The sequence below is a fragment of the Phoca vitulina genome, unplaced genomic scaffold, assembly GCF_004348235.1.
Source record: "Phoca vitulina isolate PV1807 unplaced genomic scaffold, GSC_HSeal_1.0 scaffold22, whole genome shotgun sequence".
In the NCBI taxonomy this organism is placed as follows: Eukaryota; Metazoa; Chordata; class Mammalia; order Carnivora; family Phocidae; genus Phoca; species Phoca vitulina.
Genome location: NW_022589725.1, coordinates 41,755,757 through 41,827,845, shown reverse-complemented (window position 1 = coordinate 41,827,845; position 72,089 = coordinate 41,755,757).

Genomic DNA, 72,089 nt, shown 5'->3' with positions numbered 1-72,089 from the left:
AGAAATATATTTCCTGAGTTTGTTTTCTGTTGAAGCAAAACTGCCTTTACATGTCCTAGAATCCAAAAGGTGAGGCAGAGCCCGTCAACAGGAAGACGTGGAAGTTGGACACAGACCGGAATCCTGACTTGGGGCATTTAGCTATGTCACTGGTCCGTGTTGCTTTATTTCTTCTGGAATATGCAGAATTGAATGCCCTTCATATGTTTATGCTATGAATGAACATATTCAAAAATATTAAGTGAAATACAAAGCATGATGGGTATGCAACAAATGGGAAATACAAATATCGGTTTGTCAAGGATCAAAAGATGAATATTTATCTATCTCCCCCCCACACACATACGTACTTATATAATTTTCCATATTATTTCAGCTTGAGGGATGCTCACACTATTTGGCATATACATTTTGAGAAAAAATAGTTTTAAATCATGATATAACTCTATTTTTTATTTATTTGTCTATTTATTTATTTATTCAATAAATATTGAGCGAGTGTGATGTCTACAGACACCATATTCAGCACACCAAGATAAATGAGTCTTTGTACTTTGCTTCTAATCTAGTAACAACACAACAACACTTTTTTGTAGTCACACCACTTTTTTATTTATCTTGAAAATTTCAAATGTCAGAAGCAAATTTCTCAGCAAACTACAAGACAGTTTCTGATGAGTGTTCAAGCATTTTGTCTTGAATTCATATTATCAACTTGGTATCTCTGCTGTGTTAAGAGATACTCATGAGACAGTGAAAAGGATAATATTAAAATAGATTAGGTGATTGTAATTCAGTGTCTATAAAAAGCTATAATCTAAAGGCCTAGAAAGTTTATTTCTATAACTACTAAAATGTAAATGGACATTCAAATGTAGCATTCATATTTTTAGCCAAACATAGCTTTTATCACATATAAACAAACAAGTAATCCAAGATTGTCAAAGAAGTTGTTAGAAGTATAAAATGACTAATTAAAATAAGAAATACCGGTCTTATTACCCTGCAGTGGTCTGGAACTGAATTGAATGCTGTTTGATTTAGGAATTATAGCAATTCATATCTTAAGGGCTCTGGAGTCTTCATCAAACCATGGAAAATATGGTACATTAACTCTGGAGACCATACACAGAGATGCTAAGCTAAGGAACATTCTAACCAATGGAAATTTCTAGAGGGGGAGTCATGCTTTTCTTTCTGCATTCCACATTTGATCTGCTTAGTTTTGGGTAACCATTGTTCAACACCCAACATTTTAGTCAAGTTTTTTTTTTTTTTTTTTCCTGAATTGGTAGCAAATTCTCCTATTTTAGAAAATCACCTGTTCAACAGGCATATTTCCTTGTTCCTCAATACGGGATTTTTGTGGGTCTGAAATGGACATGGTGACTAAAAACCTATGAAACTTAATAACAGGGCAACCTACGAAGCCCAGCCCTACTTTTGGGAATTAGGAGTATCAAAGTATGAATTTTATTAGAAAGCAAAGGTGAGTTAGGAAAAATACTTAGTCTGAAATCAACCAATGAAAACGTATTGGAGTGTATTTCTTCTGCAAATTCAAGATTTATAGGGGGGTCTTGGAAGTGATTTCTCTCTGCTAGTCCCCACTCTTGAATGTGACTTTTTAAGGTGTAATTTCAATTTTAAATGACCCATCTTGCATTGATAATGAGGTTCTGAGAGTCTTTTTGTGGACTTGAATTAACACCAGATGAAATTTTGCCATGCGTATTCCACTGTAGTGGGAAGACAAGTGAAAAATGAAAACAAAGTTCAGCACACATCGGCAAAATCAATGCTCTCAGGAAACCTTCCTTCTTTGCTGCTTTCCCGTCTCTGTTGCTACTCTGTCCCTCCCCCCACCTTTTTTTAAAAGATTTTATTTATTTATTTGAGAGAGAGAGAGAGACAGAGAGAGAGAGCGAGAGCACAAGCAGGGGGAGTGGGAGAGGGAGAAGCAGGCTCTCCACTGAGCAGGGAACCCGACTCAGGGCTCAATCCCAGGACCCTGGGATCATGACCTGAGCCAAAGACAGATGCTTAACTGACTGAGCCACCCAGGCAACTCTCTGTTTCCCTTTTACATGCCTCCTTGTCTCTTTCCCTTCTTTCTTTCCTTCTTTCTTTTGTACTGACATTAATGAATGAATATTTCATTTGTAATATTCTTTTTTAATTTTTAATTTTAATTTAAATTAAATTTCGTTAACATATAGTGTATTATTAGTTTCAGATGTAGAGTTCAGTGATTCACCAGTTGCATATAACACTCAGTGCTCATCATGTGCCCTCTTTAAAGCCCATCACCCAGTTACCCCATCCCCCCACCCACCGCCCCTCCAGCAACCCTGTTTGTTTCCTCATAGTTAATAGTCTCTTATGGTTTGCCTCCCTTTCTGTTTTTATCTTATTTTATTTTTCCTTCCCTTCCCCTGTGTTCATCTGTTTTGTTACTTAAATTCCACATAGGAGTGAAATCATATGGTATTTGTCTTTCTCTCACTGACTTATTTCGCTTAGCATTATACCCTCTAGGTCCATCAACGTCATTGCAAATGGCAAGATTTCGTTCTTTTTAATGGCTGTGTAATATATTTTTTTTACCCTAAGAGAATGATCATTCTGCCTCTTCTTTCTGAAATCCGAATTTTGATTTTTTTAGTTAAATTGACCTCTTTTAAAATACATCATTACCTATAAGAAGTTCTCTCATGGGCTAAAAATCTAGGCTTGTGTTTCCAATGTACACCTCCAAATTTCAATAATTTGATATATCTGTAGCTATAGAATTAGTGACAAATAGTAGATATCAATTTTGGAAAATAGAGGAAAGCAGAATAATCTGTGAGAAAGAAATTTAAAATCCCCTTGAAATATGTGGATAATAATTCCTGTAGAAAATGTTTCTTTACTTGTATTGGACTTGGCATTTGTTTATCAAGTTAATACAATTTATCCAATATTTACTAAGTGCCAATTATGTGGTATATGATGAAAAGAAAAAACATGCATCCAAATGAAATTCTTTGGTACACCAATCCAGGAAATGGTATATGTCTTAGTACCGACATTAGCCTAGTGTCACTGAAAAATATTAAACTCTAGGGGCGCCTGGGTGGCTCATTTGGTTAAGCGACGAGCTCTTGGTTTCAGCTCAGGTCATGATCTCAGGCTGTTGGATCGAGCCCCCCATGGGGCTCCACATTCAGCCAGGAGCCCGCTGGAGATTCTCTCTCCCTCTTCCTTTGCCCCTACCCTTCCCCTCCCTGGCTGCATGCACGGGCGCACATGCACATGCTCTCTCTCTCTCTCTCAAATAAATAAATCTTTTTTAAAAACAGAAAAACATTAAACTCGAGTTTTAGAAATGGTATTTTTTTTGAGAGAGTGTGCTACTGTGTTTTTACAGAGCATGGTATCACGTGTCACTCCAAGGAGCACATGAGAAGGCACTGAGACACCGCACTGGGTTGAAAGGTCATAGTTCAATGTCTTAGTCTTTCCTCTTTATACCTAGCAATATCACATAATTTGGTGGCCAGCCATATGGCCCACTTATTACTGAATAAAACCAGAGGCCCAGAATCAATGTATCTTGAGTAGAGAGATAGCTGATCTCATTTGGTGAGCCATACTCTATATCCATATTGAGGATTTTTGGGCATTTTACCTGTTATTTAAAATTTGCCAGATAAGTACATTTAAAAAAGATAATTTCACTTCTTCCTCAAATTTTTTTCTTAATTGATTCACAGGCCAAGTCTTACATTTTTAATTCTCCTATTATTTTTAGAGTATCTACATATGTTAAAATTTCCCTTACATCCAGGATTCAGTAAGGCGTCAAAGATAGGCAGATACATGTGGACAATGATGGAGCTGTGAAAACATTCAAGCTCTAGCATTCACCTGCCTGTGTCTGTATCCGGGCTCCATCCCTCAGCAGCTGGGCAGCACTGGGCAAGTTACTGACCCTCTCTGTGCTTCTATAAAATGAGGTTAGTAACAGCTCACTCACAGGGTTGTGAGGATTAATACATGGAAAGCATTTAAAGCAATTCCTGGGACAGAACAAGTGCTCAATAAATGCTTATTATTGTTACTGTTACCATAATTATATTAAAAGGTATAGATAAATTTAAATCTTAATGAGTATAGTCAAATTCAGTCTCACAGGGACACTTTCTTTTGAGTAAAGAGAATGTATTGCCTATGGGGAAAATAACACGGACTGAATTAATCATTACCAACAGCAATGATATCTAAATACAGACACTTTGCAGACAGCAACAGATGGAAGGCAATAGTTCTGTCATGATTCACCTATTTTGTTGGTAATTTTTCTCACTGCACAGTTAGTTCATGACATTCTGAGGTCCTGCATCTTGAAAGAATCCTTCCTCTCCTTATTTGCAGCATCTTATCTCCTTCCACCAACTTTGCATCTCCTTTGGGGTCGAGGGTGGTCTTCTCCTCACTTCCCCCTCCCTCTTGCAGATTTCTGTGGCACACCTGGGGCGTGCACCCGTGCTCCCCACGTTCTGCGTGGAGGTCAGGGTCCAGCCCAGACTGCACTGCCGGGTGGAGCTTGGACACGTGGAGCTGCAGGTGCTCAGCAAAGGGAAACAGGTGTGGAGAGCATCTGACTCGCTTCTGGTTACCATCCATGGCTAAGCACTAGTTCTTACACCTAAACTTGTATTGAACTGTTGAGACAAAGGATTGAGACAAACCATGTGGAAAATGGGGCCAGAACAAGTACCTGATCCCACTTTTCTGAATTCCAACTCAGAGATTTGTGCATCAGCTTTCCAGCCCTTGGGAGTGGGCCCGAATGTTCGTTTGTGCCTTCTCTCAAAATTGCTTAGTGGCAAACACCGGGTACCTATGGCAACCACAGAAAAACGAAGGAGTCTGGAGGATGGCATACGGCCATAAATCCCAAGTGAAGCCTTGTTTGTCCCTCCAGAACCACTCAGTTAAATCTCAGCCCTAACATTAGCTGTGTCTCTATTTGCCTTTATAAGATTGGTACCTTGGTAAGGGAATACTGTTTTGTTCTTTATTTGATGAATTTCCTAAATGCAAGAATTTTATCTCTTAACAATGTTTGTGTTCTATATCCAAGCTGCTTTACAAATATGAACAATTTTCAACAATGTAGTAAGCACAGTATTAAAAATCATATTTTAATGGACTCTACAGACCTAAAGATATATATATATATATATAATATATATATATATATATATATATTATCTTAGAGTGTTAACTGAAGACCTCAGCGAAGAGTCTATGGAGCTAATGCTTACAGAGTCTGTTGTTCTTGTCCCAAAGTGTAGAGAACCATGTTCAAAACCTCATTTAAGCTCCGTGTGATTCGATGCAATGACATGAACGTCACGCGGAAAATGATTCAAATTCTTCCCACCACAGGGGCGGGGAAACCACTGCTAAGATGCATTTGGAAAGAGAACGAGGCCACATGAACTTTCCAAAGCCCGAACCCGAAGATTGAAAGTTGATCTGCCCCTGTAAATCAACTGAGTGCTGAAATATACAGATCTCCAAGTGGTGAACACATGTCCAGAGCTGTTCATATGCACTTTCTAAAAAAAAAAACAAACACCAAAAAACCAAAAAAACAAACAAAAAAACCCCCAAAAAACCAAAAACCAAAAAAAACCCCCAAAAGTGCTGTGAAAGCTTGGGTGCCCAAAGCAAAAGACCAAAACCTAACCAAAAATCAAACCCTTAGACTACATTCATATTGAGAGACTGGAACTGCTAGATGTTGAGCCATAAATACTGTGCCAGAAAAAGCTGATTAAAATGATATTAATGGAGCCTTATATTTTTCAAGATACCTGTCCTCTGTAAACTGAGCAGTTTGAGTGGGTGCCTGGGTGGAAACTAGGCTCAGTGACAATTCTATCAAGATCAGAAAGGAAGAGACGAATAGATGGTAACTGGTAATTAGTGAACTAAAACCTAAGTTGGAACACTCAGACACAGAAGTACATTTGAACGATTCTGAACTTTTGAGAAAGGAAATCCAATGTGATAAAAAGGCCCTTCAATTGGCAGCAAGAATTCCTCTCAGTTTTCTGGGTACAAATGCTATCACGTCACATCAAATTAAGCAACTGGTTAATAAAAACAAATTCCTTTGAAGTTGCTTATCATTTAAGTGGCCCAAATTAATGGCAGTCACCTCAACCTCAGTTTGGTGGTTCCCAGTGACAATGGAGTCGTCGACGAAGCTGCTCTCCTCGCAGGTTTCTGGGTGCTAGCTGGCTCAAGGGGAGCCGGTGGCTTTGGTAACTTGCCTTCACGAATGGCTCGGACTCTTCCTTCTTCAAAACGATGAATTCCTGGCAAGGTCAACATGGGATACCCTTTAGAGTTAGAGCTTCTGCAAATTTCCCGCAAGCCCAGAGGTAGCCAAGTTCAGATACTTCCCTTAGTCTCTCGATGTTCCTCCATCTAATCTGTGATTGGCCTTGAGCCAGAGTTTTTGTCTACAACCTCATCCTCAAAACACAAAGAGTGCAGGGCTATTTGTTGGTCCTTGCAGTGGAAATCCTTTACTTTCCTTCCTGCTTGGTACTATGTAGGGAAGCCGCCAAAAATGTGTTTTTTGTTTATTGGTAATGGATCTTGTTGGAATTAAATTACTTAAGAATGTGTCTATTGCAATTAAAAGAGGTATAATGTTTATCTTAACATTTTGAAGTTTGGTTACTCTTGGAGCGTCAGTTTACATGAGTATAAATAGGCGATAATGAACATGATGAAGTATTCCATAGTAAAACTGTAGCTTTCTAGGAAAATGTGAATGTGGTTAGTCTCCCCAGTATCAGCTGCAGGACAATGTAAGATATTACTTTTAGGGTTTAGTTTCTGTATGCCTTAAATAGTAGGTGAAGAAAATTGCTCCATGAAATTTTCCCACTTGAAATCTCAGCAAACGCATCGACGACAGGTTAAGATCTGATTGTGAAGAAACCAACTTGGAAATGGTTGTGGGAAAATAAAACTAAGCATTTGGATTTAAATTCTTTGCCAGAAATTTTGATTAAAATCATACTGGTTAGGAGAGGAGCATTTTGGATCCGATAATGCATTCCATTCTACGTCCTGGGGGCCCCACTCGATGTACTGTTGTATGTGCATATGTTGACTTAGGGCTCTGTGTCCACAGCACTTAACTTCTCTTTCTTCTCAGTGACTTGGTCAGCCCCTAAAACTCCACAGGGACCTCTCCTTTCTACCTCTTACTCATTTTCATTCCATCTGTCTTATTGTCAAGTGGCATGTCTTACTGCCCCCTGCCACAACCCTTAGTCTGTTTTCTGGGGTCTCTGTGTCCACAGTGGGCAGAGCCTATATATTGGAAACACAATTTGCATCTCTTCTTTCAAGTTCTTAACATGACTGGGCCCTTAATCTCCCACTCATCCTGTGGCGGTCACACCTTCCACACCCAACAGCGCAAGGGCCAAGCTGAAAGAAAGAAATCAAACTTTCCTCATCCCAGGGAATACTTTCAAACCAATTCAATAAATCTTTGTGGTGTGCTTATTATATTCCAAATACTAGGTGCTATGGGCTGGGGTGGGCAGGGAGAGTAGTTCCAGAAACACAAATAAGAAAGTTCCAGCCATTGACAAGGGTTGGTGGAGGAAAGCAGCCTGCACACAAATCACTGCATAAGATAGAACGCTGGGGGCGCCTGGCTGGTTGAGTCGGTTAGTGTCTGACTCTTGATTTTGGCTCAGGTCGTGATCAGGTTCATGAGATGGATCCCTGCGTCCGGCTCCTGGCTGGGCGTGGAGCCTGCTGAAGATTCTCTCCCTCTCCCTCTGCCCCTCCCCACCGTGCGCTTGTTCTCTCTCTCTCTCTCTCTCTCTTTCACTGTCTTAAAAAAAAAAAAAAAGAATGCAGAATAGAAAGGAGATGTGAAGTGTTATAGTTACTGAATAGGTAGCTACAGCTTCTCAGTGTAAGGGTAGAGGAAAGCTTGACAGAGAAGTTTGCCCTGCTGATGGGTTTTGAAATGGGGCTGGGGTCTTGGTGTAAGGGAAGATGCCAGAGGCACAAAGACCAGGAATCAGAAATGAGTAGGATGAGACAGGCCCTGATTTCGAGTGTACGGGAGGGGCGGGGGAGGGCAGTGAGGGATGGGCCGGTGTGGTGGGTGGGGACCACTGTGGAGGACCTGCACAGAGTTTATGATCCCATTCTGAGCCATCAAAGGATTTTCCAAATATCTCATTTTCTAGAAACTACATAGAAGCATAAGGAAGAAAAATATAGCTCGTATCTTTCCTGCCTAGAGGGAAACTACGCTGATATTTGGAGGGGTTTCCTGCTCATGTCTTTGCTATGAATTTTAGAAAAACAATTAACATCATATAAATGTTCCCAGTTATTTTTACAGAACTTTGTATAAACACTCTGGTATTTGTTTTAAAAATTCAATCTGATATAATTTTAGTGGCTATATAATATCCCCAATTAACATATGCTTTTCCCTTTCTGCAGGGTGACCTATTGGGGTGGTGCTAGCAGTCAGCGCAAAAATTGTAAAAAGGGATCGCAGAGTGTACATACGAAACCTTTGTTTTCATAAGACATCGTAATCAAACCTCTCTTTCGTCCTTTTCATTATTAGAAATTTATGCCACTTGATTAAAACTCAAGGCAACTCTGGGCCCCCGATGCCTCCTGGACCACAGCCAGCTTCCTGGAGGATTCCAGAAACTGCACTACCCGTCCTCTCCCTCTTCCCGGTGTCATGATTTCCCCGCGAGCCATGCAGGGGCCGTTCCACACACTTCTCTCGGAGGTGTCTGAGCGGCACTCCTCCTCGGCCACCACGCCCCCCAGGGAGGGGCCCCTCCTGGACGCGCACTGCCCCTCCACTTGCCATGGTACCTGTGGCCCAAAACACGCTGTTGCCTGGAGGATGCTCTGATGAAGAAACCTATCAACCTTCAGACAGCTCCGCATCTTCCAACGCAACAGCCCCGCGCTCGCACAGCCCCGCTCCCGCTCCTCGGACGTCAAGGCTGGGGAACCTCTGGAGCAGCAGCTTATGCTCCTGCTGGTGGCTTGTTCCTGCCTAACTGGAGCTCCTGCGGACAGTGGTCTGATTTCAGGTGCCCAGACTCAGCAGAGCCTTCTTTCTCCCTGTTCACTTATCCTTTGTCATCCTTATTATTAGTGATGATATTTCATCCTTATTTACTTCGAATTGGCTCCGACCACAGCCAATTATTCCATGTTTTCACTCTCTTAAATGCCAATTTTCACCTCTGCCCAACTCACTCAGAGCAGCTTACTTTACCTTCTATTAAGAAGACTGAAAACACCTAGAAAGATCGCTTTTTGCATTTTTTACTCACCCTTGAACATAGCCCTGGATCAGTGCTTCTCTCCTGCTTCAGAAAACACCCCATGAAACACAGACGTGCCAAAATATATAAAAGGCGAGAAACAAATGGTTCATTTTCAAAATCGAAATAATGAATGAATCGGTAAAAAAACCAAACCAAAACAAAAAGCTGCCTTCTGTTTTTGGCAAATAAGAAATGCCCACTTCGTTTCAGCAAGAATATGATGTTGAATTTCAATCATTATGGCAATTATCTCATTTTGCACACTACCGAAAACCTTTTAGAATCTGGTTGCAAAAGTGAAATATGTGTTGTGAAAATTTGGAAAATGACAAAAATAATGTGAAGGAAAAAAATAACCTACGGAAATACAGTGGACAGTGTTAAGTAGGACCAAGATTGTCTGGGATTAAACACTGACTACTTACTAGCTGAATGATTTCAGGCAGTTGAATCTCTCTTTGCTCTGGTTGCATCATTGTTACAATAGGGATCAAAACAGGATGCATTCTGTGAATTATTTTGGCGACTAAATAAAATAATTAATTAAAAGTTTAATCACAGTCCTTTGCATTTAGGAAACCTTGATCAATGTAGATTTTTATCCTTTCTTCCAATGTTTATATATAATACACATATTACATATCACACATGTACACGTATTTATGAAACTGGGGTCACATTGCATTTAACGTGCTATGGCCTACTTTTTAACTTGACATTATCTTGTCAGCATTTCCGTGAGCTATTTCGCATTCTTTGAACACATGGTTTTTAATGGCTGAATAGCATTCTGTTCTATGGATTTACTATAATTTTACTTAACTAAATCTCTATTGTTGGTTAATTAGGCAGCGGCAATTTTTTGCTATTATAAATAGCATTGCAGTGAACATCCTTGTACATAATCCTTTGTTTGTTTCTCTGATAATTTCCTTGGGATAAATTCCAAGAAGTGTAATTATTAGGTCAAAGGACCAGAACATTTGTAAGAATCTTGATCCGTGTGGCCAATCTGCTCTCCATGAAGTTTGCCCTAATTCGTATTCTCTGTAGCAATATGTAGGAGTTTTTATTTCAATCACACCTTGACCAGTGATGGGTAATGCACAATATCCATTTTGGAGACTGCTGGCCTCCTTAGTAACAGGAAACCTTAGAGCTCTATCCATTTGTCAGCTTCGTTCAGTTTTAGGAGTGAGTCTTTGGTGAGGTTAGGAGAACAGACCTTTAGGGGAATTACTTTTAGGCAATTCCTCCCAGAGTGCTAAAGTGAACTTCGAAGACTTATAAATATGCAAAATTAAGTGCAATTTAATTAACAATGATCAACCGTTAGTTAATCAATTACCAACAATTATTTTGCAGATGAATACTATACTTTTTAAATGCCTATAAAACTAATGTTATTTATTTGAGAGTTAATCCGTAGTATCTGACCTTAGCAGTTTTACTGTCCCTATAACTTGTGGGATGACAGCGTGGCCCCAGGACCTGAAAGTGAGCCTTGTGGCTTCTCCCACAGCAAGATCAAGTCTGGGTACATGCCACTGGGTATGCCTAAGGGCTTGCTCTTGACATCTAAAAAGGGACCAAAGGGAAGTCTTTTTTATTCATAATACACTGCTTCCCGAGGGAATCGGTGGAGAAGCAAGTTGGTGATGGGATTAGGTGGGGGTAAATGAATTCAGCAAAGCCGACCCCCTCGGTAGGTGCTGGAGTTACTAATCTTGAGTCCCTTTTCTCACTCTCTCTGTAACTAGTAAGGTCCACACACTAAGTTACATCCACCATGTAAATGTGAATTGTGTGTGTGTGTGTGTGTGTGTGTGGTGTTTAAGCTATGGATTTTGTTTGTTTGGAGGAACATGCGTGCACCATTTAGAAAGGCGGGGACGGATACTTGCCTCCGGGAGATGGGGGTTGTAGTATGTGTTGCGTCTTGGCCTGTGTACTGAGTTGGGCAAAAGAGAAAGTCTTTTATTGTGCCTGTGAGTGTGGTGGCAACCACCACATTTGTCTGAACAAACGAGAAGCAGTTTCTCTGTGCTGTGGGGAGCTGATTGGAGCAAGGCATTCTCCGAGTGGAAAGCCGGTAGGGGATGGGAAGTGGGTGTGAGTGAGTACTGCCAGCCATCGAGTTGGGTCAGACAGCTGAGGCCAGGCTGGAACAGAAAGCCAACCATTCAGAACGGTGAAAATCCAGGAGACAACTCATAGCCGAGATGCCCAGAAAAAGGCAGAACTCATGTAAATAGAGCTCAGTAATAGACTGGCTGTGACAAAATGGTGGTTTTTTAATTAGATTTAACTGGATTTCTTCATAACTTGCTTAACTTTTTTATCATGTTGTTTTGGTCACAAGTTTGAGTTTGTTTAGTATACATCTTTTTATTAAAACTATTTTAAGGGGCGCCTGGGTGGCGCAGTTGCTTAAGCGTCTGCCCTGGGCTCAGGTCACGTTCCCAGGATCTTGGGATTGAGCCCTGCATCGGGCTCCCTGCTCCGCGGGGAGTCTGCTTCTCCCTCTTCCTCTGCCTGCCTCTCCCCCTGCTTGTGAACTCTCTCTCTCTGTCAAATAAATAAACAAATAATTAAAAAAATAAAAAAAAAATTTTAAAAAGGCCCCAGTTAGATACTGTCTGTTATAGCAACAGGGATTAATTTTAATTTAGATGCTTTGGTGATAGGCGTGCTGTACCCGTAGAGCATAATAACGGGTGTTTCCACATCACACCGTCATCACTGACTAGATTAACACTGTAATTTCTCTAGGTCTTTGGTAGCTTTGTTCAGCAAATCCCCTAGATGGGCTGCTTTGCCAAACACACGCTTTGAGTTTGATCCAGACCGCGCCTTGATTTCCCGATGGCTTGGGGCAGTTGTCCCTGTGAGCACAGGGTGTCCCACCGAGGTGGCTGAGAGTGCACCATCCAGTGGGCTCTGTAGCTAGAATTCCAGGGAGTCAGCCCAAGTGGGGACTTAGGACTCTGATTTCCTCTCTAAGCCTTGAGTTTGTGCTTTTGGCACATGAATCCTTCTTGATTCTTATCTTAGTCTGTAAATAGCACAGAAATTGCACATGGAAAAATGGAACAAATCATACTTTCTTTCAAAGGGCAAATTAAACATTCCATAGAATAAGGGAAGAGTTGTTAGCAGGGGGGAAAAATGCACCCTTGCTAGGGCCAGTGTGAAAAATGAGTGGAGTCAATTGGACTCAAACTCAACCTTAAAGAAAGTTTTGAGTATTTTCACTTTTTTCTTTAACCACCCTCTTAGCCTTCCTGCCAAATATCAAATCCTGAGTTTTCCGAAGGTTTGAAAATATTCCCATTAATTTTTTTCTCTCATAGCCCTGTATTTACCAGGGCTTAAAATGGAAATACTGAAACCCAGTAATAAAGGGCACTATGGTATTCCCGGTCTGTCTGAGGCCAAGCACTCCTGGCAAGATGCTTAGGGAGTCCCGTTCTTACCAGGCTCCAGGGGAGTTTTCAGTTAGAGACGGTTTTGAAAATTTGGGTTAATTTAGAATAAGCAGTTTACTTCAAGAAAGGGAGTGAGCTATTTCTTTGACTGAAGAAAAAAAAAAAAAAAGATAAATTTGTGGTTGAAACTCAGAAACTATCTTCCTGAAAGGGAAGAGGAGACGAAGGAACCTTCCTCTGTGAGAATGACCTTGGAATTGCAGGCTCTTCTCGTTTTTGTGCAGGAGATCCTGGCTATGTCAACTATGATTTGGTCGGGGTTCAGGAACACACACGGATTGTTGCTCGCCGGTGGGATCTGAGAGCGTCACCTTTCTTCTTCTGTCCAGGGTGCCTTCGAGAAGCATCTGTTTGAGATACCGGCGTGTTCTGACTCGGCGTGCAGGCCCCGCATCCGGCCCCCCTGCACAGTTCACAGCAAACGCCTGGGTTGTTCAATGGGTGACTAGACAGATGTGAATGAGGGAGAGAAGGCTGTGCTTGGAAAGAGAATGGCTGGCTCTAGGTTCTTCTGAAGAAGCTCCGATGCAGGCAGGCCGGGTCTTGACCACGTGTGCATAGCTGGTCAGCAGTCCGGTTAGGCCCAGGGGCTGGATGCCGCCCCCCCTTCCGCATCTGTTCACCAGCCCAGCCAGCTCATGCCTTTCCCAAAGACTGCTCATCTCATCCCAGCCTTTAATTTTAAAGCCAGCCCCTCTGCTGGTCCACTTTTTCACTTACAACAGCAGCAACTCTCCGGTTCCCACCCTGATCCACTCCTCCTCCCCACCTCTCTTAGCTTAGGGCGGACATTTCTGCTGCTTCCTCACTCCCTGCCTCTAAGCAGAGTCATCACCCAGCTGTCCTCTCTTTCTCCAGGAGGGGCAGCTCTATTCTTTTCTGGAGGAGATACCTTCCACCAGGGTGTCAGGGCCATTTTCTCCCACCTTGCGACGGTGTAGGCTCTCTCTCTCCCTCTCTCTCTCCTCTCTCTCTTTCTCTCTAGTCTAACTGGGCCCCGAGCCATTCTCTGGATAGGTTGTACTCCAGCCTGTGGCTAGGGCTGCTCAGACCTCCCCTCCTCTGCATGGACAGCTCTTCTAGAACTTCCTTCCCCGTTTGCTTGCCTATTATTGCTCAGGGACATTTGCTCTTAATATGCCAATTAGGACATTAAGAAAAAGTTCATTTCAGAAAATATGGGAAAATAAATTATGCAATGAAACAAAAATCACCATAGTTCTATATATCATTTTGGCTAGTTTCATTTTTTTCTAGGTATTTTAAAAGCAAACTGATAATCCCATAGAATAAAAAAACCCAAGTGTGTATGCTATTTATTTGATTTAAAAACATGTGTGCTCTTTGTAGAATATATGAAAAATGTAGAAAAGCCTGGAAGGGGGAAATGTCCTAGAATTTCACCCTGCATTTCAGTGTACTTCCTTAGAGTCCTTTTATTCCATGCATATATAAAGAGCATACTGTATGCGCAAATTTTTGAGAATCACCTGGCACCGGAAGACTCACAGGAGTCTTGCCGAGGGGAGTTTAACAACAGATTACAGTTACCCTGGGTGCCTCAGTACTCTTTACCAATTAAAAGAGAAAAAAAAATACCACGTGGTTTAGGTCATTCTTATAAAAATGCCATAAATCATGACTCAAGTTTTGGGAAATAAAAATGCTCACTATATTATTTTATTTACAGATATCATGGAAGGAAAAAAGTGCTTTTTAAATTTAATAGTCCTATGTCTCGATTGCATAATAAGCTTAGCTGGGATGGAACCTGATCTTTTACTAGACCGAAAGGCAGCATTGTTTAGTCGCTAACCATAGCATGTCCCTGGCTTTATGGCCAGCTCTGCGACTTATTAGCTGTAACTTATTAGCTGGTGATAGTATGAATTCTTATCTTGTCCGTCTCCACAGTTGTTTTAGTGAGAAGCTGGGTAAATCAATGTCAATGGCCACTGCTGGCCAAAAACCTGGTGGTGTTTCCTCTTGCAGCATTCTCTCTGGCGTCCTGGATCTGCACCCCACTGCCGTAAAATTCATTTCTTTTTTGTGCTTTTATAGAATAGGTACTCAAGTTCTATCATAATACTTATTTCAATGAGCATTCTAGTTATTTGTTTAAGTGTCTGTCATCTCTCCTCCTCTATTTGCCAATACTGTGAGCATGTGAGCTTATTAAATATGAAGACTTTTTTTTTTTTTTAAATCTTTGTGTTATCAGAACCCTGCCTGGACTGAGTGGGTGCCTAATAAAAGTGCCTGTCAAATGTATAAACCCCCCACCTCTGGCACTGATTTTCAAACTGAAATGCATGGCTTCATATTTATTCCTCCTGCATTTTACTTTTGGGCCTCAACTTCTCAGTGGTGTTTATTGTTACCCTGTGGGAGGATATAGCCAGAAAGAAGTCAAAACAAAGCAAGAAAAAACTCTACATCAGGAGGGTGCAGTGACACGGCTTGCTTAAACAACAATTACATCAGCGAATGAGGTGCAGTGGAATCTACAAAGATAATAACAATGAAGATATTACTTATTATAATTTGTTCATATTTTCCAAATGAGCCAACTGGGGCTCAGAGAGGTTTCACGATGAAGGACAGCGCAGAGAGTTAATGGCGGGACAAAGCCTACGACACATTATGTGGTGGGAATAAATGAGTTTCTTGAGATACAGTGATGAGCAGAAAATGTTAGGTGAGGAAACCTTATAGAAATGGCATCATGAGTTGTATCTGGTAGTGAACACACTAGAAAATAGAATTTCAGGGTGCAGAGCCATAGTAACATAGTAACTGAGAATGGCCAGGCTCAAGCCTTGAAGGAGACTGGGAAACCTGAGGGTGACCAGATGTATGGCACAGAGCTGTTTTTCTTTTCTTGTTTACACTTTATTTATTTTGAGAGAGTGGGGGCGGGCAGAGGGAGAGGGAGAGAAAGTCTCAAGCAGACTCCACGCTGAGCAGGGAGCCTGACACGGGGCTGGATCCCAAGACCCTGAGGTTGTGACCTGAGCTGAAATCAAGAGTGGGGCGCTCAGCCAACTGAGCCACCCAGGCACCCCCAGAGCTGTTTTTCTTACGTAGCTTGAAATTCCTTCTTCCCCAGACCTCAGCAATCGGCTCATGTATCTGAGCAGCCCACAATTTTACGGTTTCTGAAATCCCTACTGCCCTCCTTGCTCACCTCCAAATTCAGAGGTTCTAGAATGTAGCTGAAGGAGTTACAGAGGTGATAAAGGCAGTCAGCAGAGAAATCCGGTCACCCATGGGTACTATGGTCTGAGTTTTAGCAATTCCTAACTTTGTTAACATACGTTGGTACAGAAGCATGAAACATTGGTTAAACTCTTTTTACAAGATCTGAAAATAATTTTTTATAAATGTAACCATTTTAAGTTGTTCATTTTGAAGGTATTTAGTGTAGTTGATGTGATAGAAACTTTTGACTTTTCAATGAGAGGGAATATGGAAAAATAAAGGTTTCATTAAGGATGCAAAAATACACATGATCAGAAAATTTTCCAAGTGAAGGTAACAAAAGGAATCTAAAGAACTTTCAAACTTGCAGATGAAAAAACCTTTAAGGTTTGTGTCAGAACTGGGCATGTGGTGGCCAAACTTTGAAGGCTTTTGCATCCCTAATGTGGTTTCTAAGTGCTATCAATTAATAAAATGTATGCCATAGCAAACATTTGGTAAATATTTACTATCATTGTTTAATTGTACTTACCTCAAGGTTTTTTTTTCCTTTCACTTCTGGAAAAACATGATATAAATTGCAGTGGAAGTTGGCAGCCACACAGATGTCGGAGAGTGAATTTTGGATGTTTGCAGGTTGTGAATATGTGGAATTTTGATCTTGAATGGGAACTTAACATTGCAACCTTACGTGGTTGGAGAAATTTTGCAATAGCAACCATTTCACATTTGCATAAACAGCTTTATTATAGTTGGAATAATATAGAGGAAGAACACAAATTACTCTGACCAGAGTGAAACCTATAAACCAATCACATTTGAATGAGGATTTTACTTAAAATCATAGACTCATCAACTTCAAAGTGCTTTTATCTTTCACAAGAGACAAATTTAGCCTGTTATGAATAAAATCCCTTAATATCGGCATTTTCTGGCTGGCATATGCGTATTGCCTCAATGGAACTTTAAAATAAGACCACACATACCAAAAAAGTAAAAAAGAGGCAAAGAACCAAAACATTTGATGAGAAAATGCAATTTTTCACTCTAAATAGTAAAATAATTGAGTCTAACGTGTTTATTTTAATTGAACTTTAAGCCTCTAATCCCTTTCAATTCTTGATTTCCCTCTAAGGGTGCGGAGGGTACAGAAACAGCTAGAATCTTTCGAAATTTATCCTTCTCTTACCTTCTGTTGGTGTTGGCACCATCTTTCCCTCTTGGTTGGTGGCGGTACAGTTTTGGTGGTGCAAACTTACAAGTATTTTGTTAAAATATTCAGGGAGTTGGGTAGCTACATTCCACATGTAACAAATTACAAGGTGTTCTTCTTGATTAATCAAAATACTTTATAATACCTTTTTAAGCCTAAGGTTGAAAACAATTTGTATATCACCATCAAGGTATGATACTCATTTGAAGAATTACGTAAGTTAGTTCAGCATTTTGGATAAATGTTGGATTAATTATTTGGCTCCTAGGAAATTTCACTCAGGCATGTCTTAGTGGCCTACAGTTTGAAAATAAAAAGCAATTGAACTGACATACTATTGCACGATATTGCTATTTTTATTGTAACTCTAAGTCAGTTTTATATAGCAAAATTCCGAACTTCAATTGAGGGAACCTTTATAGTTTTTAATATGTTTTAACTCAACTTGTTATTAACTCCGTCTCTTAAAAATATTAATTTGTAAATTTGAAGGGAATGAAACAAAATTGTGTAACCATTTGAAAACCCGTAAAGCCATTTGAAACGAAAGCACTCATCTACAGAATTTCATTTTTCTAGTCTCGTTCAAATTGATGTTAACTTGTCAAAGCCATTCTAATTTTTATGTATTTTACTCACTCTTAAAACACTGAACGGTGCTTTGGTTCCTTAAATTCAGAAGTGGAGTACTAATTCAGGAGACAGAGATGCAAAATTGTGGAAGTCTTTGTATTTTTCCCCTGACAAGTCAGTGGCTTGTGCAGATATAAGGGGGAAGATGGCATTTCCAAACTGGAGATCTTTTAAGGGAAGGAATGAGCAAAGATGAAGGGAATTCTGCTAATGCTTCTCCAAATACCAGCTGCAGATTGGAGTACAGCTCGGCTGATTTTAGTCTTTATTGTAAATTTGAAAACTGAAATTTGGTAACAGATTCTAGCTGGGTGTTCACTTCTTTACACATTTGGATTTTTGCTCAGAACCCTCTGAAATAAATACAGATATCATCCCCATTTTACAGATGGATTAATGGAGGAAGAGAGTGGTTATGCAACCATGGTTGGCAATTTGAACCCAGGCAGCCTGCCTCTGGAGCACTCATTCCGTTATCTTGTCTTGCTCTAGTTGAAATCAGTATGGCTGCATTATTGCTTTGAGTCCTGAGCAAAGAGTATGACAAGGAATTTTGAATATCATTAGTTTTTTGAAGATGACCTGACAATAGAAATAAGCAAAAAGAATGGATTTGAAATCACATGGGATCCCATTAGCAAGTGATGAAGATGACAAAGCTTTTGGAGTATGGAATTTGAGGTTTTCCAGTAAGTATGGACATATCTGCACACAAACATGCATTTGCTGACCCCTCAGCTTTCCTTAGGAGAACAGCGTCCAGGACTCAGCCCATCCTTGTTGCTTCTCATCTTGGGGCATCCATACTGCACAGAATTGCGCAGTGAAGAACAGCTCAATAGCAAATCCACATGTCATCTCTGCAAATGTCTGCCCTTGTGTGTGTGTTGACTTTTTTTTCTTCAGATCGTTGCTGGTCCTTTTTTCTTCTCTGCCTACAGTGTCTTAATATACATAGCATTTTTCTCTCCATCAGGTGTTACAAGGCCATCGCATAACTTTTTTAGTTGCTCTAGAGGTGGACTGGCTAGATCTTGAAGGCACTTCCAAGGGCTTCCAAGTAAATTTTCTTATAGCGAGTAACCTGTATTTAGCACAGATGATCTCAAATGTACTCTTCAGAATTTGTGCATCTCCTCAAACTTTCTCTCTTTCTGTGGCACTTATTAGGACTACTCACCAAATATTTTCAATTTGCTGCCTCTGGGTGCATTGTAGGATTGTACTCTCTGGCCTTCTTGTGATTGTGGGGGGTCATGTGACTGATTCTAGCCAATGAGGTGATTGAATTGATAGTTCAAGACACTCTCGAACACTGGAGCTCACATGAATGTAAGTCACATACATAATTTTAAGTTTTTTAGGAGCCACATTAAAAAAGTATAAGAAACAGGTGAAATGAATTTTCACAAGCTATTTTCTTTAACCTAAGCTATTCAAAATAGATTCAACATGTACTCAACTAAGGTTAATGAGATATTTTATATTCTTTTATTATTATTATTTCTACAAGTTTTTTGAAATCAGGTGCATATGTTAGACTTAGAACCATCTAAATTCACACAGGCCCCATTTCATGGACTCAAAGCTGCATGTGGGTAGTGGCTACTGTTTTGGACAGTGGAGCTCTCTCCCTCTGCCACAGTGATCGGTGGTGGTCGGCCATGTTTCAGATGGTGGCGCCTTCACCCTGAATCACAGAGTGAGGTCATGTGGGGCAGAGTCGCGGTTGCTGCAAGAGGACCCCGAAATGCAAGTGAGGATTAAACATCTATTGTTATAAGCCACTTAAATCCTTAAGTATTTGTAATATCACAACATAAACTAGCCCATCCAACCTGTTTCTTCTTTCCTCAAAGTACAATCATACCCTTTATGTTGTTTCTCACCCACTTTTGTATCTAGATATCCTTCTACTTGGTATGAATTTGTAGCCACCACCACATCTTTTCTCTTGGTTATATCATAATGCATTTTATGCACATACCAGAGTTTATTGAACTAGTTGTCCCATTGTTTTGGATTTAGAGTTGTTTGTAATTATTCGCTATAAGGAGCAATGCTATCATCATCATCCTTATAGTTAAGTCTTACGGAACAATGATGACTTTTTTTTTTTAACACAAACTTCTAGAAATGAAGTAGCTGGGATAAAGGGCACAGCACTTTTTATAGTGTTTAATAATTACTTGTGGTTATTTCCTCAGGAAGTATTAGTGTATTCTCTATGACCTGAAGCATGGCACAGGGTATTTTAACTTTAATTTCTTATTGCAGTTAAACACCTCTTTGTGAGTTGGACAATTGTATCTATTATTTTGCTAAGTGCTTGTTCATATCAATTCTCCTTTTTTCCCTGAGTTGTTCATTTTTTTTATTGGGTTGTGATAATTCTGTCTGTATGCACGATATTAACCTTTTGTTACCATAAATATTCTAGACATTCCTCATTTGACATTTTTCTCCAGTTTTGAGATTTTATAAAAATAGAAAAATATGACTTTAAGTACATTTTAAAATATAATTTGTCTTTAAATTTGGTAATTGTTGTTCTTCAGAAGCAAACTAAATAAAGCATTACTGAACATGTAGTTAATCATTACATATCTGCCCTCTTCTTACAAAGCCACATGTAAAACCCTCCTTCATCACGGAACAAGACACACACTATAAATACTAAACCTCTGAGTTGTGTATAAATAAATAAATTCCCCCTCTAAGTTGTGTATCTATTTTCTACATGTAAAATATATAACACTTAATATTTCTACAACAATTTTAAGTTAACTATACTAAGTACACTTTCTGGTTTGTTAACGTCCAAATCACTTTTGACAAAATTCATATTAAGAAAATGAGAGTTGATTCTCCTTTCCTACTTCCCCATTTTGCTCCAGTGACTAATTGCGAATTCTTTCTAAAGGATTCTAATCTGCTCGGTGGTCGCTGTTATCATTCCATGCTTGCAATATCCGCCTGTTGTTCTTGGAAAAGTGTACTGTGAACTACAAGCTTATGCTATTTCTTAGCACTTGTATGTCATTCTTAACACACATAAGATGATTTGCATTCATTTGTAATCATTGTTCTTTGCAAAATACTGGTAAGAGGGTTATTATAATAACCGCCATTTTGCCCACAGGGAAAGTGAGACCCAGAAAGGTTAAGTGACTTACCCAAAGGCATACAGTGAATTGATGACAGAGCCAGGATTGCAGGCGAGAATCCTTAGAGGTTGTCCGTTGTTGAGAACACTCAGCAACAGGGCCTCTTGGCTGTGTTTTCTTTCTTATTATTCCTTCACCACATGAACAATTCTTCTAGGACACGTGACATGCTTATAATACAAGGTTGGAATAATAATATCTCTCATTCCGTTTGGTCTTTCTCTTTTTAAATGTATTATTTCAACAACCTGGAAGCAGGTGGGAAATGGAGAAATCATTCAAGCTTTTTACATGGAACAACGAAGTGGGACCATTGAAGAATCCAGAAGTGTATCTAGGTTTTTCCCTTAGGGGTTGGGAAATGCAGTCAGGTGTAAAAGATAACCACGCACTTTCCTCTATCACATATGTTTCAATAATAAGAGGGGAAGAATAGATATTAGTATCACAAATAAGTGCTGTGATTTCAAAGGTCTTTTTAATTGTCTTGAGTGATGAACAATGTACAATGGAAAGTCTGTAGGGATATTAATTTCAACTTATCCCTCAAGTTTATTTTCCATTCAAACTTTTTTTTTTTTTAACCACTCCAGGTAATAACAACACTATTAAACTGTCAAAACAACAGGTTGTTAGTGGAAAAAGGTTTTTCAGCTTCAAGTCTCAGGGACAAGAACACTTTGCAATGTCCTGCTAAAGTGTTGACCTAGTATTGTTTTCAACATAAGATTTTGGGAATAGTTAGGGAATTCTTCACTTGGGTTTGCCTCTGAGGATCAGTGTTGTATTCATAAAGAAAAACAGGCTGTAACTTAGAAATGAGTATCTCCCACTCTCCCATAGCCCCATTTCTATTTGAAAGAAAATTTGTGTTTGTCTTATTTGGAATACTGTTTGTGACTAGTTTTTCCTAGTTTGAAAGATGTGCGTTTGGCTTCTCTTTCTAGATAAATTATGAGAAAATGTGATTTTTTAATAGGAATCTTTAGAAAGCACCTGAAGAATGTAAACAAAACTGTTGTCCAACTTAATTTGGAGCCCTAATTTAGAACATACACCTTGGTTTTTGCCTCCAAATTGTTTTTCAGTAACTCTCTGCCCCAAGAAGTTATCAATTATTACCCACCCTCAGGAAGCAAGCCATGTATTCCAAGATAATCAGATTAAGAGGGAAACTCAATCCGATTTACCTTACAAGTAAGTTTTCTTTTTCACACTTTCAGGGATAACCCTTAAATACATATTTATCTAATTCTTTGGTTCGGTACGAAGAATGTTAGGTCACATTGCTTCCTGGAGAGGCTACTCAGACACGTTTCCTTTTTCCTTATTCCACAGTGCTCCTCCTATACCAGGAAAAATGAGGTAAGAAGAATAACTCACCCTCTTTTAGGCAACTTTAGGCTTTAGGTTTCAGAGAACAGTAAAGCAGAAAATCAATCAATCGAACCAAAGGTGGTTCATATCTTTTATATAAAAGCATAACTACCTCCTCTCTTGTGATCTCCCCATCTCCTCCCTGCCTTTCCACCCACCACCTCCAGTTTGGTGTGGCCACACCCCCTGTGGACTCCACAAAGCTGGGAAGCTGAGAGATGGGATTACCAGTGGGCTTCCTCTGTCTGGATTCTGGGGTGCGGGGTGGGGGGTGGGGGCGGGGCAGGTGGATCAGATAACATCCCTGCTTCTCTGTGGTTTCCTGTCTCCGTGGAGGGTGCCTGAAGCAGCGGGCAGGGGAGGCTTGGCCACTGCACGGTCCGCACCGTGCCCTGGGGCAGTGGAAACCGAGGGGTCCTGGCTCCAAGGAGACCAGGGAGGGCCATCTTTGCAAACCCATATATAAATATTTTTTAGCAGCATAGCTTGGGCCTTGCGCCGTTCCTTATGGGATGTGAGTTAGACCTTTAAAGAGAGAAGTTGGGGCAGGCAGGGAGGTACACGAAGTGCACAGTGTTGGGCCGAGTCTGTTCTCACTCAGGATAACAGTAAACCCACATGGTCATCCCCTGCCCAGTACTCCACTGACCCTTTGTCCTCTATAGGGTCATAGTCTTATCTCCAAAAGAATTAAGAAAAAGAGGGAAACCCCGACAACCACAGCGCGTCCAAACGCAGTTTCGGCGGTAAATAGTGACCATGCCTAGCAGTCAACTCTTTGGGCTCATTTAATTGAAATTCGTGAGTTTGGGGAGGTCATGATTGGTGGAGGATTTTGGCAGCCCCAAGCCTGCAATAGACCGAAACTCCGGAGTCATCCTATTAAAACCAGATATCTGGCCACATTTGTTGATGTGAGTTTGGCAAACATTTTTTTTTTTTTTTAAATACAATTTTTTTTCCAGTTAAAAGCTCACCTAATCCTGCTCATATAAGCTTCCCTCTCTCTCTCCAGCTAGTTGCCCTTCTTTTTCTCTATCTGTTCCCTGGAGAGATAAAAAACAAAAAACAAAAAACAAAAAACAAAAAACAAAAAAACCCCACCCCATATTGATGCTAAATGAAAACCAGAAAGAGCAACCCTCAGTCACTTCTTTCTCTGGGATTGAACAAAAATTATTGTTTTTTCTTCCAAAACTGTTTTGGTTTACAATAATAATAATAAAAAAACACTTCAAAAGATACTTTGCATCATATGTATATCTTCCAGGACAAACAAGTGCACACCTAGTGGTTTTCTTATCTTGTTCCTATCTGATAAGATCTGTGCAAATATCTTTCAAAAAAGAAAGCAAGAAGCAAAAAGAAAAAAGAAAAAAAAAAAAGGAAAAAGAAAATCCTTTGTGAGCAGCAGAAATCTCCTCTTCATTCTGGGCCATTCCTTTCTCTGGGGTGGAGAGGGGGAAGGGGACTTTCTGGGCCAGGCTGGCCCTTGCGATCCTCCGACTCTGGGGCCTCTCTGGGCCCCCCGACTTCAGCTCCCACCCATTCATACTGCTCGACCTGGGAGCCCGGGTTCAGCGCCCCCCCTCCCCTGGAGTTCACCCTTGGACCCTGCTATTGTCCCTCCCGTCTGACCTCTGCTACTCTAAGTTCCAGCAAGGTGATCTGGAAAAAACACCACTGGCTCCCTGGCGGGCTCCCGGACTCGTCTTTTCGCGCTCCCGGCGGCGGCTCTTTCCTCCAGGGGACCACCGAGCGCTCAGCTTTGCACCGCCAATTTATGGCGCTGTCAGGGGCTCGGGCGCCGCGCCCATTGTGCGGGGCGCCGGGCCTGACCCCGCCGGCAGCTCCGGGGAGCCCGATTGTTCCCTCATTAGGGCGGCCGGGAGCGGCGGAAAGGCGGGCGGCCCTTTCCCACAATCGGCGACAATGTGCGGCCGCAGACGTGTCACTTTCGCAGGCGAGGAGAAATGGAGAGGATGTGCCTCCGAGTGGGCTCCGGGCACACGGCATTCCCATGCCGCCGGGAGGCGGGAGGGACCCGAACCCGCGAGCCCCCCGGACCCCTCGGGGCTGTAGTCCTTTTCACGGGGGTTTTGGTGGGGGCGGTCAATACCCATAGGAAGTGTGCTGGGGGAAGCAGCGAGAAACCCTTCCAAAGAACTCAATCAAGAGTTACAAAGAACCAAAAGACAGTCGGTGAACCTGGGCACAGTGGGTCTTTGTGCACAGGGGCAAGGATTGCCCAGATGTAAACAGAAGGCTGAACCCTGCCCTGCCAGGAGCTGGGCCGGTGGCCACGGGGAGGAAGGCAGAAGCAGGGCTGAGCAGTGAACCAGTCGCTAGGAGATGAGCTCTTGCAAATGTTTCTTTATAACGAGGAGACATCCGCTGTGTGCAGCAAGCCCCTTTCTAGCAGGGCTTCGAGAGCCAGTTGCTTTTTCCTCTTTAGCGTTGTCTGTCCGGACTGTGTGTGTTGCTATTGCTCTTTCCGAGTGAAAGTGTCTCCCAGAGAGGTGAGGGAGCCTCAACTCCAGACGGTCACACTGTCACCTTCCCTCCCGGCCAGCAAAGTGAGGAACCCGAGCCCAAACCACCCTTCTCTCTCCCCCGCCCGCCTCTTTGGCCTGTTCCATTGAAAAGGCCTCCTCTAAAACTGCAAATAAAGAGCCTAGCTTCAGAGAAACCGGGCAAAGGCTCAAGGGGAAGGGACAAAAAAGAACCATCTCTGTCCTCCCCTCTTAGATGTATACAAAAGGCTATCCTCCGATTCTTAGGTCTGTGAAATGCTATTTGAATCGAACACAATACCCGCCTCACAGGGCATGCCTGGAAAGCTATTTCAGGCAGCCATAACTTAGGGTAATTCTCTTCAGTTTATAAACATCATTAACTCATCCTATGAGATGATGCAAAAAATATTGAACATTTTGCTTTTGTACTTTTCAAAAAAGTGGATTCTGGAGCTCGAGCTGTGACTCTGCCTCAGGAAGGAACCGTGTTGATTAGCAGGTGATTTAAAATCGCACACCCGGAGGAAAGCTGAAGGCAAGAAGTTTCAGGAAGGCTGTGCGCAGAGTTGTCACTTTAAGACTCTCCTCAGCACAGTGCTTTCAAACTGCAATTGTGTTCATGTCTTTAGTAGAATATAGGGTTGAAAAGAAAGTTTACATTCCAAGATGCAATTTGTGTAAAAGTGTGTATTCAAAGATATCAATTGTCTGTATTGCAACGCCGTTTAAAAATTCTAAGTCCTCCAGAATTTTAAATTACTCTTGTAGGGGAGCTGAAGATATTTTCATGATTGTAAAATCATGGGAGTGAAACTTTTTTTTTTTAAAAAAGGATGAAGTCTCATCTCCGAAGTGCATCTTTTTCTATGATTTTGTCTAAGCTACCAGAGCTTTTTTGACCAGACAAAAAGGGCTCCAGGCTCTTGTTTTTAGTCTTATAACAAGAACTGGGTGGGGGTGTTATCACAAGGCAATTTGTGTAGTTTATAAAATTCATCGCAAAGATTAATTTGGTTGTGGCACTTTTTCTTTTCTTTTTTTTAGCAGATGGCTTTCTGTTCACTGTTAAGCTTAAACTCAAATGTGTAAAGTTTTTCTTTAAAAAAAAAGAGTGGTCTTAATTTGAGGCACGTTGTGTGTATTCTTGTAGTTTATGATGGTTGGTTTTTGGTGACGGGGGGGTGTTTCTTTTGAATTTCTAGTTTTCCCTAAGTCTGTTAAATTTCACTGTTCTCGTAGTTCTGAGCTAGTAAATCTGCACTTGATCTGGGCCCAAACATATTTTGATTGTAAATAAAAAGTCTTCTTTTATGAGGATGTTCACTTCACAGCTTGAGCAGTGTAATTTTTATACAGGTCTCAGCAATCAATAAAAAAGCCACAGGAGGAATGATTTATCTTGTTGGTTACAGAGACTGTCACCGAGAGAAATTGTAAAAGATCAATTTACACAACCTGGTGTGAGAATGTTATTGATATAACACGGTTGATCGGTTTCTGGTTGTCTATGCACAGGTGCCGCGGAGGGAGTATGTCCTGCGATAGGCCCACTGGCCAAGGTCTTAATAGACTCGGCGCTCCAAGAAATGGACTGAGAACCAATGGGGCTGAAGGTGTCCAGACCGCGCGGGGCTCAGCAGCAGAGGGGACCAGGCATTGGCTGGGCTCCCATTACTTCGTTAAGCGGTGTCACGCTTCCTCCTCTGTCTCTGTCTCTGTCTCTCTTTCTCTCTCTTTTTAATTTTTTTCCCTCCTACTGTGAGAACTGTTCACTTGGAGACTCCCTGTCTTAATTACAAAGAGCCCTTTTAACCATAGGTCACAGGACTTGGCTCTCTTGACAGGAAATAAGGAAACAAGCTACCTTCCTGGAAAAAAAAAAATCAAACTTCCACTTCTCAAATTAGTTAAATGAAGCTTATCAACGGTTGGGAGTTGAGACTTTGACAGTTGGCTAATTGCAGTTGGTACATTAACTATGTTTTAACCAGAGCTGTTGGGGATGTAAGTAAATAAAAAAATAAAGCCTAGGCACTTCCAGGGGAAGGCAAGTGCTGGCGAAATGAAGAAAACAGTGTTAGAGGATTTAATTTCAGTCTTTCTGGCTGTAAGTATCACAATAGAGAATGGAGTCCAGGCCTTTAACATTTTAATTAAATAGATTTACAAGCATTAACATTTTTAAAAATGACATTGAAACCACTTTCCATCTGAAGAAGTTCTCTCTCTCTCTTTTGATTCTACCTTCAAAATATCCTCTGCCTATATAGTTTTGTATGAACTATGCTGTGGAAAATCTACCTAGTAAATATCTGGTTCGCGGTCTGCATCCAGCAGTCTCAGATACAGAACGTTTTCAAATGAAGATAAATCTTAGTGGAATTGGTTTATTTTCCGATTTGCCATTCTTTAACATTATTACAGAAGATGGAATATCAGTTACGGTGAAGTAAAGAATAACAGCAACCATGAACACCCACTCCAGTGGCTTCCTTATTGAAAGACTATTGTAATAAGGCCAAGCAGAGAGAAAGGCAACCTAGACTTAGGAAAATATAACTTTTTTTGTGTTTTTGCATATTTAACTTATCATTTGCACTCACATGTAATGTCAAAATGTTAATTATAATGTAATGTAGCCGGAGTTACAGGAATATAAAAGAATGAAAAGTCGAAGAAGACAAATGATTACATTCTTCCAGCTTAGATTTTAGCTATAATTTTAGTAATATTCTCTCATGTTATTTTGCTTTCTAACAGATTCCACAGTTCCTTATATCTATATATGTGTATGTGTGTATATATATATATATATATATGTCCATACTTGTTTATTGAGAATCTGAAGTCTGTCTTTGTTTTTTTCATGTCTTTGCAACACACACACACACATCTTTCACTTGGAAAATGGATGAATCTCAGGCTTTCTGAACACCTATTTAAAAGGTAAGAATCAACTAGTTTCTATGCATTCTATTAGATCAAATTTTAATTGCTGAAAGTCCAATTAGTATTTACTTGCTTTTGTTAACAGAAGAGTGAATAAATGCGATTTTGCTTTCATATTCCTGTATATTAAAATTCCCTAATAGCTCTCATTGTCTTTTCATTAGCTAAAATTCATCCTCACATTCATTATCAACCGAACACAAACAAAAGATCGCTCACAAAATCTGCCCTCCCTTCCCCCTCCCCCCCAGGCTCTTTCACGGCATGTGGATATTCCTATCTCAGTATCAATGATGCCTGTAATCGGCATCATACAACTTTGCTGCTTCTTTCCTCTTCAGGGCTATAAATGAATCAGCGCTCATATTACATAGCTGGTAAGGATGCGCCAACTCTACAGTGGGAGAAGTGTTCCCCTCTAGCTCAGAAAAATCACTCCTCAGTATCTTCACATCTGGAGAGGACATGCTTGCTCACATCTTCAACCCATGTCTTTTGTTTTCTTTCGTTCTGTTTTAATGCAGTTTCTGTTCCTGCCAAGCTCCTGATGGCCGCAGGCCCCGCAAAGGTCTGGTACTGACTGTTCTCTGCCCTAGCCCTCTTCCCACTTCCACCCTCCTAACCAGATCAACCCCTCCCCGGCAGGATCCCACAGATCCAAGTTAAAATGCAATTTCCTGCTTTTGATAAGTAGACACTATCCAGCCAGAACAAAACAGAACACTCTGATACAATTGTCTCATGGCCAAGGGGGAAGGCAACTCCCACCCTTCAAGTCTCCCCTCATTTAAGCCAAGCAGGAAATGCAATTTCTGATCTTTATTCCTGCATTTTTCACCAGACTCCCCAGAAACATATTGACAGGGTCTCCACATGCAAATCATTCGGGGAGCTGGGACCAAGATCTCAATCACGGGGAAGTTGTAGACAATCCTACCCACCCTATTAATTCAAACATTAATGGATATTTCCAATCTTGAATAGGCAAATGATCAGAAGAACCCCAGTTCAACAGCTCCAAAATGTATTTTCATACCAGACATAGTTGTCTACCAGAGTGTGCCTTATCTTGGGAGGGTGTCAAACTACCTAGAAATATGGCCTGACTTTTGCCAAATGACTTTCTGTAGGAGCTTTCCAGCTGCATTATCTCTCCTGAAGACTTATCAGTTCTTATTCAATAATCATTAATGTTACTGGCTCCCCCTGCTTTTCCTGGAGTAGCTGAAGGACATACGGTTATGAATAAAGTCTCCTACTGCATACAGTGCATACAGTAGGACAAATGGAAGGGAACTAAGTAATTAATCAGCCAACACATTTCCTCTACACGCGAAGCACTTTGGGCACCCTCAAAGGAGTTACAGAAGAATGTAAGATAGACTCTTATCTGAATGAGCCTATCAGTTGGTTGGCCAGAAATTGTACTCAGTGACAAAGAATAATATGAAGTTGGATTGAACTGACTAGGTGTTTTCCAGGGGAATGTGACATCAGTAACGTTTGGATTTATTAGGAAAGCTTTCTAAGATAGAAAGGATTTGGTCTGAAGGCAGGAAGAATAGAGAGGACTAGAGGTGGAGAAAGAACACGAGAGATGGTGTGGAGGCAGGAATGAGTCCAGCCTGATCTGGAGGCCATATTATGATGGAGACCATTAGACAGAGTCCATATTATCGACTGGGTGGTGATGGTAAGCAGGTTGGAAAGACAGGAAGCCAGGTTATGAAGAGTCTCCATAGGTATTTCCTTTAATAAATGCCCAGTAATTAAGACAATGAGCTTAGATTTGAGGTGATATAATGTGAATCAGTGAGTGCTTCCGTGTAGTAGCATGACTTAAAGAAAGAGAGCATTTCAAGATATTGCTTAGATATTGGTGGGCTTGATGTCTGTCGGTGTGTGTGTGTGTGTGGTGGCTGGTGGGAGGTGCCAGGAGCAGAAGGGACAACGACAGGTAACCTGCAGTCAACCAGGGGAGAGGTGAGGAGAACCTGAACCTGAACCAGGATGTCAGGGGGGATGAAGAGAAAGGGATAGTTTTGGAAACGTCAGAGAGAAAAGAGCCTGCACTTGCTAGGCAGTCAGTACAGAATTAATGACAGCATAATGTCATTGGACTAATATTGAAGGTAAGGAATAAATCCAAGATGGTACCAGAAGGGGTGACTAGGATCATAGTATACCGCTGGCAGGACTAGACTTCTTGATTCGCCTAGGGAAGAAATACATGGCTTGGGGCGTGTACAGGGAAGAAATTATAACCATTTCAAATGAAACATCCAGTGGGAAGTTAGACTAGACATTGGTTGAAAAAGTACGTCCACATGTGCAATTATGAGGATTGCCTATGAATCCATAAATCCAACAAACCATGAATGTAGGCCTTACCTATATGCTTCTAATGTGGGTTTGAAGAGGAATGGGATACCTTTCATCACATACTTTGCAGATTACAGTAGGATAGAAATAGCATACAAATACAATGTATGTCATTTAAGAGAAGTCAAATAAAATCTTTTCTGATGGAACCATGTTCTTTTATTATATTTTTGAAAGTAAAGAACTCATTCTATTCTAGCTTTTTTTTTTTTTTTTTTTGATGAAACATAAAGATGTGTGCATAGAGAAACATGAAAAATGCAACCTCTCTTCCCGCTAAACGAAGTGCCATCTAAATGGAAGCTCTCCACACTGAACTCATGTTTCACAACCAGGAGTTTGTGAACACAGAAAAAAAAATCTTTTGAGGGAAAAGGAGTTGTTGAGTGAGTGAGTGACGTAATAAAAGCAGGACTCAGGGTCAAATGACCAGGCAACAAATTTCAAGCATGTAACTAGGCACCAGGGCGCTCATCAAAGGCTGGCTTGTCTAGGAGAGCTATGAAGATTTTTCCCAAATAGTACCTTTCATCTGATCTTTGCCAGAATTAGCTATAGAAAATAGAAAAAAAAAATAAATTGCTTATGTAGCAAGCATCTGCAATGACCATGAATTTATTTTCTGGTCACATAAAGAATATTTTAATTTTAATTCACATTGACACCACGCAAGGTAGACATTAGTGATGTTGGTCGGGCACAGCTGAGACATACGAACAAACTAGTTATAAAATTTCACTTTGAAATCCTTTAAAAAAACAAATGCATTGAGTCCTAAGTGCCAGTTCCCTCTTTTCCAGGTTTGATCTGTCCCTGGGTAACAGAACTTTAAATCATTTGTGAATTAATGCTAAGGAAACAAAGGTACAAGATAGGCATGCTCTACTGAACACAGGTACAAGAACGAAGGGAAACAAGGAAAGAGAAATAGATTTGTGATAAATGCTTGGGCTCATTGAAAATTCTGACACCAGAGATGAGGACATTCAACCTGTGGAAATTAATCAGAAGAACTTTCCTATGACTAAACCTACAGCTCATTTTAAGTGCGAGAAAACTAGGCTCATGTGAATATCCTAAAAACCTTTGTAATCAAATGAGACCAAACAACACTGATGTCCTTGAAGAGAAACAAATAAATTTGATTCATCAGTTTAGTAGAATAAACTCTTCATGCGTGATAAAAATTTTTAGTAAATTGAGAACAGACGAAAATGTCCCAAACATATGGAGGACTTATTAGAACCCAAGCCCGTGGACTTGGAGAGACATTTTTATAGTCAAGAAGAATACCAGAAGCCCTCTCACATGGCTAGGTCTAGACAAGGCAACATGACAGATGTCACAGAAAAGAGAATCTGAAACAGACGAGTAGGCAGCAAAAATATTAAATAGGGCTTATCATTTTGGACATGCTTTTTTTTTTTTAATTGGCTTGAACAGAAAGATCTGTTTGCATTTGATTTTTCTTGATTTTTATCATGAGATTTCAGTGAATAGTGGCACTGGTCCTTTGCTGTGTGTTTTTTACCGTGATAAAACATGCATAAAAAAGTTTAGCATTTTAACCATTTTTAAGTGTGCGGTTCACATTGTTGTATAACCATCACACCATCCATCTCCAGAACCAATCCACCTTCCCAAACTGAAACCCTATCCCCATTAAACATTAACTGCCCCCCCCCCCCCCCCCCTGGCCACCAAACTCCTCACCTCAGTCTCTGGTAACCCCCACTCTCCTTTCTGCCTCTATGAATTTGACTACTCTAGGTACCTTATACAGGTAGAATCACACGCTATTTGTCCTTTCGTGCCTGGTTTATTTCACTTAACATAATGTCTTAATGTCAGAATGTCTGCAAGGTCCATTCATGTTGTAGCACGTATCAGAATTTCTTTCCTTTTTAAGGCTGAATAATATTCCCCTGTATGTACAGACCACATCTGTTTCATCATTCATATGTTGAAGGACAGTTGGGTTGTTTCCATCTTTTGGCTCTTGTCCATAGTATTAAAAAGAACATACAAACAGCTGTTTGAGTCTTTGATTTCAATTCCCTTGGGCATATACCCAGAAGTGGAATTGCTGGATTTTATGGTAATTCTGTTTAATTTTTTTTGAGGAAACACCATAGTATTTCCCACAGTGGCTGCACCCCTTTATGTGGCACAAAGCTTCCGATTTCTCCACATGCTCACCAAGACTTATTTTCTAACTTTTTTTTTTATAATCACCAACCTAATCAGTGTGGGCACTGGTCCTTCAGAATCCTCCTTTCCATGTGAATTGGGACACACATCATTTAGTTTTAGCCGGTTGGTTCCTAAAGATAAACATCTAAATAAATATATGCTGAGGAAGCACGCATCCCAGATGATAAAGACAAAGCACGATTCTTTTCTTTCTAAGGGAGCGGGATGCAGTCATGCGACCATTATGTCATCATGTAATAGTGCATGGAGAAGAAGCCGGTGGGGAGGGTTGTCCATTGCCTTGAAGGCACTGATGCACTAGGGTCTTATGGTCCTACTGAGTTTCAGAGCTTCTTGGAGTCCCTTTTTTAAATCCAGGGAAACGAGGCTATTTATTTTTGTGAATGGTCCCATTGTCTGGCACTTGTTGGACTCTCATTCCTCAGACACTGAGCTCTGTGCTCACCCTGATTCCTTCAGCCATTTCTCTTCCTTCCTCCTCTCAAATCTTCCACCTCTTCATACTCTCTTGAGAAATAAGAAAGTTGCTTCTTATTTATGTATATTTTTTCCTTGCGTCATTCCATATGGATTCCAGATACTCTTTCAGTCAGGTGGTTTCAAAGTCAAGCTGAGGGATGAGCTCTTTGTTGAAGGCCAGTGCATTTCAATCATCTATTGGGCAAAAAAAGGGCAAATTAGGTTCTTAAAGTACATAATAGAGATCAGATACAGTCCTGGCCTTCACAAGCCCAGGGTGTAATAAAATAATGTCCAAACCCCATTGCCACTGTTCCTGGTGCACGCAGGTCCTAGAAACAATTCCGATGTACCTTCTTAAAACGTAGCATTTATAAAGAACTCATAAAAGTCCACTTACTTGCACTATGTAATTTGAGCACATGTCTTACATAAACACAACAGAGACGAATTCTTTACTTTCCTCGTTTCTTCATTATAGAGAAGGGTTGTGCTTTCAAATATGTATTAATGATATTGATAATAATGTTGTAAGATGTAAATCCTTTGCATTACCTGTGCATTTTTTCAACGTGGAGAGCCACGTCAGAGAGCATTCACTAAGATATGCTGGATCGTAAAAGAGAAATAGCCAATAACATTATTTGTTAAATAAGTGTATTTGAAAATACAGTTTGAAAATGTTGCAGTTAGAAATCACTTTAAATAGTCTCTTGCTATTTTCTCTACAAAGCAGAGTTGCTCTAAATACGGCCAGTAAGAGCTATGGCTCTTATCTAAAAAAGAATGTCTTACATTAATAGGAAGTGATTCTCATTTTCTTTATTTTAACAGCACAAACATTGAAGCCTTCTTTCCAGAGAAAAGGGAGAAAGAGAGAGTTTGGGGATGGGAGGAAGTCAGAAGGGGCTCCCCAAAAAAAAACCCATCTTTCACTTCCAATAGGTCTTAATGTTTAAATCTCTGAAGTTTTCTTGTGTGTGATGAAAAGCAACAAATTTATCTTTTTCCATTTTCCCAAAGGAGGTTGACCCAAATCCAATAGCAGCAGTTGAAAAATTTCTCTAAGCTTTATCAAATGGCCCCTACAGAGCCCAGCTTAAAATTAAAAGCTCCCCCTACCACAGGGAATATATGTGACTTTAATAACTGAAATGTGTTTTTACTTTCTATTACAGAGGTCAAAAGGTTTCTAAACAAACCAAATTTATCAATTATTTAGAGCTGATTTCTTCTGAAGTGGTATTTCTAAGATATTATTTGGTGGATAAATTCAATGTTCTAAAGCCAACAGCAGCATTTTATTCATAACAAATTCCCACTAAACTGAATTTGCTGGGGCAACTTAATTTCCACTATCGTGTTTGCACTGTAGAAATATCAACTGAAGTGTTACAGTGCCTAACTAGTGGGCTTTTCAAAGAAAAATTCCATATAAGCATGCTTATTCAGCACCCCTCCCCCGGCTTTCTGTTTATTGCTTAAGAAATGAACTGCCTTTTCTATCTACTGGGGTTTAAAAAAAAATTTTTTTAAGCTCCTGAAACATTCTTCAAAACCACAGGGACACCTTTAAAGTTAAAAACAATATCTTAAACTACATTGTCATCCTAGCCACCAAAGAAAAATGAGATTGTTGTCAAGGTTTTGATTAAGGAGCTTTTTTTTTTTTTAAATGAAGGAGACATAGGTTTGCGTGTCCCCACACGTGTGCCAACAAACACACACACATGTGTGTGTGCACTTGGAGTAGGTCAGGGTCTCTTCCCCCAAATTCTTCTGGAATCTTGATGGACTACTTGGTTAGGGCTCTATGTTAGAGAATTCAATAACAGTTTATAGAGCAACTGCTCTTGATTCTTAACACAGTGCATAGCCCATGTAAATATTATGTTTATTATATACTAACTAAACATATATTGGGTTTCTGCCTAAAGTCTGCCATTTGGTGTATGCAGAAAACATTATAGAACAGTTCATAAATTCATTTGAAGCTGTGCTAAATGAAAGCAGCCATCCAGAAGCTGAAATTTTTTCATCTTTAAAATAGCAGGGCTTCCCGGCTCGAAAGCAGGAGGTTTATTTATGCTGGTGAATGCAACACACCAAAGTAATCAAGGAGCTACGCTGTAGATTCTGTTTTAATGAAAGCAAATTTCGCTAAAGCGGAAGACCCAGTTATATTTCCCTTATCAATACAGGCTTTTATTTTATTGCTTTAGTATCATCATTATTATTATTATTTTTGTAAATTTAGAATAAAAAGGGGGAAGAAAGCCTTTCCCTCTCTGATACCTATTAGCCTGTTCAAGATGGAAATAACAGCAATTAGGTTTTCCAGACATCCACTGATAAAGATAAATGGAAATGAAGGTGGAAAAAAGAAATGTGAGCACAGGCAAGCCATTCTACATCTTAGGGAACAGGGTGGCTGGGGGTGGGGGGTCGGGGGAGGTTGGTCAGAGGCTAGCCTGCTTTCATTTCTGAATGGCTGGCTGACATCCAACCACATCCCCAAAGGCTCATTTCCACCCCCGTGCGGGCACGGTCTGTGGAGGGGAGTTGGTGGTCTCAAGTCGAATACCAGGAAGGATGGAACGGGTACCAGTGTGAAGACCGACTGAAGAGATTTTGACTCTCACGTGTACCCTTGGTTCCTGGAACTGGTTCATGGTAGGTTTGGCTGAACTAAACTCCAAACATAACATTTGGGATTTTCACTAGTTCACTGAGTTGACAATTTCAGCCCTGAAGAAACAGAAGACCAGTGTTCTAGGTCACTGTTGCCATTTTTTATCACCACTTCCAAGTGCGTATTAAAGTGCTTTTGATGGTAAGCAAAGCTTGGAAACTAACATGGCAGGAGAAAAGGAAGAAGGTTGTCTTGGTAACAATCTTCGTGAGGTCCAAAGGTCGGGGATGTTGTTATCAAATCAATTAACCAATATATATATACATTTTTTTCCCCACGAGGGCAAGGGATTTTTGTCTGTTTCGTTTGCTGACATATTTTAAGCACCTGGAACAGTGGCCGGCATATAGTAGGTACTCAGCAAAGATCTGTTGACTGAAGGCACCCATCATTTGTTTGAAATGGTGATTTTCAACTTCAAAGCTATGAGCATTGCTTTTCCCAAGTATTCACATTGCGCTGGAACTTTAAGGCTTCTGGTTTAATACTTTAGAGTAGTTGAGGCTCTACTTGCTCATAAAAGGAAACTTGACCCTATGTAGGCAGATCCCATTTTGACCCTGTTTATATAAAATATTCTCTTGAGAGGAGCAGGTTCCATCAGTTGCTGGAATATCAGGTCAATATTTGATAAATTCTGCCTTGTGGAGAATCAAGTGGTAACAAGGGGAAGACTTCTCTTCTTTCTGGTTGTTAACATTTTAGGAATTGGTATTTGCAACTGCTCAGATGTTCAACGTGGATTCCTACGGTGGTGCTTCTTTATGAGGTTATAGCAACCACGTTCTAAAAATATCACTGCAACTCAGAGAGTCCAGAATTTTTACTTCCTTCACTGATGACCTTCCCACACATCATTTGAATGCTTTGGTTAGAATAAAAATTTGTCCCGAGAACTGTAGACTTCAGGTCCTGGATGAGGTAATTAGAGAGTAAAGAATTCACCCTCTCAAAACCAGAAGGAGTGGCCAGGGGCTGGATCCTGATGTTCTTAAAATATCAGGTGACCTTGGGTGGCTCCTTTCCCCAATCTGAGGGTTTGCAGTGCCTATCCTATCCAGATGTTTGATTATGAGATAAAAATGAAGATCATGAATACAGTAATTTTTAAAAAAATCCTAAGGTGTTCTTGCACAGTTGATGATCACGTGTGGGGTAGGCACCCTATCAGTGCTTTGGAGATCTAGGTAGAAGGACAAGATGTCTGATCTGCCTTTTTTGCCACATAGCAGGAAATGTACATCTCAGACAAGGACAACTAAGGACAGAGGACCCACCCTCGTTCCTGAAACTACCAGGAAGGCTCTCCTGCACAGCATGCGATTGGTGGAGAGGCAGAAGAGGAAATTGCAGCTGCCAGGTATGATTCTACCCTAGCCCTCCTACGAGGAAAGGAGAGGTGGACCGGAAGCAGTTTTGCTGAGGAAGGTGGACTGGAAGTAGTTTTGAATATTGTTACCCCCTCAGACTGTAGCAGCTTCGGGTGCTTCTCACAAGTGCTGGTACCCCTGATGTAAATCCCCTGTGTCTTCCTGCTTCCATACCCTATAAGCACAAACAGAAGTAGAACCTGAAAACTGGAGGTTTTCTTAAGTTCTTGCCTGGTTGTCCACTTAGTTCTCATTTTTAGTGTTGATTCTAGGTAAGGAGAGGATGGAGCCCTTAGGGCTTTGGCTAAACCATGTTATTTTCCAAGCTGGAAAACCATGAAACTTCATATGATCATTTTTTAAGGAATGTGACAGTAATAGGACATGGCACTGTGCGAAGACAAAATTGAGATATCAGCTTTTAGAAAATGATGCTAATTATTTTTATTATTACTGTTAATGTAATTTTCCACTTAAAAGAACAGTTTTTCTAAGCACCGGGAAAAAAGTCAATAATTTGTGGCCAATTGGGCTTTAAAAATCATCTTTAGTTTTCTAATCAATAAATAATTAGCCAATTAGTATACTTGTGTCCCAGCATTGATAATAGATACTCCTTTGCCCCCCTCCCCCAACCCTACACACTCCTACTGTCAGGACAAATAGATTGTCACACCAGCCTATATAGAGGTTCACAGAAACATACAGAACCTGTGAATATGTAAGGCGTTGACAGGACAGCTTTTGACAATGTGAATTCTTAGTTCCTATTTTTGTTCTCAGACCTAGTTTACCAATCTAGGCTCCAATATTTATAACATAAGAAGATACTACCTTGAATGTAGGTCTTATGCCTAATTCCTACTGGCTTGTAAACGTTGCTCAGTGAGTGTTTTAGTGTATTTGGATTCAATTTTCTATTGATAAATATTTTACTCAGTTGTCATGATTATCTTAACATGGAGACAAGTAGATACTAGGTTAATCCAAGTGTTTTTAGAGACAAGCTGATAAATTATAGAGAGAAGTGTTGATTTTATTTGCAACACAGAACTAGGAAGCCATTCAGTTTTCTAAAACTTAGTAGAAACAATAAGTACTTGTCTTTCCACATAAATGTAAGCCATTCGATGTTTTACGTATTCCTAAAAAGAATGGCAGAAGTTCTGGAATGGTGTAAATCTATCTTTCATTATTCCAATTAGAAAACAAAACACCCCAGTTTGAATGCAATGGAGTGAATGTTTGTGGCCCCATTCCGACTCCCCAGGAAAAAAAAATTATATGTTGAAACCTAATCCTCAACGTGATGGTATCTGGAGGTGGGGCCTTTGAGGGGTAATTAGCTCATAAGGGATTAGTGCCCCTATAAGAAGACAGGCGAGAGGGGTGATCTCTCCCTCCCTAACGTGGGAGGATACAATAAGAAGAGGGATGCCAGCAAACAGGAACCGAATCTGTCACCACCTTGGTTTTGGACTCTTCCAGCTTCCAGAACTGTGAGAAATAAGTTTGCTGTTTAAGCCACCCTGTCTGTTGTAGTTTGCTAGAGCAGCCCAAGCTGACTAAGACATGGACTAACCCTGCTATGTAGAAATCCTGAAGGTCGCTCTCATTTTGGTCACTCAAAAGGAGAGAATTCTCTTTAGTGCATTTTATTTGGAAAATGTTCTGTTATGGATCATCATGATCTTGTTTACTGTCCGGTCCTGAGTACCCAGTAGGTGTCAGGTGCTTGAAACCTCGGTGTGGGTGGTCAAGTGTTCACTACCCGCTTCAGCTGCCAGCTTCCCTGCCCCTGACTCACCAACTTCCAAGAAAGAGCTGCTATTTGTTGATCATATGGCAGAATGCAATTTTTCCAGCAGGCGCGGCCACTGCAAGTTTAAATTCAGACCCATGGATTTGCTTCTGTCTGGTAAGCTGTGTTCTTTCTTTCCTCCTGGCTGCAGAAGGGGAAATCAGGCTGCTTTTGTACCTTTCTCTCTTCCAACAACCCTGCTTCCATCGATTACACACATACACACACACACAGAGGGAGGGAGAGACCTGGTTCAACTTCCTCCCTCCCTCTACTGTATCCACTACTCTACTTGGAGGCAGGTTAGACAGACAGGTTGGTTTTGGGCCTGGATTGCTCTGGCCTCACAAGAGAAGGGTTACCCTAATTTTACTTCCTGCTACCACAAGGACGTATCCCTCAGGTACTTGGTGTGGAAGAGCTGCGTCGTTTTGGGCAGGGGTTCAGGCATTCTGGGGGGCCCTTAGGCTAGTACTGTGGAAGTCTCATTGTAGCTTTTATCGGATTCTTTATCTTCATTGTCTCCAAATGGCCCCGAAAGGTCTTAGTGTCACCCTTTGACCAGCGAGGAAACTGAGGTTCAAGACTTGTTCAAAGTCCCCTAAATGGAGAAATAAGATATAAAGAAGTAAACAAACACCAAAGCAGAATTCCGGTATTGACTAACGCTATTCAGATAAGGTTTGCCAGGGCAGAGTCAGTGATAGGGATGGGGCTATGTAGTTTGGATTGTTGGGGAAGGTTTAGAACACATAAAAGATCATCCTGGCTTGCAGTTGAACGCGTCCTGTGTTGGGGTCACGTCAGACAGATCTAACTCTCAGCGGGGGAGTTCAGTCAGGGAATATTTCTAAAGAGTTTGATCCACTCCCTGTGTAAGCTATGCTTTCCTTTTGAGAACTTTCTCTCCCCCTGCACATTTATATTCTTGTGAATTAAAAATTAAGGCTATGTTTTCATGGGCTAGATGAATGTTAAAAACATGTTCTTTAGCCAAGATGTGAATTTCCAAGATATTATAGCTTGGTGTCAAAGGCCAATGTCAAATGTACTAGAAGCAAGTGAAAACTCAAGTACTTCCGGTTTAGGAAATGCTCAGTGATGGAATGGGTCCAAGAGCTGTTTTGACATACTTTGCACACTTGCACACATGGTTGCTAGCTCATTTGGTGCATTTGTGCAAATTAGGAAAATGTCTCCCTTTCTCCATTATAGACCCAGCCCCACGTCCAACCACATGGCTTGGTGCCCCAAGAGTGGGCTGTATTTCAGCTTACCTTTCTCGGCTCTACCAGGTGCCCTTGGGCAGGACATGGTGTTCATGACTTTATGACAGTTCCTGACCTTTTAGACAATAGTAATAATTGCCTACATTCTTACGGCCCATCAATGCAATTGCACAAATGCCATCTCATTAATTCCCCAAATTGGCTTGGGTGATGAATGAGGCAAAGATATTTATCCTCACTTTATAGTTATGAGATCAACGTACAGAGAAGTTAAGTGACTTCCTCAAAGCCACATGGATCCTAGCTGGCTCTGACTAGAAGTGGAGGTAACTGACCTTTGGCCTTATTCCTTCAGATTTATTGAGCAGCATCCAAGCCAGAGACACCCATCCATTCATTCATTTAGTCATTAGTCATTCAAGATTGCAAGTTCGTCGGAGAAGGGCTCTACCTCATTTATCTGTGTGTTCTGCAAACCCATCATAGTGTTTGACACGTAATAAGTACGCAATGAATGTTTGCTACATGAGTGACAGAAGTACTCGTTGTTCTGGTCGTGACATTACAGGCATGTTCTGCTGATACACTTGGCTGCAAATGGCGAGTCAGAAGCTCCTCCATCTTTTTTTGCCGCCCAAACTGTAGGCGTGGTCAGCATCACACAGACCCATTTGTCCTACTGCAAAAGCCAGTTCACAGCTGCGCTGGTCAAAGCTCTGCGGAAAAGGGAAGAAGGCAGTTGAACGCTCACCCTGCTAAATAGACAGATGCAGGTCTGAGAGGCTGCTCGGGAGGTAATGGATCTACACCTTCTGCTGCCTTCCGAAAACTGGCATTCCTGAAGGAATGAAACTGCAGAGGCAGGCATCTGAGAACTAGGGCTCCTTTTCTAGAAGATGTATGATCACTGAGGTTTGCAGCAGCATTTCCGCCTGCTTATAGCCTGATAGTTTACCGATCACATCTGTCAGGTCCCTAGGAAAATGGAAAAATCACGTTGGAAGGCTCAGAATAAACCAGCTCAGACCCCCCCTCTTCCTGCCATTTGTTGGGTTATTAATAACATCCTGTTAGAATCTTCAGAGCCTCAAAGAGGAGGAGATTTGGCTTCTCCTAGTGTCCTCCGTACCATGAATTGCCTTTCTGAAGATGCTCACAAGATTATGGGTGAAGCTTTGGAATTCATTAGCCAAAAGGGACAGTCAATCCTCACAAACATGAAGGGCTTTTTGTGAATAACACCCCGTCAAAATAATGAGAATCACACCCACGGTTATTTTCCATAGGTCTAAAAATATGGAGAACCAGTGAGTTACTCTTACGCAGCTCCTAATAATGTCATAATTGAACGATCTATAAACGGCATTTTGCAAAGGAACACTGAACAAATGCAGCTGAACGCTCTTCTATTGGGATCTTTTCTTTCTCACAATTAAATGTCATTATGAGGGATTCTACTCTATTTTATACGTAATCAGGACTTGTAAAGTCTCCACATAAACAACATTTTTATTTTATCAGAGTTCATTATGAGAAACGACTACTGTATAGAAAAATGTCTGAAATTATACTCTGGACTAGGAGTCAGGATTTACTAAGCGGAAGGGTAAAAATGGCAGCGTTGCCAACCAGGCATACCTTTGCAATCTGGCGCATTTCCTTATGTGGCCTTGCTCAGGCTTATAAACCACTGGAATCAATTTCTTTTAAAAACACGTTTTTCAGAAACTTATTACGCACTTTAGAGATATATTATATACCTTCAGCAGCAAAAGAAGAAAAATTACAGGTGCAAAAGCAGCCCATTTTTCTAGCAGCTGAAAATGATGCTGTGTACTAGTCACAGGGGAACGGTAAAAATTATACTCCGACAGCAACAGGGCAGAAGCCCACAAAGGCACAGCCGAGCGAGTGGCACGGCCAGGGAGTGCACTAATAAATCAAGATAATTCTCTGCCTGCCTTGAACTTAGACCCGGCTACAATTCACTGGTACAGCCGGAAAAAAAAAAAAAAAAAATTCTCTTAGTGGAATTCAGCTTTACTGGGGGGACGTGATTAGTCACTGGGCAGATTGAGCCTCGATTGCATCTAAATGGTCCACTTTATGAACCATTTATCTTCTGCTCAGACCATTTTCATTACACCAAAAACTGATGCTGAGCCACCAGCTGTAAGATACAGCCTGGTGAAAATTAATAACCTTTTTTTTTTTTCCCCTTCTGCAGGACTCCTGCATATGTGAGTAGGAGCATTTATCCCTGTTTTGTTGCTATTTGCATCCCAGCATCCCTGGCAGTCTTTCAATTTTCTCAAGTCTCTTAGCCTTTGGCCCCTGTTTCGCTTTTGCAACACAAACAATCCATCCTGTGCATTTAAAATTCTCTTAGCGCCCTGACATCACGCTATAGCCTTAGAGCAGGGAGCCGTTTACACAGAAAGGGCTCTTATTAATTCCTCTGTCCTGCTTTCCTGCTAAAATATAGGGATCTTGAGATTACTGCTGGGTCCCTTAAAGACCATTTAGAGCTATGCAATTTAAAAAAGGAGACCTTTATTAATACCTGCTTAGGCTACTGACTGTGGGGAGGGCAAAGGAGGTCTGGCTGTGATGGAAGATAGTCTCTTACTGAAGCAGAGTCACGTGACCTGTAATTCACGGCAGCCTATTGAGTCTTGCGTAGCCACTGAGATATAAGCTGATATGATTACAATAACATACAATGAAATTATGGAGTATTAATGGTGCTTAACCACTGTCAGGCATTAAGCAGAATTAACAGGAGTCTTTTTCTGAACAGACATAGTTTTGATAGGGCTGATTAAGGATTTGGCTATCTAAGAGCTCATTATGGTACTAATTGGGCTACAATGAGCCCAAACTGTGTTGTTTTGGCATATTTCTGCATGGGGCCACATGTTTGGTGAGAAGCTTGGAGCTCATTGCCTCAGCCCCAGCATTGTTGGATGCCATACAACTTTCGTTTCCTCAAGCAGATTTTGTGGCATCTTCTGTCTTTCTGGTTTGTCCTTTGAAGTGCGCCGGAACTATTTTGATAACCGGTTTTCTTTCGTCATCACAAAGGCTAGCCTCTCGCTGGAATTTGCTAATAAGTTTACAGAGAAATATCTTATGTCTGAGGGAGGATTTTCTGGTGATTTTTGAAATTCTTCAAAAAAGATAAAAAAAAAAAGATCGTAAAGTTTAGGCTGAAGATGGAACGGTCAGTTGAATGACATTTTATTTTTGTGACTATATTATGCTTTGCAATTTCTTTCTTCAACAGATGTCGTGTGATGGCAGCTAGAGGATAATCTCACCGCTTCCTTAATTTTTTAAAGATTCTTTTCCACCATGGCCTATCTTTGATAAAGAGAGAGATTCTTGACTTTGGAGCACTGAGTTAGTTTCTTCTGCTCGACAGAACACTCAGCAAAGTGATTTTAGAAACCACTTCTTGAGATGGACGGCTTGGTAGTGAGACTCGAGATTAAAATGAGCCACTGACTGCAATGAACTTGGACAACGGTTGTGGAGCAGGTCCGTCCCCTTTGGCAGCACGGTGTATGGAGCTCACCCTGGGCAGCCAGGACCACTGCATGACTATCTGCTCCACCCTGACGAGCTCCACGCTCCCACGCTCAGCTCTGCAGTTGCAATGAGCCCCGGGGCTGATCTGCATCAATTGCTGGGATGGCCAAATGGAACTGATGAGCTGTGTCCATTCATTTGTCTAGACGTGGCCTCAATTGGCCAGCTGGGTTTGCACGGCCTGTCCGCTTGACAGCTGCTAACTGTCAATGGGCCATATGTAGCCATGGAAAGTTGCAGACTTTGGAATGCTCAAGGGCAGGGACCAAATTCCTTGGGGAGAGAGGTTTTCCACAAGGATGTCTGGGGGCTCTGATGAGCCTACTCTCCCCAGTGCCCTTTCTCACAGACTTCTGGCCAGAAGGACAGTCGCTGGCCCCAGTTAAAAACTTTGGCCAAGCAACCATTTCAAAACTCTGTTAAGTATTAAAGTTTCAGAGAGAGGGGAGAGCTCAAGAGATTGCATGGATATTAATAAAATCTTTGGTGCCACTTGCCTCAGATGTCTCTCTTCAAAAGTTTGGATCTGACTTTTAGTTTAGAAATTGAAAGGAAGACAACTTCTTGGCCTTTCAACATAATAAACTAGCCAATGTTGTCTCTAATGAGAGAGTGAAAATGTATATATATATATATATATATATATATGATTTATTTACTTATTTTAGAGAAAGAGAGAGTGCATGTGTGAGCAGGGGGAGGGGCAGAGGAAGAGAGAGAGACGCTGACTCTGCACTGAGCTGGGAGCCCGATGGGGGGCTCCATCCCAGGACCCTGAGATCATGACCTGAGCTGAAATCAAGAGTCGGTCCCTCAACGTCCCCCCAGGTGTCCCCCGAAAATGGCTATATTTTTAAAAACAAATAATTAGAGCATTAAATTTAAGGATGTGAAGAAAAAATTAGCATTGATCTTGCTTTTTATGGGCTAAGACTTTTCTTTTGATACAGTTGACAAAACATGAAGGGCACTTTCAAAGAATATCTTTGTATCAGAAAATATGACAATTGCGGCGTGGCTGTCCAGGGGCTATTTTTTTTTATTATCTTATATTTTTACTAAAATAGGGTATAATCTTGATGTGGCATTTATAAACCTATATAGCAGTAATATTAGAAGTCTCAAGAAATAGTGATTTTTCTGGTAATGACTTTCTCTGTTACCATGGCCAAGAGAAGATTTCTACCTCTACCAGGAGCCATCAGCTGGTAGCGATTTTGGTAGTCAGTGCCTCAAGGAGCACAACTTGGCAAGGAGATGAGAAGAAGAATTAAGGCAGGTGCAGTATAAGCACATACACAAATGAATTGGCAATGGTTTACCCTGCGTGGAATACGTAGGTAACAAATATGAAGGTGGAGGACAGGGAAAGATCTCGTCTCCCTCTTCTGAATGTTTATGCTCAGGTATTCCAACTGTCCTGTCTCTGGCCTGTCGACAAAGGACTGTGCCCCCAGCAGAGTTCTAGGGCCATAATCATCAAGGACAGGATTAGGGACCTCATGGAAAATGACCAACAACCCCTCAGAGGCATGGCTGGTCTAATATAGAAGTTGCAAGGAAAACAAAGTTCTTTGCTGGAGGCTGCCGGGGGCGGCAAAGACCACTTAAAAGGAGCAGGAGAGGAAGAATTTCTTTCTTTTTCTTCTGAAAAGATGTAATTTTATCTCCTTCATACAACTGTTAGGATGAGGCCCTAACAAACATTTATGATATTTATGTATGTCAATTTGAAAACTACATCGTTCCAATCGTTTTTGAAACTCTTCGCGAGTTTCTGGTGACTATGTGAGATGATGAATTATGTACAAAGCTTCCCTATGATAAGAACCAACTCAGTAGCTTGGCAGGCAAATATCACGTGGGTCAATGTGTACTGAGTGCTTGCTACATTTCAGGCAGAATGCTATGGACTGAAGATAAAGAACCAAAGGAAAACCCAGTTGGTCTCTAAGTGATCAGTCCCATAGGGGAAGAGAACTCTATAACACTAATCATGACACAATGTAGAAACTGCTAGAAGAAAGTGGAGTGGGTGTTAGAAGAGCATATTAGGGCAACAACGGGTCAGGATGTTGGTCAGGGCTTGCAGGAGGTCCTGTGTGGGCTGACAGAGTCAGCCGTAGCAACCAAGGAGACAAGGTTACTGACAAAAGGACTAGTGTGTGCACAGGGGCACGGTGACTGAAGAGCAGTAGGTGCTTGGGCTGCCTCAAGCAGTCCCCATGATCCTTTGGGTGGGAGAGGGAAATGAAGCCAAGACCAGCCATGACGATGAATTGGGGCAAGTATGGGAGGAGAGGCTTGTATCTGCATTTTCTAAAGCTTCTTAGATGGTGTTGTTGTAAAGCTTTGGAAAGCATTGAACTATTAACTGGATATCATCACTTGAATTCCTCATGTACATCTTATTGTGTCCTCATTATCTCTTCCCCCAAGCATGATAGTCTAATGTTCCCTAACTTGTTTAATGTTCCACATTCCATTGGATCACTCCTAGTGAGAAAATTGGTGGTCGTCTTAGATTCCTTCTTATTCACACCTTAAGTCGATTGATTCTGACTTCTAAATATATTATTTTGCCTTCTTCTCTCCATCTCCAGTACCATTCAGTCCCACCTTCTTGCCTGGGTTGTTACAATAGACTCCTTATTGGTTCTACCTCCAGCCTACTTTCCCCCATCTATCCTCCCTGCTGCTACAGAGAGCTTTCCGAAATTCCTGTCTGATCATGTAATCCTCCCGCCCAAACTTTTTAGTGGATCTCCACAATTTACAGTCTCAGTGGATACTCATAGTCATCCATAATTTCACCCCTGTCAGACCTCTCCTATCTTAGCTTTTGCTTTCCCAGAGTTGCATGTCAAGACGCTAGAACTCTTGATCAGGTAAAGGAAGGATCACTGATAAGGTGGAGGGCTTCTATTGTATGCAGTATGTGGCAGTAAACAAATGAGTTAGTCATTTTTAAGAGAGATTTATTTATTTATTTATTTATTTATTATTTATTTATTTGAGAGAGCAAGTGAGGGGGGAGGGGCAAAGGGAGAGAATCTTCAAACAGACTCCCTGCTGAGCGCAGAGCCCACGTGGGGCTTGATCTCAAGACCCTGAGATCACAACCTGAACGGAAACTAAGAGTTGGACTTTTAACCAACCGAGCTACCCAGGTGCCCCTAGTCATTTTTTTTTTTTATGAAGAGTCAAAATGTTCCTGAATCCAAATTATCTTCATCAAAATGTTAGCTACCCAGGCCTGGGAAATAGAAGGTCAACTGATTAAAAAAAAATGAATAAAAGGGCGTGGGTGGCTTAGTCGGTTAAGCGTCTGCCTTCAGCTCAGGTCATGATCCCACATCGGGCTCCCTGCTCACAGGACGTCTGCTTCTTCCTCTTCTTCTGCCCCTTCCCTTTCTTGTACTCTCTCTCGCTATCTCTTGCTCTCTTTCTCGCTCTCTCTTGCTCTCTCTCTCTTGCAAATAAATAAATAAATAAAATCTTAAAAAAAAGAAAAGTAAATTTATATAAAAAAGAATAAATGATGGCAAGATTGCTGTTAAAAATATAAAATGGAAATGATGAATGAATGAATGAATGAATGAGGGCATTAATTGCAGAGGAGAATCCAGCTGGGAGCTATTTAATAGTCTAAGAGAGAAAGAATGAGGACTGAGTTTAATTTGTGTCAACAAATTGACATTAAATTAAAGTGGGTCTTAATTAGGATTGGAAAATTTCTTGTTGATCAATCTGGGAATGGCTCTATCATTTGAAATTTGTCTTTATCCATCCATAATGCTGTTGGATTCGATAGGGTGGTGCTGTGGACTTCTTATCGCTTTTCCCGTACTGCTATGAGATCAACTGAAAGATGTACTCCCTTTGTGAGGAGCATGCTGTTGCAGGCTAGGGAGGCTCTCATTAGCCTGTGGAACACGAAGGCAGTGATCTGGGGAGGTTAAGGTGAAGTTTGCAGAGGGTCAATGGGACCGAAGAAGCAAAGGGCCCTTTTCAGTTGTTGTTAAATTTAAGCAGCATGTCTGAAAAAGCATAGATTATACATCAGACTATAGTTCTAAAGATAAAATCATGTATATTTGGAGGTAATTTAAAAATAAAGCTTGGAAGTAGAACACAATAATGGGAGCTAGAAAGAGATGGTCGCATCCATGTTGACGATCTCGGAAAATTAATTTTGGCTCTTAAAAGCCTGAGGAACCCTGGGAAACTCCTGGAGAGCAGGGACTGTTTTTCCACGTGTCCTTGTATCCTCAGCACACACTTGGTGTCTGCTGTCCTGTGGGTACTCTGTACATATTCTTTTAAAAGCCACCAAAATATTAAAATATATAAAAAGCTCAGAGAATCATACATTATTTAACTGGTGGGTATTTTTTCCAGCTGTGCATACAATTTTTTAAAAACTATTTTATTGTGGCAAGAACACTTAACAGGAGATCTCTTAACAAATTTATTTAGACAATATCATGGACTATAGGTACAATGTTGTAGAGCAGACCCTAGAGTGTATTCATCTTGCTTTATTTTATGCCTATTGATTGATAACTCTCTGTTTCCCTTTCTCTCCAGCCCCTGGTAATCACCATTCCACTCTTTGATTCTATGAATTGGATTATTTTAGATACCTCATATAAATGGAGTCATGCAGTGGTTGTCTTTCTGGGGCTGGCGTATTTCACTTAGCACAGTGTCCTCCAGGTTCACCAGTGTTGTTCACCAGGTTTTCCACCTTTTTTATGACTAACTAGTATTCTGTTGTATGTATACACCACATTTTCTTTAGCCATTTATCTGTTGATGGACATTTAAATTGTTTCCACATCTTGGCTATTGTAAATAGCATTGAAATGAATATGGGGGAGCTAATATCTCTTTGAGATCCTGATTTCAATTCTTTTGGATAAATACCCAGAAGTGGAATTGCTGGATTGTAGGGTAGTTCTATTTTTAATTTTTTGAGGAACCTCCATACTGCTTTCCAGAGTGGCTGTCCCAGTCTGCATTCCTGCCGACAGTGTGCAAGGGCTCCAATTTCTCCGTACCTTCCCCAGAACTTGTCATCTTTTTTCTTTAATAATAGCCATCTGAACAGGTGTGCTGTGGTATCTTTTGTGGTTTTGAGTTGCATTTCCCTAATGATGAGTGATATTGAGCATCTTTTCATGTACCTGTTGGCCATTTGTATGTCTTCTTTGGAGAAACATCTTATCAAGTCCTTAGCTCATGTTTTAATTGGGTTATTAGCTTTTTTGCTCTTGAGCTGTAGGAGTGAACTTGTAGGTAATTTTAAGCCTTGTCCGACACAGTGTACACCATATCATAAATTGGATAACATTCAATTTTAAGTTTATTCATTAATATAAGGAAAAGCAAAAATATTTGTGGCAATTCACTTGTCAAAACTTCAAGTGCCAAGCAGTGGGTTGGATGCTAGGTAGAGAGAAAGTAAAGAAAAAGATCAGTAAAGGCCTGAGGTACATCCCTCAAAGACTCACCCTCTATGACATTTACTGGAAAGAACAGTGAATGCATAAAAGTAAATACCCTCATTCAAACCAAAGCAGAGAGTGTAGAAGTTAGGTTAACAAAGGAACACAACATATATTTTGCTTATTAAACTGTATGCTTCATCATTAGTTTTTATAACTGAAACAGTCTTTCCTTGGAGATCATACCAGCATTTATTTCAAATCGATGTTGAAAATTAAATGGTAATTCTCAAGGGGAGGGAGATTCTTCTGTAACCACCACTTCCTATTGGAAATCATTCTTTCGTGTTTTTCTTAGTACTCAATCCAGGGTTTGAAATTAATTAAAAGATATTCTTTCTCTAATCTTTAGATAATTAGCTTCAAAGATTTTCTTCAAAATGTTGTAATAACTTTATCTTTTATGTGTAAATTCAGAACTATATCTATCTGGACAATAATAATTCAGTAGTAGTTAGTAATTGAGAGAAAGGAATTTTTCAGTTATTTGAGTGTTTGGAGTTCAGTCATCTAAAGTAAGTATTCACCATAGCCACTTTTAGATTTTTTGTACACTTTTAGACTTTTTGTACGAAGGGTGAGTGAAGAGTCCCAGATAGCCTCCCAAGAATTGGAGTCAGAAAGTACCATATACATTTTAGCTAATCATTTTGCAGCTAGGGAAAATCCAATTCCTGACAAGATGTAAATTTCGTAATTATAGAAACTCAGGCTATCAAACAAGAGTTTTCTAGTCACCTGGTGACTAACTCCACGAAGACAGAATAAGGAAAATGGCCTTAAATTATAACAAGAAAGGTTTTAATTAGGTGTGAGTTCTGTCCTTATATATATTTTTTTTTCTTAGAGAAAAATGTGAAGGACTGAAAATGGATAAAAACTCTTTAACATTCCTCTTACTGAGAGCAGAGTCTAATTCCCTTCCCCTGGAATCCATGCTGGCCTGATTGACAAAAAGAACACAGCAGAAATGACATTCTCAAACTTCTGAGGCTGAGTCCTCAGAAGCCTTGTGGCTTCTCTCTGGACCTCTGATAAGCATCATTTTGGAGCTTGGGTCTCCAAAATCTGATTATCCTGACGCCACCATGCTGTGAGAAAGCCCAAGCCAGCCATGTGGAGAGGGCGGTGGAGAGGTGCCAGACTTGTGAGAGAGGAAGACTTCAGATGATCCAGCCTCGGCCATGTCTACTTGTGGCGGTAGAAAGGACCCGAAGTGAGAAGTGCCTAGCTGAGCCCGTCACCCCTGACCTGATGTTTTGAGCCACTCAGATTTGTGGTGGTTTGTTATGTAACAATAGATGACTGGAATAGCAGGCATTTTTAAACTCAGGAAAAAGTATCTTGGAAAGGGCATTGTGAAATATCCTTCCTTGAAGATTATGAAGATGAGTAACCGCACATCTGACTTGAACAGTTAAGGCAAGGATTTTTCTTATCTAGGGTAATTTGGATAAAACAATGACCTAAGATGATGGCCCATCCTCCATTCCTGCTCTTCTGCCTTCTTTTCCCCTCGTCCATGAATACTCTACTCCTCCCCCAGGTCAGTAGTTTGTGTATGTATATTTTCACTTCCCTGAAAACTGTTTTTGAAGAAAGTATCTTTTTTTTTTAAAGATTTTATTTATGTATTTGACAGACAGAAAGAAAGTACAAGCAGGGGGAGTGGCAAGCAGAGGGAGAGGGAGAAGCAGGCTCCCCGCTCAGCAGATGTGCGGCTCCATCCCAGGACCCTGAGATCATGACCTGAGCCAAAGGCAGATGCTTAACTGACTGAGCCACCCAGTTATCCCCTTGAAGAAAGTATATTATAGACATACTCAAAATAAGTGAAAATAGCTGCTGAGATTTACTGTTTTGATCTCTATTGATTTGTCGATTCACTCAGAAAATACTTATAGGAAATAGCGATCTATAAGCTAGTTAAGGGTTCTGCCAGTCCTATGGGGACTTACAGCCTGGGGGAACAGAACTAACTAGCTAAGTGATTGGAGTTTGCTCAGGTCAGAGTCTAAAGCCAAAGGAATGTGCTTGTGTAGCTGTGGAAATTAAGACTTTTGGGACTTAGACGCTAGAAATTTTATTTTAGAGCCAGGCAGCCTGCTTAAAATCTGAACATCACACCTCCTTCTAAGACAGGCTCTGTAGAAAGACTACTTACCCTTCTTAATATTCCTTCCCAGACTGAGATGCTATATTTTTGTTTCCAAAACCAGTTGTACAATCCCCAAGGCAGAGAGAGGCTAAAAGGCTTTGGCTTCATCCATCTCACCCAGTCCACCTGGCCTCTTGACTGTCACAGGGTCTACAATTGCCACCAATTCATCAAAATCTACTTACCAGCTTCTGTGAACCAGGCACCATATTGGATCCGGGAAAAAAATTAGAAAGCTCATAACCTAGTAGAAGAGAGGCATGAGCAAAAGATTACAATACAGAGTAATAAATGCTACAGTAAAATCAGATACAAATGATAAGGTAACAGATCTTATGTAACAAGTGTAGAATGACAAAATGACATCTACATGTGAGGCTTTGATAGAGAACAAAGTTGGTTTTCCAAATCAATGAGGAAAGAAGGTTAAAAAAGATGCTGGGACAATTGCTGTCTTTTGGGAGAAAAAGACATTGCAGTCCCAACTCCTTTAATATCTCTAAATTAATTCTAGAGGAATTAAGAGTAAAACCTTAAAAAAGCTATAAAAATTGAATAAAACTGTAATGAACACCTACCTGATCTTTGAATGGGTAAGGGCTTAAAAACATGAGAAGGATCACAAAGGAAAATATTAATAAGTGCACTATGTAAAGTTGGAAACATGTATGCCAAAAAAGATCTCAAGAAAAGACAACACACTAGGACATATTTGTAACATATATAAAGGATAAAAATTCAACGCCTCGGATAGAAAAACAAAGACTTTAGTAGATAATTGGCTTAGGATATGAAAGATAACTTACAAAAGAGAAATAGAAATAGCCAATAGCACGTGAAGAAATATTCAGCTTTGTTATGATCATGAACTCATGGTTTTAACCATAGAACATTTGCGAGATTAGAGAATGTTAGATACTTAATCCTGTCATGATTTCCCTTTGGTACAGGTTTATGCTGTAGGTGGCAGCATAAATTGGCATCCTTTTTCTGGAAGGCAAAATGGCAATGTAGCTAAAAATCCTTTAAGATATCGAGGCCATTTGTCCAAGGACCTCCTCCTTCTCTATGAATTAGTCCTAAGCAAGAACTGGGCAGGTGGACAAGGATGTCTGCAGACAGATCTTCATTATAATAGCAGATCATAGAAAATAGTAAGAAACAATGTTAATGGCTGCAATTAAGCAGAACATCGTAACTTGCGTGATGGGATATCATGCAGCTATTTAAAAAAATCTGTGTTTTGATACATTCTCGTAGCCAGAATCCCACCTGAGCTACACCTCCTTGGTGACAGTACTACCACTGCACAAAGCTTGATACATTCCTGGTGTCATAGAATGGCTTTGGTACAATACGTAACAAAAAAGGCCACACACATAATGGTGCCTACAAAATGATCTGATGTCTAAATAATAATTGAAAAATATACAAAAAATTAACTTTTTTCACTGATGGATGGAATGTGTTAATGATTTTTATTTATATCTTTATACACATTGTGTGATGCATTTTTGAAAATTTCTAAATCAGTTTGCTTTACTTGAATCACTAGAAAAATGCAAAATAAAAACATATTCACAAGTAATTTTTTAAAAAGACTCTATTTATTTATTTATTTTGAAAGAGAGAGAGAGTGAGCGAGAGCAGGGGGACGGGCAGAGGGAGAGAGAGAATCTGAAGCAGACTCCACGTTGAGCATGGAGCCCCGAGCTGGGCTCCATCTTACGACCCTGAGATCATGACCCAAGCTGAAATCAAGAGTCAGATGTGCAAATGACTGAGAGCCACCCAGGTGCCCCACAAATAATTTTTATAGATGGCCAAGTGCTTGGCACATTAATTCATTTATCCAACATTTATTGACTTATTATATATCAGGCATTGTTTCAGGTGCTTTGAGTATATCAGCCCAATGTGGGGCTTACATTTTAGCAGTGGGCAATAATAGTAAATATATCAAAAAAGTGAGTCATATGGTATGTTGGCTGATGGTAAGAGTGCTAGATGAAAATAAAAAGCAAAGTAGGATAAGAGGAATCAAGAATCAAAAATCAAAAAAGGCAGGGACATTGGAGGGCATGGGATAAGGGAGACAGGCAGGTTGAGGGATTAAATCAAGTGGTTGCATGAGGCCTCATTGGAAAGGAAGGTGACACAGGAGCACGGATTCGCAGACAAGGAAGTTCACCATATACATAGCAGGGAGAAAGGACCATTCCAAGCAGAGAGAACTACCAGTGTCAAAGTCCCTGGACAAGGAATTGCTCTGAAGGAAGAACAGGGAGCTGTTCTTGGGGGATGGAGAAAGTCATAGCTGAGATCAGAGAGATAATTGCCAGAGAGCTGGGGCAGGCAGGCTAGGGGGGGCATTGGGAGGCATTGGAAGTACTCTGATTTTTACTGTGAGTGAAAAGGGGAGCCATGAAAGGGTTTTGAGAAGATGGATGATGGCTGCTTTTAAAGGCTTCCTCTAGCAGTTGTGGGACTTTTGATGGTGCAAGGGCAGAAGCAGGGTGCCAACTGGGAGGCTGATGCAGTCATTTGGGCAAGAGGGTGGTGGTTCTGACCAGGGTGGTAGCCATGAGAGAGACGAGAATCTGTATTCTGGAACCATTTTGAAGGCAAAGCCAGCATAATCCCTAATGGGTTGGATGTGGGTGTAAGAGGAAGGAACCAGTCAAAGGTGACTAACACTCGAGCAGCTGGAAGAACTGAGTTGGCATCAACTGTGATGGGGATGGTTGCCAATGGGCAAGTCCCAACAGGATCACCACGGGAGTGGGTGTAGAGAAAAGGCCAAGGGCTGAACCTGGAGAGGTTCATCATTGAGACATCTGGGAGAAGAGATGAAGAGGCGACAGTGACTGAGAAAGAGCCTCCAGGGAGGCAGGAGGAAACCCAAGGAAGTACGGTGTCCCAAAAGGCCCGGAAGTGCCTACATCAGGGAGAAGAGAGTGACCAATTGTGCTAAATGTGGCTTCATCAAGGAAGAGAACAGTTACTGGCCAATTGCGTTTAACTACCTAGAGAGTAGATGTGGAAGTTTTTGTCTGATTTAGTAGGAAGCAAGGTCATGGACGAGAGTGAGGGATAGACTTCCTTCGCAGGTGCCCCAGTTAGACCACCACGGGAAAATTTCTTCTGTCTTCATTCAAGGGAGGTGATACTTCTTAAGAGTTGTCCTGGGGTGGAATCACCATGTTCACATAGAAGCACATCCTACAGGGGGTGAGCGTCATGGCTAAGTTGGTTGGCAGCTCTGCAGAAGCTGCAGAGTAAATAAAATTGAAAGTTAATAGCCCTAGCCTCTAAGTTTAAACTTAATAGTTGTGTGTGTGTGTGTGTGTGTGTGTGTGTGTGTGTGTGTCAGGGAGCTGCTGTCATCCCTTTTTATCTTAATCCAAACTTGCTCTAACCTGAGTGGTAAGGTTGGTGTCTTCGTTATTAAGAAACAGGGAAGGAATAAAGAAGAGCGCGGGTCTCCTTTATCACTAATCTGACATAGAGGGATGAATGAGATCAACCATTCAGTATAAGGAAAAGCACGATTGTCTTAGACTTAATAAAACTGATAAGATTTTTATAGCACATTAGTTTAAACCAATTTTACAAATCTGATTTGATAGAAGGGAACTGTGTAAAAGATTAATATAATGGACTAGCGCCTCTAATATAATTGAAGAATCTTGGCTTTTCACGTCATATTAGTGACTTTCATGCTCTTTGTGCGATTCTCTGATGGAATTAGTGCCATCTGCAACACACCAACCGTTTCATGTAGGGTGTTGTCTGAGGGACTTCCGCAACACACAGGTGGCTTCGCGTCTTTAGACATTGTTGCAGTGTGTTGTCAAGTGTTTTGCTTTCCTAAGTTGAAGAGGAAGTCCCGCCACAAAAGGCAGTAATTCTGATTTTTTTTCTGCTGCAAAATGGAGGCCAGCCCCTCTGTAACACATGCCATCTGAGCTTCCCGGCCACCTTCCATCAGCCACATCCACCTTGTCACACCCTTTTACCTCACCTCTGACAGTCAGACCTGTGCATTTGATAGCTGGGTGGACAGGATTGTGCTAAAACTTTGGGTCTCTAAAAAAAAATCAAGTTTGGGGCGCCTGGGTGACTCAGTCGGTTAAGCGACTGACTCTTGGTTTCGGCTCAAGTCATGATCTCAGGGTCGTGGGATTGAGCCCCGCATTGAGCCCCGAGCTCAGTGGGGAGTCTGCTTCTCCCTCTCCTTCTGCTCCTCCTTACACCCCGCGCTCTCTCTCTCTCTCTCTCTCACATAAATAAATAAATAAATCTTTAAAAATCAAGTTTATTTATCCAAATAGACATGAAAATTGTATTTGCAGAATTCAATGAAATTTTTCGGTGTATGGTCTCCTGTTGTTAGCAGCAGTCTGAACTGCCTAGTGCTGGTGCCTGTTAGGGCCTGTTGGTGTCTCCTGGGCCAAGAGTGGCTTATCACTTCCCTCCTGGCTTGTCATCCTTCTGCTCTGTCCCCTCTGCCCATGTCTTCCTGAGTGATCTCAGTTCCCCCCATCGCATCAAGCCATTTCACGACACTGTGACTGTGCCATGCTCCCTGACGTGGGCTCTTCAGCCTGGGAGAGCCCCGCCTTCCTCTGTCTCATGGTATCCCTTCTTTTCTGGTCCTGTACCTCCACATGCCTTCTCTACCCTGTCTTTGCCATGGACTTAAGTTGTACTCTCTAGAACCCCCTCATTACTGTGACCTCAACATACCTCTAACTGCCCTGGATAATGATCACATGCGTGCATGTCTTTCTCCCCTACGAGAGGGAGCTACTTGAAGACAGGGGTTACGCCTTTCATCCCTGGATGCTGTCTTAGTTTTTGACACAATAAATGTTTAATGAATGAGTAAGTGTATGGGCAAATGACAAGGTCATTACGAGCAAACTCCATCAACTTGGAAATTCCTTTCTCATTGATAATAAGTCAGCCTTGATCTGTGCATATTTACTTGGACTAGTTTCTGTTTTGTTCATTTAAGAATAACGAGAGTTAGGGGTGCCTAGGTGGCTCAGTTGGTTAAGGGCTTGCCTTTGACTCAGGTCATGATCTCAGGGTCCAGGGATCGAACCCCTCGTCGGGCTCCCTGCTCAACGGGTAGTCTGCTTCTCCCTCTGCCTCTCCCCTCCCTGCGTGTGTTCTCTCTCCCTTAAATAAATAAATAAAATCTTAAAAAAAAAAAAGAGTAATGAGAGTTCATTGGCTCATCGATTTCTTTTTCTTTTTTTTTTTTTTTTAAGATTTTATTTATTTGACAGAGAGAGCACAAGCAGAGGGAGAGAGAGGGAGAAGCAGGCTCCCTGCTGAGCAAGGAGCCCGATGTGGGACTCGATCCCAGGACCCTGGGATCATGACCTGAGCCAAAGGCAGCCGCTTAACTGACTGAGCCACCCAGGCGTCCCGGCCCATCTATTTCTATCTGTCATCCATCTATCTATCATTATCATCTACTTATCTACTTACCTGTCACCTATCTCTGTATAAATTGTAGGTCAATCTGGTAGTTATCTTGGCTTTTATGCTGGTTGGAGATAAATGAAAACTACAACAAAATTATAGAAATGATTTTGCAGGCATGCTTCCCTGGTCTCTTTTCTCTCCTCATCTTAGAAAAGCCATTGTAATTAACACCTATATTAATGGGTGCTGCTAAGAAGGCACTGATAGGAAGTCCTTCTAAACAGATAATGAGACTCTTTCACTCCATACTAATCTTTTGATAACTGTGTGATGAAAATAAAGTGGCTTAGCCCATCTTCAGCCCAAAGTAGCCTCCCCGTGGCTGGCTGGGCTTTAAATTCTGTTGGATATCTGAAACAATGGTGTGGTTACTGTGAACTCCTACACCTAAGACTGAGACTGTGTTTAAGACCTTCTAAATAAATGGCAATGCACTGAGTGGTATACTGTAATATATTAGTGACTGTGTCCAGATCTCGCGGACCGATTGTTTATTTGACTCGCTATTTTAGCAGACGCTGACTGAAGGGAATTGCACACACATTGAATGCATGCCAATAAAGGCCCGGCATTCCTGGAATAGATGGAAAAGATTCTAAAAGGTGATTTGTATTGCATCTTAGATCAATTTCCCATGAGTATTCAAATCTGAAATTATAATGGAAATTAAGGTGAAAATATATTTGTTTCTCTATATTTTGTTTTGCATATAATTTCCTCACTATTTTGACACATTCAGCTGGATGGCACATAAGAATGGTTATCTCACTCTTGTTTCTGAAATAGAATCTTTTTTCCCTCCTGAGCAGGTCCGCACAGCTTTTAAATATGTAAAACTAAAAAAGGTATTACATAATTAAATAAAGCTGCCTTCTAGCTTCTCCTAAATTGGGCAAGAGAGGGAATCAAAAGAAATCAGAAACAAGGTTTTGATTTTGTGCTTTCCTCCCTCAGGCAGACCACTCTTTTTAGCGTGAAGTTCTAGCATGAATGAATGATGGAGTATTTGACTGTAATAATTTATGGTGTTCTATGTGACAGCCTATTTTAGAATGCTTGGGGTTTTTATAGTTTCTGGGACTAGTACTTGCTGCTGAAACAAGCGATCACTCTCCTTGGACAGACTGTAATTTAATAGTTTAGCTTGGGAGCTGGCCACCCGTATTGTACCGCTCATTCTCGTCACCCTGTGATACAGAGAGGCAACATCCCTCGTTCAGGGAGGCACTGCGGATCTCGACTCTATTAGGACACATCAAAGCTGGCAGGAATCAAGGCTCCGTGAAACACAACCAAGCTCCATGCCTACTTCTGCTTTCTGAACTACATTTGGGTGAGTCGAGAAGGGCAGGTTTCATTTTATAAAACACAAGTTACACTTCCAAAACTACACAAGTTGGAAGAAGAATTTGGTCTGTATAAAGTCACCTATATATTTTTGCTGGGTTTGCAAAGTGCTTTCATATCATTTTAAGCATTCCTCACTGTCTACCTGTGTGTGGGGCAATATTATTTCTACTTCAAAGACGGAGAAACAAGCTGCAAGAAGACAAATGACTTATTTAGGATGACATGGTCAGTAAGTATCAAAAATCAGAATTCAGACTTGGGGCTTTTGATTCCTGATTGATGGTCCTTCTCTCCTGAGCGTGTAAACATTCTAGGAAGACTTGCAGCTTTGGCCTTTAGTGCCATGGAGAAACCTCACTCTGAAGTAAGCCCGCCACCATGGAGGAAGTTTGTCCACCCTGAGATTACCAGGCTAGGAAGAAGCCCAGCTAATCAAGAGGCCACATGCTGTTTCAGCCATCCCAGCCAAGTATCAGAAATGGAAGTGAAGAAGCCTCTAGAAAACTTACCTTGCCACCATGTGGCAGCAACCACATGAGAAAAGCTCTGGGCACCAATAGCCCAGCTGTGCCAAGAACCACGGGAGATAAGAACCAATTGCTTGATATCACCAGGTTATGGGTTATGTGATTGGCAGCGATAGGGTAACTAGAAGAGTGATGTATAACCTTTTCCCATTTTCCTTCAAAAACGCCATGAAATTTTTACTCTATATATTCTCAAGCCAACAAACCTCAAAACCTAAGTGATCATTTTCCTGATCCATGTTTTTGTAAAACCATTATTTTTTTATCCATAGAAGGTAAGTGGAAAGCTGCTATAATTCCAAGTCATGGTTTTCAGAAGATCAGTGTTGGGAGCCCGTTCCCTGTGTATCTCCGGGCATCTTGTGACAGAGGCACTGCCTACCTTTCAAAGGCATAGTATAGCAAACAGGGTTGGAAGATAGAGTGAGTATCTCCCTAGAGCAAAGAAAGAGATTTTGCCTTACTTACGAGCTTTCAGTTAGTTCACCATAGTATCATGGAGGCTGATAATTTAATGAAGATAATGTTTTACTCTGGAGCAAAGGGCCGGGAGGCTCAGTGCCCAGGATAAAAGATTCATGTGCTCCAAGCTGAGGGCTCACTTCTTGTAACAAAGCCCCCAGGGCATGCAGGTGACACCTCATCCTCTTTGTGTCCCCTTGTGGGAGCTGCAGCTTGGGGAATTGGTGCAAATGTCGATATTACTGCTGGTGTTGGATGTACCCCAATTTAGTTAACGATTTAGCTACTGGAAGATGTTTGGATTCTTTCCAATTTTTGGCTACTAGGGACATAGCCACCATAAACATCTACAGGTTTTTGTGTGAACATAAGTCTTCATTTCTTTGGCAAAAAGGCCCCAGAGTACCATTGCTGGGTCTTCTGGTGGCTTCTTGCTCAGTTTTTAAAGAAACAGGAAAACTAATTGCCAGAATGACTGTAGTATTTTAAATTCCTAGAAGCAATGCATCTGTGATGCAGTTCTCTATATCCTTACCAAAATGTGGTGTTTTCACTGTTTTTTATTTTAACTGTTTTGATAGATGTGCAGTAGTAGCTCATTGTGATTTTAATTTTTCATTTCCCTGATGGCAAAGGATGTTGAATAATTTTTTTAAGGATTTATCTATTTATTTACTTGAGAGAGTGAGCGAGTGAGTGTGAGCACGAGGGGGAGGGGCAGGGGAAGAGGGAGAGATAATCTTAAGCAGACTCTGTGCTGAGTGCAGAGCACAGCATGGGGCTCGATCCCACGATCATGAGATCATGACCTGAGCTGAAACCAAGAGTTGGGATGCTTAACTGACTGCACCACCCAGGCGCTCCATGTTGTATAATTTTAATGTGCCTATCTGCCATCTGAATATCTTCTTTGATAAAATATCTCTCCATGGTAAAATATCTCTTTTGCCCATGTTCTAATTGGGTTTTTTTTCTTTTTTGAGTTTTGAGTTATCTATCATCTATCTATCTATCTATCTATCTATCTATCTATCTATCTATCTATCACCTGTCTATCTATCTATCTATCTATCTATCTATCTATCTATCTATCTTCTATCATCTATCTATCTATCTTCTATCTATCTATCTATCATCTATCTATCTATATCTATCTATCTATCTACACACACACACACACACACACACACACACACACATATATTCTAGATAGTAGTTTTATGTGGGTATGTGGTTTGCAAATATTTTCTTCCACTCTGTATTTTATCTTCCATCCTCTTAGAAAGTCTTTTACAAGCACAAGTTTTAAATTTTGATCAAGTCCAGTTTATCAATTTTTTCTTTCATAGATTGTGCTTTTGGTGTCACATATAAGAACACTTTCCCTAGTCCTAGATCCTGAATATTTTTCTCCTATATTTTTCCTAAAAGTTTCATACTTTTACATGTTACATTTTAAGTATTTTTTGTATTCTTTTGTCTTATCTGTTTTATTTATTTTTTTTTTTTAAAGATTTTATTTATTTATTTGAGAGAGAGAATGAGAGAGAGCACATGAGAGGGGGGAGGGTCAGAGGGAGAAGCAGACTCCCTGCTCAGCAGGGAGCCTGATGTGGGACTCGATCCCTGGACTCCAGGATCATGACCTGAGCCGAAGGCAGTCGCTTAACCAACTGAGCCACCCAGGCGCCCTGTCTTATCTGTTTTATTTTCTCTGTTTACTTTTGTTGTCTTCCTATGGATTACTTGAATATTTTTTTGATTACCACTTTTTTTATAGTGTTTCTGAGTTTATATCTTTCTATCTAGTTTTTTTAGTGGTTGCTCTAGGTACTACATTGTACATACATAACTCATCACAGATTGCTGATTTTTGTCATTTTACCAGTTCTTGTGAACTATAGAAATCTTAACTCCCTTTGCATTTCTTTACTTTCCCCATTTACTATGTAATATTCTTAAATACTGTAATAGTCTTTTTTTAAAAAAGATTTTATTTATTTATTTGAGAGAGAGAATGAGATAGAGAGAGCATGAGATGGGGGAGGGTCAGAGGGAGAAGCAGACTCCCTGCTGAGCAGGGAGCCCGATGTGGGACTCGATCCCGGGACTCCAGGATCATGACCTGGGCCGAAGGCAGTCGCTTAACCAACTGAGCCACCCAGGTGCCCCAAATATTGTAATGTTCTTAAACATTGTTTAGAAAACTTACAAAGAGAAGAAAGGCCCATTATATTTACTCACATTTTGCAAATTTTACCTATCTGTATTTTGTTCCTTCATGACATTCCAAAATCCCTTTTATTTCTTTTCTTCTGGTTAAGAATCTTCCTTTAGCCATTCTTTTAGGGAAGCTTGGCTGGTGACAAATATCTTACTTCTCCTTCATCTAAAATGTTTTGTTTTCCCCTTAATCCCTGAAGAATATTTTTGTTGGGTTTAGCATTCTGAGTTGACAGTTCTTTTCTTTCAGCCTTTGAAATATATTGCACTTCCTTTCGAGCGCCATGGTTTCTATGGAAAAATCTGCTCTCATCCTAATTGTTTTTCTCCTAAAAATGTTAAGAATCATTTTTCTCTGGCAGATTTCAATAATTTTTCTTTGTCTTTAGTTTTCAGAAATATAATTATGATTTATCTTAGTGTAGATTTCTTTGATTTATCCTGCTTGTAGTTTACGTAGCTCCTTGAATCTGTAGGTTTGTGATTTTTGGCAAATTTGGAAAGTTTTCTGTTGTTATTTCTTCAAAGATTTTTTCAGTCCCATCTTCTTTTGCTTTTCTTTCCAGAACTTTGGTGACAAAAATGTTAGGTATTTTATGATACTCTCACAGATTCTTGAGATTCTGTTTTTTTTGTTTTGTTTTGTTTTTGTTTTTGTTTTTGTTTTTTTCAGTTTGTTTTCTCTCCATTGCCCAGACTGGGTAATTTCTCTTGTTCTGTTTTCCAATTCACTGATTCTTTGCTCATTCTCTTTCATGCTGCTTTTGAGTACATTCACTGGGCTTTTATTTCAATTATTGTGTTTTTCAGTTCTAAAATTTCCATTTAGTTCTTCTTCCTTTTTTTAAAAAGATTTATTTACTTTAGAGAGAGAAAGAGTGTGTGAGTGGGGAGAGGGGCAGAGGGAGATAGAGAGAGAGAATCCTGAAGCAGACTCCCTGCTGAGTGCAGAACCTAATGTGAGGCTTAATCCCAGGATCCCAAGATCATGACCTGAGCTGAAGTCAAGAGTTGTTTACCCAACTGAGCCACCCAGGTGCCCCTAAAACTTCCATTTAGTTCTTTTTTTATAACTTCTATTTCTTTCTGACATTTTCTATGTTTTTTATTCGTTTCAAATGTTTCCATATTCATTAAGCATTTTAATGTGAAGGCTCTAAAATCATCTGCAGATAATTCTAACATCTCTGCTATTTTATTTTTGACATCTATTGATTTTTTTTTCATTCATTTGAGATGTTCCCGGTTTCTAGTCATGTCGTGGTATGAGACTCTGGATCTTATTTAAATATTCTGGTGTTCAGCTGGTGTTCTCTAACACTGCTCTGGGAAGGGAAGTGGGAACAGGGAGAGCTGCCTTGCTCCCCCAGGTGGAGGTAGAAATCCAGGTCTCCCATTTGGGTAGCCTCCTTGTTACTGCTGGGCAGGGATGGGAGTTCCCACTTGCCATGTGGTCTCTCCACAAACACTGCTGTGGGGGTGACCTCCCTACTGTTGTTGATCATGTCAGTCCTGACACTTCATTAAACTTTCTTTAATATCATCTTGGTGGAGCAGGGAAGAGGTGCCTCATTACCACCAGGTAAAGGTAGATGTTCAGGTTCTTGCTTTGTTATCTGCTGGTGTAGTTTATAGTCCCAGCTCACTCTGGGCCTTCTCAGATATCACCCTCACAGGAGGTTTGGGTCATTCATTGCAATGTGACAGTGGAAGTGTAGACCCCTGCCGCCACTCAACCTTTGCTAGTGTGGGTAAGTTTGGAGACTCAGTTTTTTCTATGATGCTTGGTTAGAGTAGAGTAGTTATTGTCTAAACGTTTTCTGTCTTGCTAGTCTTCACTTTTCCTGGTCATTTGGCTAGAGAGAGTAGGTTTTTGTTGGGGTTTTTGTTAGTACCTATTAGATTTCCATATTGGTAGCTTCTTAAACTCCAAGTATAGGATATGTGAAGCAAAACTAAAATTCAGGGATCTCACCATCATGTCTTTCCTCTGGTCCTAAGTAAGTTCCCTTGCCCTTCTGTGTCTTTCTCTCCACACTTCAGATTCTTCTTATGTTTGTTTTATATATAACATCTGAAGTGGGGGCAGTCTTGTGGGACTGAGCCCTTAACCTGTGAGGTCTGCATTAACTCTTGTTAGTTAGTGTCAAAATTGAAGAGAATTGATGAACACTTAATTAGTGTTGGTGGAAGGCAACACACAAATATTAGTGTCTGAAAAATCCCCACACATTTGGTATCAGAAGTGGTTTCAGAAATAAAAGACATCACAAATGAATAATCAGATTGTTAAAAACAAATTTTGCAACCTTAAAGAAAGAGATAATCAGAGTATGCAAGAGATAACCGAAGAGAATATTTTGGAAAAAAAAAGAAACAGAGGTAGAGTTTGGATGATGATGACAATTTTAAAATGGTAGTTCCTATAGAATAAGAAATGAAAAATGAGAGAATAAGAAAACATTGAAACTGAAAGTAATTTAATTGAGATGAAAAAATATTAAAAAATTTTTTTTGCCGTATCAGAATGTAGAAGGGTGAAGGAAATTGATATTGTAGAAAATTGATCTGTCTTATGAAAGATCAATTTGAGAAAATCTGTCAATACAGAGGTAAAGAACCACATGAAAACCATAAATATAATGCATATGGAGGCAAGGCAATGGAAAACCAACTTATGTACAAAAAGAGTGGGGCCAAAAAATAGAATGAATTGGAACAGAAGAATTGGAAGAGAAACACTCTTCAAAGTTATAATTGGAAAATAAATGTAATTTTTTTTTCACAGCAGACATTTTCCCCCAAATAATACACAGAACCCCTGAAAACGAATCAAATGGCAAAAATGGAACAATGATAATTAGAAAAGGCACAGGAGGTTTAAAGGGCCTGCATATCATCCTTCTTCTCTTTTAATCACCTTGATTAAAAAGGCTCACTAGGTACCAAGCAAACACCAATACTAACAAATACCCTGCTGAAAAAAATGGAATCTTAAGGCTATTAAGATTAAGAAGGTGAGAGAGAGAAGCAGACTCCCCACTGAGTGCAGAACCTGACACAGAGTCCATGATCCGAGCCGAAATCTAGAGTCGGACATTTAGCTAACTGAGCCACCCAGCTGCCCCCCAAAATAATCTTAAAACACTAATAAGTTAGATACGAGAAAACAATAGGGTTTTGTCTGTAGAGCTTGGTGAAAAAGTGATAAATTGCCCAAATTCTATACCAACCAGACTGTGCTTATTTGTGAAAGGAACAGAAAGGCATTATCAGATATAGAAGGGACCTAGGAGGAGGTTTATCAATTATGCTTCATTTCTGAAAAAATATTGAAAGATATAATAAAGTCAAATGAGACATTAAACATATAATAACTTTTGAAACTCCCGAATTGGGAAGTCATACTGTAAAAAGACCTGTAGTGAGCATAATACCATTTAAACAGATCAATAAGTAAGAACTGTTGTAATTTCGAGGATAAGGAGATTACAAATATTGTAGAGCTTGAAAGAAGAAAGATGGAATAATAAAATCATAATACACCAGGATAAAAGTCTCAGAAAAAAATGTGTGAAGTGTGGCCGAGGGCAGTGGGAAGTCCACTGGTGAAGTATTCAGTTAATTTTTGTAGAGGATGGTCTTAGGAGCAGAGATGAATTTTTAATTTTAAAGTGTCAGTGACTAAAGATAGGATGCATTAGTCCAAAATTGTAAAAGGAAGAAATCAATGAAAATAATGACCAAACAGAAAAAGGCAGAAAGCTCAAAGAGTATCAAGAAAGGATTAAAAAACTAAAAGCACAAAATATGATGTAATAAGCACTTTTGACAAGCCTATCTGTCATGGCTTTAATGTAAATGGGAAAACTCACATTTTTGTTGTTGTTGTTGTTTTTGGTTGGGGGGGGAGTATGAGCTGAGTGTAGTGGGAGTGGAAGAGAGCTGAGAGATAATATCTAAAATGCTGAATCAAGAGATAGCAGAATGCTGTTAGAAATACCAAGAAGAACACACTGGATATAGCTATAAGACTCTAAAGGAGTTTTCTCTAGACTAAAAAGCAGGTAAGTGGTGGCCTGGAATTGTTGGATTCATATTCTTATGATTTTCATAAGCTTTGATCACCAAATCTATTTTATATACTGTGCATAGGTAGTAATTGGGTAAAAATAATATTTTAAGTTAATAACAGCAAGATATCGACCAAAGATTAAAAATAATGTTTATAAATTTAAGTTAATAACAAAAGCAGACTATAAGCAAAGTTCACTGACATGTCATGTTTGTTCTCCTCTTCCTCCCTATTAAAATACAAATAAAATCAGAGAAAAAAGAAGGGATACAGTGATAACAGCCCTGAAAATTAAGGGTCCATAATTTGTGAATCTTTGAAATAAATTTCTACTAATTTAGCCAAATTTTAAAACTTCTAATGGCCCACTTATAGACCACAGAAACACAGAGAGAAAGGACATAAATTGAGAAGTAGGGCTACGGTCAACAATAATCCCAATGTTAGAGAGAGTGTTGACAAGGTTGAGCCAGGCTATACTTTGCACAGCCCAGTATTTCTCCACCAGATACATACTGGGATGTAATGTCAAGAAGAGCACTGGGAAGAGTATATACACTGTAAGGATCATTGAGATTATGATTTTTAATACATGTTTCAGGGCAAAAGAAAAGCTCTGAATATTCCCCGAATACTTAGAAACATATTCACCTGCTCATAGACAGAAAAATTAATCATTAATTTTTCTACCTCAGTCTATCAGAATCACAGAAAATAATCACCTGGAATTTTCACTAGTATGTAGCTCTTCTTCTTTGTCTTTTTTGTTCCAGTTGAGGTATAATTGATATACGTTATATTATTTCAGATGAACAACATAATAATCCAATACTGTTGTATATTGCAAAATGACCGCCATGATAAGTGTAGTTAACATTGGTCTCCATACATAACTATAATTTCGTGTGTGTGTGTGTGTATGTGTGTGTGTGTGCGTGTGTGCACTGGATGAAGACTTAAGATCTACTCTCTTGGTAACTTCCAAATATGCAATAAGAAGTTCTAACTATAGTCACCATGCTGTACATTACATCCCCAGGACTTACACTTATTTTGTACCTGGAAGTTTCTATCTTTTGACCCCTTTACCCATTTTTTATTAAAAATCATGTTTTCATAAGAATAAAATCTTAATTAAATGTTAAAAATTCAACTTTATGTTGCTTATAAGAGGTATACCTAAAAGAAAGTGGTAAAATTTGAAGTTAAAAATGGCCAAAGATATACCAAAGATAGACATATGAGAGAAAGTAGTAGTTAGACATGATCTAACATGAAATGTTAACTGTTATAAACCTTAGTGTGCAAAATAAGACACTACTGAAAGACATAAAGAAAAAATTATTAACAATTGAAAGAGAAATGGAGAAAATGCAAAAGTAGAGGGGGATTTTGATGTACCTATTTTTCTATCTTTTCCATACAGAGTCTATAAAAGAGGTATAAAATGTAAATAAAAACCAAAATAAGTACAAATTAAAAATTAATTTTTAAAAACAAAGTACAGCTAATTATCTCTCACAACAATGCAATAAAATTTATAATTAAAAATAAAATTGTTAAAACTATTGTATTTAGTTTCTTAAAAACTTCAGAAGAACAAAATTGAATGGAGTATATAATACCTTCAAATAATTATGGTATTATTTGACATTATTACATATTAGTTCTTACATGACATGGTCAATACTGTACTCAGATGAAAAATCCATAGTTTTCAATGCCTTTATGTAAATACAGAAATGCAAATGTATAAATAAATAAGTGATAAGAATTTTGCAAATAAGTTGGAAAAAGAACTGAGTGGAAAGGAAAACAGAATTGCAAAATGAACTCAATAACTGGCACTTTGGAATAAATAATACATAATGAGCTATAAGGAGATTAAAGAACTGCACGAGAATTTGTGTGCAAATTTATACGAACCTTTTATATACTGTACAAAGTAGGTGTTTTTATAGGGTGCAAATTATAAAAAATATTAAATAAGAAGTAGAATTATTGAATAGATCAATAACTGTAAGAAAAAATAGCAAAAGCTAGCTTGAGGCCCCAAGGGTTCCCTTTCAAACTTCAAGGAATAATTGTTTCCCAGTTTACATTGACTGTTATATAGAATAAAAATGAAGCAAATTTTATTGATTCTATTCATCAAGGTTGCATAACCTTGATATGACATTGTGCCAAAAATTGGAGGAAAAAAAGAGAAAACTATAAATCCATATTATGTTTAAGCATAAATAGAAAAACCCTTAAATAAATGAATGAATTCTTAGAGTGAATTCAGCAGCATCTTAAAATGTTATCTACCTTGACCAATTAAGGTTAATTTTAGGATTGTAAAAGTGTCTTCAAATGTATTGGTATAATTCATTATATCTATAGAAAAAGAAGAAACATTATCTTAGAGGGGCTAATGAATCATTGCATAATGAATGCAAAATTCAACATCTGTTCTTGATTATAACAACTTGTGGCAAAATGGACATAGAATATCACAACCCAAAAAACAGCTTCACGTTCTGGGGTGAAGTAGTGAAAAGTATTTCTTTAAATGTGAGAGAGGGCAAGGTTACCTACTACCATCACCATTGTTATTTATTTTTCAGAAAGAGTCAGCAAATGCCATTAGACAAGCAATCAAAATTTGTCATGTAAATATTGAGAAAGGAGAAATAAAATGATTATTTGTAGATGACATGAGTATGGATTTATAAAATAAAAACCCAACAGCCATCAAGAAAAGTAAGAAAATGTCTGGTAAGAAAATAAAAATAAAATGTGAAAATATTCTCCTAGAATTACAAAAAGTATTAAAAATGGTACAAAAATCCTATCTCTAGCAATATGCTTGGGAAGACTTGTCTTATATGAGAAACTAAAATTCTACGGAGTGACATGATAAAAAAGCCTCTCATGAATAAAAAGACTGTAGTGTTCTTGGGTGGGAAGACTCAGTAATGATAAAAACATTAACATTTTCCAAAGTAAAGAAAAAAATTAATAAAATTTCAATAAAACCACAATGAGAATTTGGAACGTAACATTGTTTTTAAATAATCCACTAGGAAGGTTAAGGGAAGGTTAGGGGAATTTTGAAAGTAGAAATGAGAAAAGATTTGCTCTAACACTATGCTCTAAAGCTGAAGACAGTAGGACACTAGTACAGGGAGAGTCAGACTTCATGGGACACAGTGAAAAAGAAAGTAGAGATGACTATATACTTTAGGGGTGGGTGGGAAAGCCTCTCTGAGCATTGCACTACAGGCAGTAAGTGTGAAGGGATATTGGATACATTTTACAATGTTGTAATAAACAAAAGCTAAGCACTCCCCACCCTCAGTTTCTATAAGACAACAACGGACTAACAAAGACAAATTTTAAGAATAGATGGCAAATAACCAAATTGAAGAACATTCTTATTAAACAGTAAAGGCTAACCCTCTTAATATATAAAAGAGTGTTTCTATAGCAATAAGAAAAATAGGCGAGCATCCCAATAGACAAATGAGACAAGGTCATGAAAAACTCACCAGAGAAAAATACACATGAAAAATTTCAAACCAAAGAAATCAATGAATGCAAATAAAAGCAGGATACAATTTATGACAGATTTATGAAATGAATGAGAATAATCGGCATTTTCCATCTTTGGGAAAGGGGACATTTTCTTCTCAGTGGATGTGAGGAGTATTAATTAGTACAACTTTTTTGGGGAGGGGATAATGATGTATGTGCATGTGCGTGTGTGTACATATAGTAAGCACTCTAAAAATGTATTTTCCTTTGATCCAACAATTTCATCTATAAGATTTCCTAAGGGAGAAAAGTAAACAATCTAGTTCTTTTATAGATACTAATGACCTTTATCTCCCCGTCCTTTTTTTCTTTTTACAACATTTCAAGCGAATTTATTTTTTGTCATAGCATCAAAACAATTCTGAATGACATTTTCTCCTTTATCATTGTTTTAGGGGCTATAAACTCTAATCCACATGGCTCAAAAGCCATGGTTTATAATTTTCAGATATTTTCAGTGACGTTTGTCAAATAAAGAAAACAAATTTAAAGACAATATTAATAAAATACCAGTGGGGCGCCTGGGTGGCTGGGTTGGGTAAGCGACTGACTCTTGATTTTGGCTCAGGTCATGATCTCAGGGTGGTGGGATCGAGCCCTGCATGGGGCTCCTTGCTCAGTAGGGACTCTGCTTGAGATTCTCTCTCTCCCTCTGCCCCTCCCTCTCCCCCACCCCCTGCATGCACTCTCGCTCTCTAAAAATAAATAAATAAATAAAATCTTAAAAAAAACCCACAAAAAACAAAACAGCAGGAAGAATCTAAAACTTTTTTTAACGCAAAGTCTATCAAAAAATACAGGAGGACATGACCTGGGTTTTACTTTGAGTTAAAAAAAAATTAAACTAAACTAGATTAAAAGCAAACCATGAGTTGCAATTTAATTTGGCACAAGGACCGGAGTCTTAGTGTTTGAAGTGGAGAGGTGAACGCTAAGACCATCTCTTGTTAGTTATGCATTGATGTCAACTGGGCACATTCTACGGAAGGGTCTTAGCAGAGGGGAGGGCAGAAAACAAAAAAGTGGCTCCAGGCACTTGAAGCACCAGGAGTTGCAAGATTTGGAGTGACACTCATCATCTGCTTTGTTGTGCGAGAATTGTGGAGGTCTGCCCTGTGATCTGCTGAAAGCAAAAATGCTGTAATATGCAAGGCTGCCATGTCACATATCGCAGCGTAATATTAATTTATTGCAAGGAAGCAGCCATTACCAGGATTCATAAAAGGGGTAATTAATGGTCTTCTTAGCTTTTTAAAAAATTGGAAAATAAACAGCCACTTACTAGTTGTTTTGAAATGCTAATGAATTATGGTGGGATCATTTCCAGTTAGTCAAGCTTATGTCCCCACAAGCTAGTTTTGCAAACACGGTTCAGAACCCAAGTCAATGCTGTGCATACGCAGATCTTTTCAACATGTATTAAATGGAAACAAGAGGTTCTTAACTCAAGAGATTTCCTTTACCTTCTCAGCCAGGGCTCTTGGTGCCATCATGGGGCAAGGTGAGCATGAATCCCCTGGGGACATCATTTCCCAAGAGACAATGGGACCGGTCCTAAGCTCTTCCTCGTGGAGTAGCTGATCCCAAGGAAGCAGGAAGGCAGAGAAGCCCCCACAGTAGGCACATCTGTCACTCAAGAAATGTGACCCTGCTTTGGCCAATCAGAATAGGAAACGCACTGGTTCAGAAAGGTGTAGAGACAGCTATCTGACTGAGCGAGATCTGGGCCAATCTGGGAAGGGGGAGGTAGTGCAGGTCTGTCTGGCTAATCTCTTTTTTAAGAATTTTTTTAAAAAGATTTATTTATTTGAGAGAGAAGGAGAGAGTGAGAAGATGGGCAGAGGGAGAGGGAGAGACTCTCAAGCAGAATCCCTGCTGAGCAGGGAGCGGGACTCAGACGGGGCTCGATCCTTGGACCCTGGGGTCATGACCTGAGCCAAAATCAAGAGTCCGCCACTTAATCCACTGAGCCACCCAGGTGCCAGTGCCACGCCCCCCACCCAACCCCACCAATCTCCTTTAAAGAGACTTTTCATTTCTAATAGGAGAGCTTCCATGGGAAATGTGTGCTTGCATATACACACAGACACACACACCCCTCAATCCCTACCCCTTCAATCCCCTGTCTCACCTGTTTTGGAATATTTCCCCCAGTTCACATATAAGAATCATAGCTTTTGTGCAAACCTATCTGCTAGTGCCAACGCCTGCCTAGTCACCATTGAAGAAACTTGAAATAAACAGCCTTGTGTCTCCGCCCCCCCGCCCCAGTAAAACCAATTACCAATTGAGCACAAAAGTGCTCAGTGAAAAACAAATAAACAAACAAAAAAACCCCTCAAAACGGGGAGCAATCACATTTTGGGGGAGGGTAACAAAAGCTTTTATTTGCAAAGGCACAGAGCTAGAGAGATTTTTTTTTTTAATTCGCATAATTCGCAAAGCACACTGTTCCCTGGGAACAGAGATGATGCCGTGAGCCCCTGGGACACTGGGCCCCTTCCCTCACTTCCATGGTGAAAGGAAAAAAGCTGCTTTAATTGTGAAAGTTTATTTTTTCACAGCAGACTTTAGAGAAAGACCGTTGGCAATCCGCACTTTGAAGCTTTACACATGGCAGTTACCAACTCTACTTTTATATATTTGAAATAAAAATAGCTCAGCAGCAATTTGCTTCTTTCTGACTCTTGTTTTAAAACTCGTTTGTCTCCTACCTTTGAAGTGCAGAGAAGTCTCTTAGTCACCAGCCTTTTTGGATGGCAAAATGTTAATCCTAAGAATTTATTTTCTGTGCTAACAAATGTTTTCCTTGGAGACTTTTTTTTTTATCATTTAGACAGAACTTTTTAAAAAGATATAAATTAAATCAGATTGTGGGGAAATTTCCCTGGGGAACAACACCTTCATCTATAAGATCCTCCCGATCACTGGAACGCTCCAAGAGCCTCCAGTTCCTCCAGAGAGAAGAAAAATACTTCCCACGAAGACCTTAAGTCAAAGAGTATTTTCTTCTAAGG